The sequence below is a fragment of the Mobula birostris genome, chromosome 12 (assembly GCF_030028105.1).
Source record: "Mobula birostris isolate sMobBir1 chromosome 12, sMobBir1.hap1, whole genome shotgun sequence".
NCBI classification, from domain to species: domain Eukaryota; kingdom Metazoa; phylum Chordata; class Chondrichthyes; order Myliobatiformes; family Myliobatidae; genus Mobula; species Mobula birostris.
In genome coordinates this window covers 53072409-53126878 of record NC_092381.1, presented here as the reverse complement: position 1 = coordinate 53126878, position 54470 = coordinate 53072409, and the positions used below count along the sequence as shown (strand labels likewise).

The window sequence follows — 54470 nt, the reverse complement described above, 5'->3', positions numbered from 1 at the left end:
AAGCAATAAACTTTGAAAATATCCAATTAATTAATGGTGGGTGCCTTGCATTGCCACTTCAATGACATATCTTCATAAACCTTTTAACTTGGCAGAGTTTCAGCAACATTCCATTTTTCCTGGCATTAGTTTTTGCCAAGTCAAATGAAGAATGCTGATTGGACAGTGTCAAAGGAAAACAAGTTTAGCCTCATTTTAATTCATGGAAAATCACCAGAAAGTACAATTATCTGTGAAAGCACTTTGGATTTAAGCCTGGATCTCATCACAATAGTTACAGACTTCTGGATTTCACAAAGGCTCTTGAGTCTCTCTTGCTTTCTGCACGATCTAAAACAGTTAATAACTGAGTGATCTTGTAAGTTGGGTAATCTAAGTTTGGCAGTTTTTCTGAACAGCTTTTTAATCTGTTGGAGAGACTGTACAACGGTGCTAGCCTAGAATGGAAGTTCAGAATCTTTCCTTTTTAAATCTGTTGTCAAGAGAGGTGTGGACCATTGCAGTGTTTTTATTTGTTTTCCTGATTGTGTTTGATGTTCTCCACACTCGTGTTCCCAAGAATTTTCCACCTGGTCCCTTTGGACTGCCGTTTTTCGGTAATATCTTTCAGCTGGACCTAAAGAATCCTCATCTCCAGTTTTGCAAGGTAACGTACACCATCGAGGAAATTTGTTCAGAAATGTAACTGTGCTTGTACTGCTGCCACAAAACAGCAAATTTCACATTATGTGTCAGTGGTAATAAATCTGTTTCGGTTTCCAAAAGTATTTAGTAGTTATAAGATAATTGCAATAGAAATGGTGACAATGTTGCAAATCTGTCAACACCTGTTAAGAATATACCATTTTATTTAAACACAAAATAATCTGCAGGTGCTGGGGTCAAAGCAACACTCACAACACGCTGGAGGAACTCAGCAGGTCGGGCAGCATCCGTGGAAACGATCAGTCAACGTTTTGGGCCAGAACCCTTTGTCAGGACTGAAGAGGGAAGGGGCAGGGGCCCTATAAAGAAGGTGGGGGGAAGGTGGGAAGGAGAAGGCTGGTAGGTTCCAGGTGAAAATCCAGTAAGGGGAAAGATAAAGGGGTGAGGGAGGGGAAGCAGGCAGGTGATAGGCAGGAAAGGTGAAGAAGGAATAGGGGAAAACACAATGGGTAGTAGAAGGAGGCCGAACCATGAGAGAGGGGATAGGCAGCTGGGGGAGGAGACAGAGTGAAATAGGGATAGAGGAAGGGAGGGGACGGGGATTACTGGAAGTTGGAGAATTCTATGTTCATACCAAGGGGCTGGAGACTACCCAGATGGTATATGAGGTGTTGCTCCTCCAACCTGAGTTTAGCCTCATCATGGCAGTAGAGGAGGCCATGTAAGGACATATCTGAATGGGAATGGGAAGCAGAATTGAAGTGGGTGGCTACCGGGACCTATGTGAATGGGAATTTTATTTTGTGAAACACATACTTAGCTGATGGCATGAACCTCAATTTCTCAAATTTCCAAAATTTCCAGTAACGTGCCCCCTGCCTTCACCATTCCCCATTACCCGCTCCCTGTTCACCATTCCCTTTTCCCTCTCTCACCTTATCTCCTTGCCTGCCCATTACCTCTCTCTGATGCTCTGATGTTCCTCCCCACTTTTCTTTCTTCCATGGCCTTCTGTCCTCTCTTATTAGATTTCCTCTTCACCAGCCCTGTATGTCTTTCATCAATCAACTTCACAGCTCTTTCCTTCACCCCTCCAACTCCCAGTTTCACCTATCATGTTGTTTCTCTGTCCTCTTCCCCCACCTTTTAAATCTACTCCTCATCTTTTTTTTCTCCACTGCTGCTGAAGGGTCTTGATCCAAATCATTGACTGTACTCTTTGCCATAGCTGCTGAATAGCCTGCTGAGTTCCTCCAGCATTTTATGTGTGTTATTTCCAAGAATATACCATTTTGTTTTGTGACACACATATTTACCATTTACTGTAAATGGTAATTCACAAGTGTAGAATGTGTAGGTTATTGGGTATCTCACTACAAATAAACAAAAATACAGCAATTATTTTTAATCTATGTGTAGGTCTTTATTATTTTGCTCCACGTTTCAGTTTAGCTGTTGAGCAATTAGATCTTTGTATCATTTCATTAATTTGAGGATTGAAGAAGAGTAGCAATAACAGATGAAGATCAAGATGTTCCAATTTTCAATAGTAGATTAACTCATTAATAACTTGCTAAATAAAATCCGGGCCCAGTGTTTTCAAGTGTTTAAAGATTGGTTTAAAATTACAGATCTTACGAAATAATGTTCAGAACTATTTTCATTTGGGACATGTAAGCTCTTCTTTGCAAGTATACCCAAAATTTTGTGACTGACATAACAAGCCAAATACTAATAGAGTATATCTTTTACAGTTTGCAGAGAAGTATGGAGATATTTTTAGCCTGAGGATTGGATATTCTTACCTTGTTGTCATAAATGGTTTAAAAGCTTTTAAAGAGGCTGTGGTTCACCAGACAGATGTTTTTGCAGGAACAGCAACATTTCCAATTTTTGATGATATTGTCAAGGGACACGGTAAGTAGTTTGTTTAATTGTTTTATTTCTTTGCTCAGAACTGGATAATTGTAGGAACTTCTAATTTATGAAATATGTTATCTGTTATAGAATGATGTAGGCAGGATTTTCACCAAAAGGTAAAATGAAAATCTTTATACTTGAGGAGTATTCTAGTTCTTCAGTGTGCATATTTTTAACACAGCAATGAAAGCCTTAGAGACAGGAAAGTATGTGTTCACATATCCAAGAGCAGTACTGAGTTGCAAATAATGTTTGGCTGCTTTGACTTGTTTTAGGCATCAGAGTTGTTTCTTTCAGTTTTTGACATTGTACTACAAGATTCAATTTCTATTTTATCGAAATTCACAAAGTACTGTGGTCAAATATCAAGACTGTCTCAAAGAAGAAACGAAGGGATGAAATAGAAAATCAGTTGATTCTTAAGACTCTTTCACAAAGATGTCAACAAACAAATACTTGCAATTTTGAAGGAACACATGTTGCATATAAATTAATTGGTCTCCTTGGTGATGCAGGGGAGTGAAAAGAATGCTTGTGTGTGAATCTAAAAGCACACAACAAAGGTTTCAATTGCAAACATTATTTTCTGGTATAAACAAGAAAGTGGAATAATTCAAAAATGCTAAAAACAACAGATGCTTGAAATCTGACATAAGAATGGCCAATGTTGGAACTATACTGCATGCTAGACAACATCTGTGCAGAGAGAAAAGACGGTGATGAGTCATGTTGAAGACCTGTTATCAGAACTCAGAAATGATGGAAGTTGAACATGTTTGAGTCGCACATAAACAGGAGTGATGGAGACATGGAAAAGATTGCCTGAGAAAAGGGTGGAAATTGGGGAAATAAACAATGAACAATCTCTCTTTCTCTTATCCCTTTGTTCACTCTGCTCATTCTCCTCCTCTGCAACGCAAAACATGTTCAACTTATGGTATTTCCTAATTCTGTTGTTTAGGTCTACAAAGTAAAATGTTAATGCCATTTTTTCCCACAAATATTGCATAATTCCCATGTTTTCTGGTTTTTACTTACAGTGAGTGGAATTATTCCACATGAAGTTGAAATGAGTGTGCTATATATACTTTCTCCATGCTGGGATATGCAGATAATTCCTTATGCTTTTCAGAACTCACTCAGCAAGTGAAGATTTTTGAAGCAAGTTTCTACAGAGCCCATAAAATCCATTGTTTTTTCATAATATTTTAATATGTTATGAAGTTGAACAGCAAATTGAAGATAAGAAATTTCATTGTGAATCTCTGCAGTTTTCTCCCCAAGAAGCAGTAGAAGCAAAGTTACGAAGTATATTTCAGAAAAAGATTAATAGATATTTGCAGGCAAAGGGAATCAAAAATATAAGACTTCAGTGAAGAAAGGAGACACTGGTTCTCGAACAAGGGCCCATTGTTTAGAAATAAGATCTTGAAAATCGATCGAGAAGACAAAACTTACGTATAATTGGTCTACCCGAGGATGTTGAGGATGGAGACCCTTTAATATTCTTTGCTCAACGTTTAAAGGATAGGTTCAGTTCAGTTTTTCCCAACGAGCCTCCATTACTTGACTGTGCGCACCGTATACGCGGTTATAGTCGGCATCGGCTGTATCCAAACCGAGACCAATTACTCTTCGTTTCCATTATGTTAATGTTAAAGAACAGCTTCTCCAGACTGCTCCTCGGCAAGGGATGATCAATTATCGCCAGCATTCCTTCAAGATAGTTCAAGATTACAGTCCCGAAGTGATGAAAGAGCGACTGACTTTTAAACCTCTGATGTCGGAATGTTATCAAAAAATCTCAAACCGGCATTATTGTACCCTGCACGCCTAAGAATTTCTCTTCCTGATGGATCTCGTCGCATCTTCCATTCCATAACCGCCGCTCGAGGGTTTTCGGATGATAACTACCCATCTGATACGGACACCGCCCTTTAACTAATGTTCTGTGCTCTCAGTATCAGCTTTTTTCCTGGTGGTTTTTAAAAAAAAACCTTCTTCTACCGTACGATGAAAGTTTTTAATAAGATCAAGATTTTTATTTTGTGCTTACTACTATAGTTATTACTTTACAACTTATATGTGAATAACGTTACTTTCTTTTAGTTAATTTTTCCTTAACTTTTTGTTTTCCGATATTATTACTAACGATTTGATCTGACGATCATTTTCAGTTATATGTTCTTTATTTTTGTTTCTGTACAATTAAAAGGGCGATTTGTTTTTCTTTTTGCATAATCTCCTTTGTTCTTTTTGGGACGCCATGTTCTTATGTTTCTTCTTCCCATAATCCCCTTTTTTGGAAGCAATATTTTATTTACTCTCATTTATAATTAACTAATTGTACATATTGATGCTAACTTTTTCTTATTTATGTATCTTAGTAATTATACTATGTAGATTATTTTAGTATAGTGTTTAATTTTTTTATACATATCAGTTTCCAGGACGTCATCTATATAACATATAGCTTTGGAGTTGCCTCCTGCAGAAATGGGGTTAGATTTAGTATTAGTTAGTTCTTTCTTCAGCCTTTTCTGGCTTAGTTCAGGGTTCTTGGGGATAGAGGGTGAGGTAGTCTTTTTCTTTTTTAGTTTTTTCTATTGGGCTGATTTAGTACTACAAAGATGTCTGCCGTGTCGGGATTTCCGGTTCCTCTCTGAACATGTTTTCCTCTTCCAATTCCATGAGTTCACATTGTGGTTAACCCTTTACTCACCAAAGGGTTAATCCTAAATTATGGCTCACATTATTAATTTTGTCTCTTGGAATACAAATGGTTTAAACCATCCAATAAAACGGAAAAAGATTTTCAAAGTATTCCAAAGACTGAATGCTCATATTATTTTTGCACAAGAAACTCATGTAAGGAAAGAGGATAATCAACACTTCTTTAAGTTCTGGAAAGAAACATACCACTCAAACTCCCAAGCCAAAGTTAAAGGTGTTTCAATTTTTATAGATCCCTCAATTACATTTATTCATCAAGACATTATCTCAGATCCTAATGGTAGATTCTTGTTAATCACTGGGTTACCTTTTAATAAAAAGGTTGCTATGGTTAATGTTTATGCTCCGAATGTGGATTATCCTGAATGTCTTAAACACATATTCACTTCCTTTCCTAACTTAAATAAGTATATGTTGATAATGGGCAGTTACTTTAATTTATGTTTGAACCCTATGTTGGACAGATCCATAGGTAGTCCGGCTTTACCGAATAAGTTGGCTACTCTTATTAACTCTTTTATGTTTGATTCTGGGATTTCAGAAATTTGGAGATTTCTACAGCCAAGGGATAAAGAATTCACACTCTTTTCACGTTGATCGCTCTGATTCTCGAATTGACTATTTTTTTATTGACTCTCGATTAATCCCATCTGTAATTGATTGTAATTATGACATTATCGCCATTTCAGATCATGCTCCAATGAAACTTTCTATCAAGTTAATGGATACTTCTTGTACTAATAGACAATAGCGATTTAACCCCATTTTGCTTCAAGACTTGGACTTTGTCAAGTTTATAAGTTTGTCAAGTTGATTTCTTTTTTGTAATTATTACTACGGAAGAAGTTTCCAATGGAATAGTTCGGGACGCTTTTAAAGCTTATATCCGTGGTCAGATTATTTCCTATTCAGCTGGCTTGAAAAAATGTGCTGAGAATGAAATACTCTTGTTGGTTGATGAAATTAAAGAAATTGATAAAAAAAAATACGCTATTTCTCCCAGTACGGAGCTGTACAAACACAGAGTTGAACTTCAATTGGAACATAGCTTACTATTAACGTCCTCGATTGAAGATCAATTAATGAGAACTAAAAGTGATTTTTATATTCATAGTGATAAATCGGGTAAATTATTGGATAATCAATTGAAATTTGCTTCGGTTAAACATCAAATTACTAAGATTCGCAAACAGGATGATACTTTGACAGATGATCGTGACGGGATAAACAAAACCTTTCAAGAATTTTATACCTCTTTATATCACTCTGATTTTCCTCATGATTTTAATACCATGCATGATTTTTTAAGTAAACTGAATTTTCCAAAATTATCACCCGAAGATTGCTTATCATTAGAAACTCCTATTGCAGAGGAAGAAATAATAACTGCAATCTCATCATTGAATTCTGGTGAAGCTCCCGGTCCGGACGGGTTTACAGTGGAATTTTTAAAATCCTTTTCCTCTATTCTCTCTCCGTGGTTGTCTAGAATATTCAAAGAAGCAATCAGTTTAGGTAAATTACCACAATCGTTTTATGAAGCCTCTATTTCCTTAATTATTAAAAAGAATAAAGATCCTACTGATTGTGCATCATACAGACCGATATCTCTTTTGAATGTAGATTCAAAAATTTTTTCAAAAATTTTAGCAACTAGGTTTGAGAAGGTATTACCTCAAATTATATCTATGGACCAAACTGGATTTATTAAAAATCGTTATTCATCCTTTAATATTAGGAGGTTAATGAATATTGTTTACAATCCTTCACTTATTACCCCGGAATGTATTATCTCATTAGATGCTGAGAAAGCCTTTGACAGAGTTGAATGGCCTTATTTATTTAGTGTGCTTGAGAAATTTAATTTTAGTTTGATATTTATATCTTGGATTAAATTGTTATATTATTCCCCGGTAGCTTCGGTTTGTACTAATAATCAAAGATCTCCCTTTTCTCGTCTATTTCGTGGTACTAGGCAAGGATGCCCTCTTAGTCCTTTACTATTTAATATTGCCCTTGAACCTTTAGCAATTGCTATCCGTGACTCGCCCAATATTTGTGGTATTACCCATGGAAGCAAAATACATAAATTATCACTATATGCAGATGAATTGTTATTATATATCTCTAATCCAGAGAAGTCAATTCCTGCTATTCCAGCTTTGTTGGCCCAATTTAGTAATTTTTCTGGCTACAAATTAAATCTTAATAAGAGTGAATTATTTCCCCTAAAAAAGCAGGTACCTATTTATGGATGTTTACCATTTAAATTGGTTACTGACTCATTTAGGGATTATAATTACGAAAAAGTATAAAGATTTATTTAAAGCTAATTTTTTACCTTTAATTGATCAGATTAAACTTTTGTTTACTATATGGTCACCAATATCTCTGTCTTTGATTGGTCGGATTAATGCTATTAAGATGATTATTTTGCCTAAATTTCTGTATGTATTTCAATCAGTTCCAATTTTTATCCCAAAATCTTTTTTCGATAATGTTGATTCAAAAATTTCCTCATATATATGGCAGAACAAAAATCCTAGGCTAGGTAAAAGGTATTTACAGAAATCTAAAAAAGAGGAGGGGCTCGCCCTCCCGAATTTTAGATCTTATTATTGGGCAATTAATATTCGATACTTAAAATTTTGGTTACGAGATTTGGATGTATCTTTAAATCCACATTGGGTAAATCTTGAATGTAATTCATTACAAGGATCTTCTTTGGGTTCGGTTTTAGGAACTTCGCTTCCTTTTATTTCTTCTAAATTGTATAAACAAATGAATAATCCAATAGTTAAGCATGCTTTACGTATATGGTTTCAATTCCAAAGATTTTTTGGGTTTAATCAATTTATTTTAGCAAGTCCTATTATATTTAATTTCCTTGTTCAACCTTCCACTATGGATCAAGCTTACTTTGATTGGAAAACAAAGGTATAGTACGTTTTCGTGATTTATTTTTGGATAATTGTCTCGTGTCTTTTGATCACTTTCTAATTAAAATAATTTACCCAGATCTCACTTTTTTAGATACCTACAGATTAGAAACTTTTTAATTACTGCTTCTCCTAATTTTCCACACTCATATCCAATGGATACGTTGGAAAAAATTTTAGATCTAAATCTCTCTCAGAAAAGTGCTGTAGCAATTATTTATAACATGAATATAAATTTATGTCCTGATGTTTCCAATAAAATTAAAACTGATTGGGAAAGAGAATTTAAGATTATTATGCCGATTGAAAAATGGGAAAAAATTCTTCAATTGGTTAATTCATCCTCTAAATGTGCTGAACATGTTTTGATACAGTTTAAAGTAGTGCACAGGGCTCATATGTCCAAAGGTAAACTATCTCGTTATTATTCTTATATTAATCCTATATGTCATTCCGAGATAGTTGTCATTCCGAGATAGCTTCTTTAACTCACATGTTTTGGTCATGTCCTTTGTTGGAAAAATATTGGAAAGATATTTTTGATATTATTTCAACGGTTTTGAATACAGACTTACAACCTCACCCAATTACTGCTATTTTTGGATTACCAATGATAGACTCAAATCATTTAACCTCTTCAGCTTGTTGGATGATTGCATTTCATACTTTAATGGCTAGAAGATCCTTTTTGCTGAATGGGAAAGAGATTAACCCTCCTACTGTATTCCACTGGTTTTCACAAGCTATGTTGTGTTTAAATTTGGAAAAAATTAGAAGTGTGGTTTATGACCCTTCCATTAAATTTGAAAAAACTTGGTGGCCATTTATTCAACATTTTCATATGATGTAATTTGACCATTTCCAAACTTATTTTACTTCCCTGTAGTGTTGGTTGAGAGGAATGGAGTCGTTGACACTAAGGTTTTCTTTTCTTCCATTTTTACGTTGTTAAAATTGCCCAAGTCTTTTTCGTTTAGTTGACTAGTTCTGTTTAGATTAGTTTTTTTGGGGGGTGGAGATTGTTTTTTTTAAATTATTTTTTCTTTTTCATGATTTTTCTCCAGTTTTTTTTTGTTCTGTATTATTCATTGTTACCCTACATGATAGGGAGTTTTGTCAATTTATACTATTTGGTTTTATAATTACTCATCTTAAGTATAACAATGTATTTCCAACAATTTTGTATTATTGCTATGTTATGTTTATATTTTATGAAACTAATAAAAAGATTGAAAAAGAAAGAAAGAAGGAAAGAAAGAAATAAGATGTTCACCCATTTAAGACGGGCAAAATTTTCTCTATTAGAGTCATGAGTGTTTAGACATCTTTTTCTCAAAGCAGAGTGAAAGCAGGATCATTGAATGAACAGACACCTGATGAGTAATGGAGTAGAATATTGAAGTTTTAATCAGCACAGCATTGATCTTAATATATATCAAGAGTGGACGAGAGGCAGGGTGGCCTTCTGGTTTTAATTTCACACTTACAGTATATGATCAAAGAACCTGTACTCCTACATAATCTAGACATATCAGTCAATGTAATTCTAAAACTAGTCATTGTTCTTAATAATAGATGCATTATCAAATCTTTACAATGTCAACTGAGTCAACCTCACTCGTCTCCAAAACAAACAAGTTTATCCCATCAGTTCATACTTCTTTATAAAATATAGGAGCAGAATTAGCTGCATCAAGTCTGCTCCACCATTCAATCATAGATGATTTATTATTCCTCCTCAATCCCATTCTTTTACCTTCTCCCCAAAACCTGTGATATCCTTGCTAATATCAACCTCCTTTTCAATGACGGGGACTTCACAGCCATCTGTGGCAACGAATTCTATAGGTGCACCACTCTCTTGCTAAAGAAATTACTTCTCATCACTGCTCAAAAGAGATGTCCTTCTGTACTGCCCTCTCTTCGTAAACTCTTCCACAATTGGAAAAATCCCTGCCACGTCCACTCTATCTAGGCTTTCGAATACTCAGTGAGATTCCCCCTTCATTCTTCTAAACTCCAGTGAGTACAGGCCCAGAGCGATTAAATGCTCCTCATACAATAGCCCTTTCATTCCTGGGATTATTCCCATCAACCTCCTTTGAGCTCTCTCCAATGCCAACATATCCTTTCAAGATATGCGGTCTAAAACTGCTCAAAGTACTCCAAGTGCGGTCTGATCAATGCCTCGTAAGGCCTCAGTGTTACACTTCTTCCTTATATTCTAGTCCTCTAGAAATGAATACTAACATTTTATTTGCCTTCCTTACTGCTGATTCTATCTGCATTTTAACCTTTAGGAATTTCACAGATTCACCACTCTCTGGTTAAAAACAGTTCCTCCTCATCTCCATTCTAAAAAGACACCACTCTATTCTGAGGCTGTGTCCTTTGGTCTTAGACTCTCCCACCACAGGAAACATCCTCTCCACATCCACTCTATCAAGACCATTCACTATTTGATAGGTTTCAATGAGGCCACCCCTCATTCTTCTGAATTCTGATGAATACAGCCCCAGAGCCATCAAATACTCTTCATATGACAAGCCATTCAATCCTGGAATCATTTTTGTGAACCTCTTTTGAACCCTCTCCAGTTTAAAGATAAAGGGCCCAAAACTGATCACAATACTCCAAGGGAGTCCCCACCAGTGCTTTTTAAGCCTCAACATTATATCCTTGCTTTTATATTCTATATTTCCTCTTGAAATGAATGCTAACATCACATTCGCCTTCCTCACCACAAACTCAACCTGCAACTTAACCTTTGGGAATCCTACACAAGGACTCCAAAGTCCTTTTGCACCTCAGGTTTTTATATTTTCTCTCCATTTAAAAAATAGTCTACCCATTTACTTCTTCCACCAAAGTACACGACACAAATTTCACAACTTTGTATTTCACCTGCCACTTCTTCGCCAATTCTTCTAATCTGTCCAAGTTCTTCTGTAGCCTCTCTGCTTCCTGAAAACTACTTGCCCCGCCCCACCTATGTTTGTATTGTCTGAAAACTTTGCAACAAAGCTATCAATCCCATCATCCAAATCATTGGCATATCATCCAAACCATATGCATGCAAAGTAATGGACCCAACACCTACCCCTGTGGAACATTGTTAGTCATTGGAAATCAACCTGAAAAGGCTTCCTTTTTTCCCAGTCTTTGTCTTCTGCCAGTCAGCCGATCTTATGTCGGTAGTTCTACCTTTCCTGTCATACCATGTGGTCTCGGCTTAATTAGCAACTTCATATTGAGCCCTTTTTCATTGGTTTGATAACTGTTTTAGTGAACACCTATGTTTGCCTGAGGAATCTTCTATGAATGGTATCTACCCTCTATGATGGTAGAGCATGGCATGTGCCAGCGGGTAAGGTTTAAAATGTGTTAGGATATTTTTTGGCATGATTTTTTGTGTCCTAAGGACAATGTCATATACAGACGTTTGGTTCCAATGGTGGTAGATACTGTTTGTGCTGATCCCAGATATGAGCTTAACAATGAATGAGTTTTGAAGCCAACAATTAGTTGTCACCAGGAAAATCAGAACAGAGCCAAGAAAACACAGCACTCAGCTGGGTTATTTATAATCAAATATAAGATATCTTTACCCACTTGGTTGTTGGGAAGGTTTACTATCCATATCAATTTCTTTACAAGGAATTCTCTTATTTTTCCATCCAGGCTACATAGACCACTCATAAATCATTACAAATGCCACCTGTATTTCACTGCACAGGTATACAGTTCTCGGATGGAAACGTATGGAAAGAGCAACGGAAGTTTGCACAAATGACATTACGAAGATTTGGTGTTGGGCAAAAGTCTTTGGAAGTACAAATTCTTGCGAAAATTAAAGATCTTCAAGATGCATTCAAACAAGAGAAGGGTAAGTTTATTCTACTTTTTGTTTTGGATATAATGCCATTGGACTGGATTTTGTGTAATGATGCAAAATTATTTTTTGATATCAGTGGTAAAAACAGACAGCAATTTCTATAAGATATGTGTTGCCATTTGAATATTGCATTCCTCTAGACTTGTAAGCTCTTCAAATAAACATCCATTTACTATGCAAAACTGATGAGCGTTTCCACCCGAACAAAAGTGTCAGGTAGTACATTACAGATTCCTATTACTCTCTGGTTAAATAAATTTTCCTCGTATCCCCTCTATTCATTTTACCTTTGAATTTAAATCCATGCTCATTTCTGACTCTAGAAACTACATGAAATATATCCTTGAAATTTAGTCTATCTGAGTTTGCAATTTCAGACAGCTCACTCAATTGTCCCAAACGGAAGAGCAGGAGCATAATAATTTTTGCTCATAGGTGCATATTCTAGCTTTATTAACTCCTTCATGGGTTACCAGATATCCTCTCGAATGGATACTTTTTGTATTTAATACTGGTGTGATGGAAAACCCCCAGCACAGATCACTATGTTTTTAAGGGCAGCAAATATTGATATAACTTTTTGGTTGCAGACCAACTTCTTAATATTAAACACACAGCGTATATTTTCCTTGCCTGAATATAGTGATAAGTCAATTATAAGTCACTTATAAGTCAATAGCATCATAACATTTTAAGTAACATTTGGATATTAAACACACAGCGCATATTTTCCCCGTATGAACATATAAAATCATTGCAACACATCAATATCGCTGAATCAGTGGGAGCCCTGGGCTTGTTTCCCTGCAACAAGACAGTCCTATCGAGGGGTGATGGGAGACAGTGATACTCGAAGGGGGTTCCTTATGTCCAGTCTATTCCGCAATTTAGTTTTTGCTGCATTCATTGCAGAAAACACCGCTTCGCAGAGATATGATGTTGGAAATGGAAGCAACATTTTTAGTGCTTTCATGGCTATCTCAGGATATTCAGCCTTGACTTTGATCCAGAATGCCGGCAGAGATGTTATGTCAAATATACTTTTCAGCCCACCGTCATCTGCAAGCTCGAGGAATTGATCTTCTTCCTGTGCTGACATGGATGATTCACCAGGGACATTCACAAATGGGTCACGGACCCATTCCTTTGCACGTCTTGGGTCATTTGTGGTTGGGAAGTAACGCTCAAATTCTGTCGACAGCGAAGATAGGTAATCGCGCACCAGCTGTGAGAAGGATGGTGCAGCCTCAGTCTCTCCCAAAATCGCAGCTAATGTTGGTATTAAGTCAAATATGCCCCTGTCCACTTGCCGTCCCCACAGTTCCATTTGGGCTTTGAAAGCAGACACTTTATCTACCAACTTGAAGACAGTTGTCATTCTCCCCTGAAGTGACAAATTGAGTTCATTGAGCAGGTTGAAGATGTCACACAGACAAGCAAGTGTTGCTATCCACTCCTCATCACTGAAGTGTGCTACCAGTGGTGACTTTTTTTCCTGAAAGAAATCTCTGTAGCTGCTCTCTTAACTCAAAAATCCTTGCCAGGACTCTTCCCCTTGATAACCACCTGACCTCAGTGTGCTAGAGAAGGTGTTTGTGCTCTGCATCCATTTCCTCGCAAAACTGCTCAAACAGATGTGAGTTAAGGGCTTTTGCTTTGATGTGATTGATAACTTCAACAATGTCACCCAATATGCTGTGAAGATCAGGTGACATTTTTCGGCTAGCCAGCATTTCCCTATGTATGACACAGTGTGTAGACTAGCATTCAAGAGCAATCTCTTTGACTCAGGTAGTGAAACCAGACAGCCGTCCAGTCATAGCTGCAACCCCATCTGTGCATATTCCAACACAGAATGACCAGTGCAGTTTGCCTGACATGTAGTCATTCAAAGATTTGAATTGCTCTGCCCCAGTTGTGTTAGTTGGCAGCAGCAGTGCACACAACATATCCTTGTGCACATTGCCTTGAAATATATATCGCACATAAACCAGCAGTATTGCTTTGTTGTCGACATCGGTAGACTCGTCAACCTGGATAGCATACCATGGTGACTCGTTAAGCCATTCCAACAGTTGTGCTTTGATGTCCTCTGCTATGTCATCGATTCTCATTGAAACTTTGGTAGCTGAAATAGAAACTTGTGCCATCTAATTCCGTCTACCGGAATTAGTCCTTACTCTTAATAATTTCACCTTTGGCTCCTCCCACTTCCTCCAATCTAAAGGTGTAGCCATGGGCACCTGTATGGGTCCCAGCTATGCCTGCCTTCTTGTTGGCTTTGTGGAACAATCTATGTTCCAAACCTATTCTGGTATCTGTCCCCCACTTTTCCTTCGCTACATCGACAACTGCAGTGGCGCTGCTTCCTGCATGCATGCTGAGCTCGTTGACTTCATTAACTTTGCCTCCAACTTTCACCCTGCCCTCAAGTTTACCGGATCCATTTCCGACACCTCCCTCCCCTTTCTAGATCTTTCTGTCTCTATCTCTGGAGACAGCTTATCTACTGATGTCTACTATAAGCCTACGGACTCTCACAGCTATCTGGACTATTCCTCTTCTCACCCTGTCTCTTGCAAAAGTGCCATCCCCTTCTCGCAATTCCTCCGTCTCTGCTGCATCTGCTCTCAGAATGAGGCTTTTCATTCCAGGACGAAGGAGATGTCCTCCTTTTTTAAAGAAAGGGGCTTCCCTTCCTCAACCATCAACTCTGCTCTCAAACACATCTCCCCCATTTCACGCACATCTGCTCTCACTCCATCCTCCCACCACCCCACTAGGAATAGGGCTCCCCTTGTCCTCACCTACCACCCCACCAGCCTCCGGGTCCAACATCTAATTCTCCGTAACTTCCACCACCTCCAACGGGATCCCACCACTAAGCACATTTTTCCCTCCCCCCCACCCACTTTCTGCAGGGATCGCTCCCTACGCGACTCCCTTGTCCATTCGTCCCCCCCATCCCTCCCCACCGATCCCTCCTGGCACTTATCCTTGTAAGAAGAACAAGTGCTACATGTGCCCTTACACTTCCTCCCTTACCACCATTCAGGGCCCCAGACCGTCCTTCCAGGTGAGGTGAGACTTCACCTCTGAGTTGGCTGGGGTGATATACTGCGTCCGGTGCTCCCGATGCGGCCTTCTATATATTGGTGAGACCCGACGCAGACTGGGAGATCATTTCGCTGAACACCTGTCTGCCAGAGAAAGCAGGATCTCCCAGTGGCCACACATTTTAATTTCACATCCCATTCCCATTCTGGTATATTTATCTACGGAATCCTCTACTGTAAAGATGAAGCCACACTCAGGTTGGAGGAACAACACCTTATATTCTATCTGGGTAGCCTCCAACCTGATGGCATGAACATTGACTTCTCAAAGTTCTGCTAATGCCCCACCTCCCCCTCGTACCCCATCCATTATTTATTTATTTATATACACACATTCTTTTCTCTCTCTCTCCTTTTTCTCCCTTTGGCCCTCTCACAAAACCCCTTGCCCATCCTCTGTGCTTCCCCCCCCCGCCCTTTCTTTCTCCCTAGGCCTCCTGTCCCATGATCCTCTCCTATCCCTTTTGCCAATCACCTGTCCAGCTCTTGGCTCCATCCCTCCCCCTCCTGTCTTCTCCTATCATTTTGGATCTCCCCCTCCCCCTCCTACTTTCAAATTTCTTACTAGCTGTTCTTTCAGTTAGTCCTGACGAAGGGTCTGGGCCCGAAGCGTCGACTGTACCTCTTCCTAGAGATGCTGCCTGGCCTGCTGCGTTACCAGCAACTTTTATGTGTGTTGCTTGAAATTCCAGCATCTGCAGATTTCTTTGTACCTGTGCCATCTTGTTAGCTGCAGCTTCTCCCAACAGCTCACAGCAAATGTCCTTGGCAGCAGGCAGAATCAATTCTTCACCAACAGTGAAAGGCTTCTTAGCCTTAACAATACGGCTAGCCACTAAGTACGACGCTCTCAGAGCAGCAGCATTTGTGGAGGTGGTGGCTCTCAGCACTTGCTTCTGTCCGCTTCCTCACATTTTTTTTCTGCTCAAGAAACCCAACAGGTTTGTCTTTAAGTTCAGGGTGCTTGGACTCAAGGTGCCGAAGCAGTTTTGAGGGCTTCATTGCCTCATTAGACAGCTTGTCTCCACCTATCACACACACAGTGCTTGCGAGTCACCGATCACATTAAAGCCATATTTTATGTACGACTTGTCGTATTTTCTGTTGAAGGACGTTTTCTTTTTTTTCTGCAGTCTCGGCCTCAGCTGTCTCTGCGTTATCTATATCGTTAGGCCACTTTCCCATATTCCTCTTCCAAAGATACTCTCAAGCGACGTTTGTTTTTAATGATCGAACGATAACCTCACGGGGATAATGACCTCGCATGTGTTCAAGTTCAACAGTGAATGTAACAGAGAATGAGGAAAGGTGCAGCTGACTCATATCATTTCATACCACCAAATCAAATCCTTTCCTCATGGCCCGGTAGCTCATGCTTTGCGGCCCGGTGATTGGGGACCACTGATTTATGGAGTCTGAGATCCAGATACCAGGAATCAATTTATTTATATAATTTAGCAACTAAATGTTCCTAGCTGATTTCCTGGGGCCTTCCTCACTCACAACTCTTCACTGCTTTGTTATGTTCAATCTCCTATCAACACTTCATACTTCGTTAAAGATTTTAATATATGCCCTGTTAATGCACATGAACTCTCAAATTGAAAAGTGAAGCAATAACCTGAACTATAATCTCGACATCAAAACAAATAATTTTGAAACATTCAGCAGTTTTCAGGTTGGGAAAAAGAAACAGCTAATGCTTGAAGACCTTTAGTCAGCAAATAGAAATCCGGTCCTTGACCTCAATTATTAACTGTGAATTCTTTTCACTACCAGATTTCCTGAGTGCTTCAGCAATATCTGCTTCTGTTTCAGTTTTCGGGAATCTGCAGTTTTTTATTAGTAGTGTGATCACTCAAGTAAAGTATGATGATCTATAAAAGTTCCCTTTTGGTGGATCTTCAGGTGGCTGTTAGAGGACTGTGGTTCAGTCTGAGACGTCAACTGTCCATTTCTCTCCATAGATGCTGCTTGACCCACTGAGTTTACCAAGTTTTTTTTTTGTGTTGCTTCTGCTACAGAACTCCAGTGTCTTAACTTACAAAACAGCTCACTTGCCGTGAACATGTGAAAACTCCGTATGGATTCAGGATTGGCAATTCCTCCTCCAGTGAAAGAAAAATCATGTGACGGCAATTGCAAGGGTAAATGACACAGAAAGCATGTGTCTGGAGCATGGTTAAAGCAAAAAAAAAAATCTGATAACCTTTAGAACCTTTCGTAACAACATGACAGGGAACACAAGGAACGACCTTGCCAGTATTAATCAGAATAAACCACAGCAGATCCCCATAGTAAGAAGAATTATACTAAGCAACATGAAGAATGTGCACTGAGTAGTTGTTGCTGCCATCTGGTGCCTACCTGAGTGATGTCTGAATCACAAACAATTTTAAAGAATGAAGTTTCTTATTCAAACAGTGAATGGGGGAAAACAATCAGTGGAATCAGCAGCAATCTACACATCTGTGCAGCATTAGAAGTTTGCTTACATCTGTTTTTGGTCTTTCAAGTGGTAGTTGCTGCGTGTTCAGAAAGCAAGCTTAGAAAACATAAGATCTCCTGCCCAGGACAATGAATATCCATCACAGCATATAAATATTTTTAAAAAGGCATAAAACTTCTCTGAGGGGCTGCTTTGTTCAGTTTCTGATGTCACTGTTTCAGTGGTGTTTTTCCAGGGAAACCCATCCCCCCCTCCCCATCTCTATTCTCAGAATCTAGAAGAAAAAACTGAAAGCCTCAGAGCAAGAATGCAGTGCCAGCAGGACATCAGGAACTGTTCTGCACTCTGGTTCAGAGGCATGGCTCGCCCTCAGCCCTCAACAGTGCACTCCAACCTCAGGGCTTCACCCACCACCACATGGAATGGACAGCAGATTCGGGCAAATGCAGAGGTGGTGGTATTTGCTTCATGATTAAAGTATCATATTGCACAGGGATGGCATTTCTGCCTCATTCCTGCTCCCCTGACCTGGAACACGCAGTTGTCAAACATCATCCATTCCATCAGCCAAAGGAGTTCTTTCACCATCATCTTGTTTTCTGAGTACATTTCACCACTGTCAAACATAAAGATAACACAGGAGGAGCTAAGCACCATTATTAGAAGTCACAGATAGTGCACCCTGATGCCTTCCTGTTGTTCGTTTCTTAATCCGTCAGGGGATCAAATGATATGGCAGGAAGGCAGGTGAATGGGATTGAGTGGGATCTGGAATCAGTCATGAATGATCATGGGCTCAACGGTCTGAATGGCTTAATTCTGCTCCTATGTCTTATGGTTTTAAATTACAGCCTCAGTATTAATCAACGAACTTCAAAACCTTGGCCTCCATATGTCCCTCTGCAATATTATCCTTGACTTCCTCTTCAGGAGAGCACATTCAGTGCAAATCAGTATTAACCACTTCCTCCTCGCTGACCATTAACGCACACCTCAAGAATGCATGCCTAACTCGCTGTTCTACTCTTAGCACACTCATGATTGTCTAGCTAGGCACATCTATAAATTTGCCGATGTTGTTGGTAGAATCTCTGGTGGTGACAAGGAGGCATACAGGAGTGAGACAGATTGGTTCATTGAGTGGTGTCACAGCAACCTTGCACTCAATGTCAGCTAGATCGAGGAACAGATTGTGGACATCAAGAAGGGGAACTTAGGAGAGCACACACCAGTCCTCATTGAGGGATCAACAATGGAAAGGGTGAACAGCTTTAAGGTCTTAGGTGTCAACATCCCGGAGGATTTACCTTGGCACTAATTCATTGATGCAATGATGAAGAAGGCACACTGTCAGCTATACTTCGTTAGGAGTTTGAGGAGATTTAGTATGTCACCAAAGACTCTAGCAAATTTCTACAGATATAACACGGAGAGCATTCTGACTAGTTTCATCACAGCCTATTTCCAGAATTCAAAGAAGCTGTAAAGGGTCGTGGACTTAGCTAACTCCATCATAGGCACAATCCAGATATCTTCAACACTCACAACCCAGATATCTTCAACAGGGGGGTCCTGAAGAAGGTAGCATCTGTCATTAAGGATATCGGGGACAAGTCTTCTTCTCATTACTATCTTCAGGGAGAAGGTCCAAGAGCCTGAAGAACCACACAATGTTTTAGGAACAGTTTCTTCCCCTCTGCCATCAGATTTCTCAATAGTCTATGAAAACTGCATCATTATTCTTCTTTTATTCTATATATTTATGTAATATCATAGCTTATAATAACTGCTGCATCAAAACAACAAGTATCATGACATATCAATAATTATAAGCCTGATTCTGATCCTTCCCTTGATTTTAGCTTGCTGTTTCTATCCTTGTGGTCCACATTGCCAGTGCATGCAAAGTGACATTCTACCCATCTCCATTATGCTTGAAAACTATCCTGTTTCCCTGCGAATTCGTGAAGCAAAGATGCTGGGTGACTATCTCTTCCACTGCAATTTAAGTTATGGAAGAGCTTGCAGAAAGCAAATAGCTATATAGGACCCTGGTCAGACCTCACTTAGAGTACTATGCTCAGTTCTGGTCTCCTCACTACAGGAATGTGGAAACCATAGAAAGGGTGCAGAGGAGATTTACAAAGATGTTGCCTGGATTGGGGAGCATGTCCTATGAGAATAGGTCGAGTGAACTTGGCCTCTTCTCCTTGGAGCGATGGAGGATGAGAGGTGACCTGATAGAGATGTACAAGATGATGAGCGGCATTGATCATGTGGACAGTCAGAGACTTTTTTCCAGGGCTGAAATGGCTAACTTGAAAGGGCACAGTCTTAAGGTGCTTGGAAGTAGGTACAGAGAAGATGTCAGGGGTAAGTTTTTACACAGAGAGTGGTGAGTGCGTGGAATGGGCTGCCAGCGACGGTGGTGGAGGTGGATACGATAGGGTCTTATAAGAGACTCCTGGATAGGTACATGGAGCTTAGAAAAATGGAGTGCTGTGGGTAACCCTAGGTAATTTATAAAGTAAGTACATGTTGCGCACAGCATTGTGGGCTGAAGGGCCTGTACTGTGCTGTAGGTTTTCTATGTTTTCTATACTCAACAGGTTGGGTAATATCTGTGGAGCATTTGATAATTGGTTTATTATTCTCAAGTGCACTGAAATACAGTGAAAGAATTCTGTTTGTGTGCCACCCTGGCAGATCATGCCAGGCATGCTGAAAGTACAATGAAACAGTAAAGAAAAAGCAGAATGCAGAATATAGTGTCTTCAGAGCAGGTGCACTGTCAGTAAATTAAATGAAAGGTCCTGGGGTAGATTGGGAAAATGTTAATGTTTCAGAATTGGACAGGACAAAGTTGAGCAGAAGTCTAAATATAAGGATGAGAGCCATAAATATGAGGCATTGGTAACAGGAAGCCAATCAAAATTTTATCAGGATTTAGTGAGAAGTAGGAAATTGGAAATAGGGCTGTGTATGGATGAAAGAGTATGAGGTTGCCTGAGAAATGTAGGATATTCTAGATAAATGTTATGAAGAACTGTATATATTGCTACCTCCAACATGTCCTAAATCCACCTGTTGGAGCATGCAGGAACAACTGGTTCTTACTGTTTTTGAAGACTGCCTGAATCAAGTAAATGTAATGTAATATCCTAGTTATTCAACTTTAATTATTAGTTAGCTTTGAACATAAATTGCAAAGTATGTAAACCATATTTAAAAAGTATGTACGACATTCATACATTGTTAAATGAATAGGCTATTGAGAATAACTTTTAATATTCAACGTGTTCTGCTTTCAGGACAACCATTCAATCCTCAAACCAAGATATATGTATCACTTTTAAAAGTAATCTGTTCAATTGTTTTCGGAGAACATTATGGCTGGGATGATACCCATGCTGATTTTCAAGAAATCCGTCTTTTAATTGACAGATTTGCAGATTTTTTGACGAATATTTGGGTTCAGGTATGGTTACATTTGCGAGTAATATTTTTAAATATTGAATTTTGGAAAAGAAAAAATATTTGACTGAAATTAAAATCTTTTAATTTGAAAAGAGTGTATGCTACCATCACTAATCAGGCACAATCTACAGAAATTCATGAGATACATTTATGTTAACAATTTATAAGTCTAATTTCAAACTCTATTTTCAAATTGTAGTGCAGGATGATAAACTTATGGTACACGTGCCCAAGATGGCACATGCAAAATTTTTGTTAGCATGTGACATTCAGTGCCATTCCTCTAACCTTTAAACCTCACCCATTATAAAAAGATACATAATGATTATCTTTACTGCCAAATGAAGTAGTAAATTATTTTTTACAACCAAAGAGAAACCATAGAAACACTACAGCACAGAAACAGGCCTTTTGGCCCTTCTTGGCTGTGCCGAACCACTTTCTGCCTAGTCCCACTGACCTGCACACGGACCATATCCCTCCATACACCGCCCATCCATGTATCTGTCCAATTTATTCTTAAATGTTAAAAAAGAACCCGCATTTACCACTCGTCTGGCAGCTCATTCCATACTCCCACCACTCTCTGTGTGAAGAAGCCCCCCGCTAATGTTCCCTTTAAACTTTTCCCCCCTCACCCTTAACCCATGTCCTCTGTTTTTTTTTCTCCCCTTTTCTCAGTGGACAAAGCCTGGCTTGCATTCCCTCTATCTATACCCATCATAATTTTATATACCTCTACCAAATCTCCCCTCATTCTTCTATGCTCCAGGGAATAAAGTCCTAACCTATTCAACCTGTCTCTGTAACTGAGTTTCTCAAGTCCCGGCAACATCCTTGTAAACCTTCTCTGCACTCACTCTTTCAACCTTATTAATATTCTTCCTGTAATTTGGTGACCAAAACTGAACACAATACTCCAGATTCGGCCTCACCAATTCCTTATACAACCTCATCATAACATTCCAGCTCTTATACTCAAGACATTGATTAATAAAGGCCAATGTACCAAAAGCTCTCTTTACGACCCTATCTACCTGTGATGACACTTTTAGGGAATTTTGTATCTGTATTCCCAGATCCCTCTGTTCTACTGCACTCCTCAGTGCCTTACCATTTACCCTGTATGTTCTACCTTGGTTTGTCTTTCCAAAGTGCAACACCTCACACTCGTCTATATTAAACTCGATCTGCCATTTTTCAGCCCATTTTTCCAGCTGGTCCAAGTCCCTCTGCAGGCTCTGAAAACCTTCCTCACTGTCCACTACACCTCCAATCTTTGTATCATCAGCAAATTTGCTGATCCAATTTACCACATTATCATCCAGATCATTGATATAGATGACAAATAACAATGGACCCAGCACTGATCGCTGTGGCACACCACTAGTCACAGGCCTACACTCTGAGAAGCCATTCTCTACTACCACTCTCTGGCTTCTTCCATTGAGTCAATGTCTAATCCAATTTACCACCTCTCCATATATACCTAGCGACTGAATTTTCCTAACTAACCTCCCATTCGGGACCTTGTCAAAGGCCTTACTGAAGTTCATGTAGACAACATCCACTGCCTTCCCTTCATCCACTTTCCCGGTAACTTCCTCAAAAAACTCAATAGATTGGTCAAACATGACCTACCACACACAAAGCCATGTTGACTCTCCCCAATAAGTCCCTGTCTATCCAAATGCTTGTAGGTTCTGTCTCTTAGTACTCCCTCCAATAACTTACCCACTACTGATGTCAAACTCACCCGTCTATAATTTCCGGGATTACTTTTCGATCCTTTTTTAAACAACGGAAAAACATGAGCTACTCTCCAATCCTCCAGCACCTCAGCCGTAGACACCGACATTTTAAATATATCTGCTAGGGCCCCTGCAATTTCAACACTAGTCTCCTTCAATGTCCGAGGGAATACCCTGTCAGGTCCTGGGGATTTATCCACTTTAATTTGCCTCAAGGTAGCAAGCACTTCTTCCTTTTCAATCTGTACAGTTTCCATGATCTGACTACTTGTTTCCCTTAATTCCATAGACTTCATGCCAGTTTCCTTAGTAAATACAGACGAAAAAAAATCCACTTAAGATCTCCCCCACTTCTTTTGGTTCCGCACATAGCCGACCACTCTGATCTTCAAGAGGACCAATTTTATCCCTTACAATCCTTTTACTCTTAATATATCTGTAAAAGCTCTTTGGATTATCCTTCACTTTGACTGCCAAGGCAACCTCATGTCTTCTTCTAGCCGTCCTGATTTCTTTCTTAAGTATTTTCTTGCACTTTTTATACTCCTCAAGCACCTTATTTACTCCCTGTTTCCTATACATGTCATACAACTCTCTTCTTTATCAGAGTTGCAATATCCCTTGAGAACCAAGGTTCCTTATTCCTATTCACTTTGCCTTTAATGCTGACAGGAACATACAAGCTCTGCACTCTCAAAATTTCTCCTTTGAAGGCTTCCCACTTACAGATCACATCCTTGCCAGAGAACAAGATCCTTCCTCATTTCTTCAAAGTTGGCCTTCTTCCAGTTCAGAACCTCAACCCGAGGACCAGATCTATCCTTGTCCATGATCAAGTTGAAACTAATGGTGTTATGATCACTGGAACCAAAGTGCTCCCCTACACACACTTCCGTCACTTGTCCTAACTTGTTTCCTAACAAGAGATCCAACATTGCATCCCCTCTAGTTGGTACCTCTATATATTGATTTAGAAAACCTTCCTGAACACATTTTACAAACTCTAAACCATCTAGATCCCTAAAAATATGGGAGTCCCAATCAATATATGGAAAATTAAAATCCCCTACCACCGCAACTTTATGTTTCCTGCAATTGCCTGCTATCTCTCTGCAGATTTGCTCCTCCATTTCTCGCTGACTATTGGGTGGTCTATAATACAACCCCACTAATGTGACCATACCTTTCCTGTTTCTCAGCTCCACCCATATGGACTCAGTAGACAAGCCCTCTAATCTGTCCTGCCTGAGCACTGCTGTAACATTTTCCCTGACAAGCAATGGTACCCCCCCACCTTTCATTTCTCTGCCTCTATCACATCTGAAACATCGGAACCCTGGAATATTAAGCTGCCAGTCCTGCCCCTCCTGTAGCCAAGTTTCACTAATTGCTATAACGTCATAATTCCACGTGTCAATCCACGCCCTCAATTCGTCTGCCTTCACCGCAATACTCCTAGCATTGAAATATATACACCTCAGAAGATCTTTACCACCACTCACAACCTTTCTATTAGTGAATTTGCTTGAACTTTTAACATCATTTATTTTCACCCCAGCCACCCTGTCAGCTCTGGTACTGTGGTTCCCATCCCCCTGCAAATCTAGTTTAAAGCCCCCCCCCAATAGCATTAACAAACCTCCCTGAAAGGATATTGGTCCCCCTGTCGTTCAAGTGTAACCCGTCTCTCGTGCACAGGTCCCACCTGCCCCAGAAGAGGTCCCAATTATCCTGAAATCTGAAACCCTGCTCCCTACACCAGTTCCTCAGCCACTTGTTCATCCTCCAGAGCATCCTATTCTTACCCTTACTGGAATGTAGCACAGGTAGCAATTCTGAGATTACCACCCTCGAGGTCCTGCTTTTCAACTTCCTACCAAGCTCTCTATACTCACATGGAAGTGAGATGTATTCACAGGAAATGCCTGATTTCACACTGGTTGCAAGAGCATGTAACATTGAATGGTAGGTTTTGAAATACCTACAAATCTGGTGGACACACCAGTATTCGGTTAGTAAATGATTGGGCCAATTGGCATAGGTTCTGGTTTGCTTATAGTTTTTCTTCTGTCACTTGTGAGTGAACACTGGATATTTGGTGATAATAATGTTAAATACTGCATGAGATTTAGTGACTCCGTGAATATTTGTTTTATCAGAATAACATATTTACATTAGTAAAACTATGCTATTTAAGTTTATTGATGAAATATTTTTAAATTGTGCTTGCTCTTCTTGACATGTTCAGAACGTCAGATACACCAGCAAAGAAAGTAAAACATTCAAAAGATGAGAGAGGCAGCAGAGATTTTCAAGAGTGGTAGAGTAAAAGATTTGGCATGATTAAAAATGGTGATAAAGCACATAAATATGCCACAAGACTCATCCTTTTCCATTAAAAAGTTCATAATCATTGTTAGTAATTCAGTAATCAATGATTATCTCTGCTGAAAATTAGCTTGGTTTACAAGAGAAATTTTTAGATTAGAGTAGTGCCAACACAGTCTCTGAAAGGGTTGCCACCCCTAAGGATTTATACAGGACAACATTGTGTTCAGTGTATCTTGTTGATGACAATCAGGGTGTCTTCATGAGCTAATCCCATTTGTCTGCATTTGACTCATATTTCTTGAAGTCTTTCCTATCCACATACCTGTCCAAATGTCTTTTAACCATTGTAATTATACCTGCATACATCACTTCATTGGCTGCTCATTCTATATCACCCCCACTTTGCCTCTCAAACCTTTAAAATAGTCAACATTTCGGGCCAAGGCCCTTCCTCAGGACTGGAGAAAAAAGATGAGGTTAGAGCAAGAAGGTGAGGGGGGGGAGTGGAGTGGGTATATGGAAGAAGAGGAAGAAATACAAGGTAGTAGGTGATACCAGGACAGGAGGAGGGGAACTCTTTCACCAGTCAACTTCCCAGCTCTTTATTTCACCCCTCCCCTTCTCCTGGTAAACATAAAATACAATTAGATACATGTTTACTAATGTTCTTGAGTGGTATTTGCCAGGTCCAGGTGGAGGTCAAAATAGATCTATTAATTGCCAAGTAATTTGAATGGATCAGGCAAAAAATAGTGACAAATGGTGCAAAACATACATTCACTTCACACCTGAAATAAATAGAACAGAAGATTTTCTAAATTATAAAAGCCTTACATGAATGGAAGTGCAGACAGATGCACAGAGATTATTAGAATCTTATGTATAGGTAAAGAAAGGAATCCAGCAGACTAATGAAATGCTGGATTTTAATTATGAATAATTAGTCACAAGAATGTGTAAGTAATGGATGTCCAGACCCTATACACCTCCACTGTCCATCAGAAGGACTTCAAATAATACAATGTTCATTTCAAAGCATCCTACTTCAGCAGGGAAATATTGACCGTGAAGCAAAGAATGTAGTGTAGATTTATGATGACGATAACTGAATTCCAAGGTTTAAAACATAAGGAGAGATTAGGCTCAGTGCCCAGTTTATCAGATACAGGATTAGAACCCAGTGTTGTCTTCTGCTGCTGTAGCCTATCAACTTCAAGATTCAACATGGTTATTTGAGTGACTGCTGCCTTCCTGTCAGCTTGAAACAGTTGGACATTCTCCTCTGACCTCTCTGGTTAACAAGTTGTTTTTACTTACAGAATTGCCACTCACTGAGTGATTTTTGTTTTGATTTTTGCACCATTCTCTGTAAATTCTAGAGACTGTTGTGTGTTAAAATCCCAGGCAATCAGCAGTTTCTGAGATTCTCAAACCACCCTGTTTGGCACCAACAATCATTCCACGGTTAAAGTCACTTAGATCATATTTCTTCCGCATTCTGATGTTCGGTCTGCACAACAACTGAATCTCTCGATCATGTACGCATGCTTTTGTGAATTGAGTTGCTGCCACATGATTGGCTGATTAAATATTTGTATTAATGAGCAGGTGTATAGCTGCATCTAATAGTGTGGCCACCTAGTCTATGTTGTATTTGTCAAAGTTTTCACATGATAAAGAAATTGTCAGGGGCATTGGAGAAACAATTTCTGCTGTTCGGGGAGCTTTTGGGTTGGAAGAATAATTTAAAAGTTTGATCTTGAAAAAATGAAGTTAGGAAACACTTCAAAGTGAAAAGTGTAGTGGAAGTGTGAAACTCTCCTGTGATGCTGGGTCAGGTAAGCTCTGCTCACTTTGAATGAAATAAGATTTGTTTGCTGCTTAAATCAGTCAAGGCTATAAGATTGTCCTAATCTTTTCATTTAATGTTCCTTTCTACAGCTATATAATTCATTTCCAAAATTAGTGAGACATCTGCCAGGCCCACATAATGATCTATTTGCTTCATGGAAGGGTTTAGAGAACATTTTCCGAAAGAACATCAAGCAGCACCAGGAGAGATGGAACCCAACAGAACAAAAGAATTTCATTGACTGCTTCCTATTACAAATGCAAAAGGTGAAGTTTTATGTAAACTTAAATTTTGAGATAGGAGGAATGGAAAGGGTGAATATTGTTTAAAGAGAGTGAGTAAAGAACACTATTACAGAGGAATTCTGGGTGTTCTCAGATCGGACACGTAGGTTGTCAGTGAGTAGTTAAGAAGGCATTTATAATTCCTATTTTTGTGGCAAAGGTGCTGAAGTACAGAAATTAAGAAGTCTTGCTATAACTGTACAGGATGTTGATAAAATCATGCTTGACATACCCTTTATTATGTAGGGATATGCTTATATCAAAATACTTTTAAGAAGTTGAACTGGGTGCATCTCTGGGAGGAAATCTTTTATGTGGAAAGGTTGAGGTACTAATGAGACTTCAGGAGAATAAATATGGGGCATCCTTTCTGAATAAGTGTCAGCTATTTAAGATTGAGGTGAGGTGAATTTTCTGCTCTGTGAATCAGGAATATTTAGAATATTTACAGCCAAAACAGGATAATATTAGGTTGATAAGGCAGTTGAGGATCATGTGGGATTGGCAGAGCTGGATTCAACATTAGATTGTACCTAGTATGTAACCAGTGTCTGGAGGGTTCATATGACTGACTCCTATTGCTCTGTTCTCATGCCCCTATTTCCGACTTTCTTGATTCTGTTATAAAACTTTTGCTGGCCTTTATCAGGAGTGTTATCCTAACCAGGACGATCACAAAGAGTATACCTATGGCATTGTTTCAGAAATGTGAAAATTAAAAAAAAATGGATGCTAGAAAGCTGAAGGAAAATCACAGAAGGCGGGAACCTCTCAGCAGGTCAGGCGGTATTTGTAGAAAGAGAAACTGTTAACATTTCAGCCAAAGATCAATCATCAGGGTTACGTGGTATTTTGGATTGCGGGGTGTAGATATGTTTCTATCATAGGAGGTGTGAGGTGCCCCTTCCCTCTGCCAGCCTGCAGGTCACCTTTGGGCATGGTGAAGCATCTGCTTAGCTCCACAATCAGGGTCACGTGAGGCCACGGGACCAAGTGGTGGATGGTCGTATGAGCAGCTGGTGCATATATCAAGTCTCAGTTATAGGATTACTGACGCCGGGCAAATAATCTCTGAAGAGTATTGGTAATGGCTGGGGTCACGTTTCTTGTAAAGATGCTGTCCAGAAGGCAATGGCAAACCACTTCTGTAGAATATGCCAAGAACAATAGTGGTCACAGACTATGATCGCCCACGTCATGCAACATGGCACATAATAATGATGATGACAAGGAATTAGAAATAGTGACATGACCAATTCTGATCAAGGTCATAAAACTGAGAAGTTTATAGTGTTTCTCTTTTGACAAATTCTGAGTACTTCCAACTTTTTTGGGTTTGTTTTAGAAGCATGTCTTGCAGTGGTGTCTGGCAAAGCTATTTCCCATGGTAGGGGATTCTAGGACGAGAGGGCATGACTTCAGGATTGAAGGATGTCCATTTAGAACTGAGATGTGGAGAAATTACTTTAGTCAGAGGGTGCTAAGTCTGTGGAATTTGTTGCCATGACCGACTGTGGAGGCCAAGTCATTGAGTGTATTTAAGGCAGAGATAGATAGGTTCTTGATTAGCCAGAGCATCAAAGGGTATGGGGAGAAGGCAGGGGAGTGGGAATGACTGGAGGAATTGGATCAGCCCATGATTGGTGGAGCAGACTCAATGGGCTGAATGGCCTACTTCTACTCCTATATCTTGTGGTCTTATGGTCTAAGCAAAGAGAAAGTTATCACCTTCTAGTTGTCCTTACATATTTTGATTTCCTATTGTCCTTTAAAACAAACATACAAGGCTTTCTTTCACAATAAAGCTCCCAGTGTGAATCTTTGTTCAAAGGTGCTAAAGATTGAGGTTGTGGAATGGGGGGCAGTAAGTTTAAAAGTACTGATACATCAGATTTTGGAAGCAAAAATCCTCAAAGCATTCTGAGAATTTTAAGGTAGCTTATTTTTCTGATATTAATCGCACAATGCCCCTAACTTCCTGAAAACCTATTTTTGAGTTAGTTGTGAAATATTCACATTCCCTTGCATCAAAATGCAGAGAATTTCTGTTTGTTAATAAATCTATTTACAACTAACAAATATGTTGGTTTAATTCCACTACTCTACAGATTTACTATGTTTTCTGTTAAAACAAGCTTAGAATGAGTAATAGTTAATCCACCTATTTACTCCAAGACACCAATTCTAGAACCATATTGACCCAGCAAACTTCCTATTACCAGAGCAGGCATTGGTTTAGGTAGTGGCAAACTGATCCAAACACCTTATTAGTCTGCAAGCAGGCACTGGATTCCACTCAAATCAAGAGAATGAGTGGAGCTGTGACTTTGCACCCTTGTTGATCATTGAGAGAACAGACACATAGGGTGGGTTTGCCATCTTTGCTCAAACAACCAGCAGTTTATTATAGCCAGCTGTAATCACCCACTCACATTAACTCCTGGTACAACAGGCTCAGTGGGTGAGGTTGCGCTGTGTAACCAGGAAAGCTAAAGCTGAAACTCATTACATATCACTTAAATCTGTTGTCACTTTAATATATTTCTTGTCGTTTAAGGCTGCTCCTAACTCTAGTTTTGATGACCAAAATCTGCTGTATACATCATTGGATCTTTTCTTTGCTGGATCTGAGACGACAACTACCACATTACTTTGGGCACTGCTGTACATGGCAGGGTATCCAGACATTCAAGGTGAGTAACTCAGGAGAAATTTAGGAAGTTCTCGATTTTTTGCCTATGATTTCTGAATTTCTGTGATTATACTTAATGAAGCTATGGTCTTCCCAGTGCAACCTCGTCTACATTGGTGAAACCCGACGTAGATTTGGGGGGACCACTTGGCCGAGCACCTTCGCTCCACCGGCAACAGGGAGGATTTCCCATTGTCCATCCATTTTAATTCCACTCCCCATTCCCATTCCAACACATTGGTCCAGGGCCTCCTTTCCTGCCATGATGAGGCCACTCTGAGGTTGGAGTAGTAAAACCATTTGGATAGCCACCAACCCTTTGGTATAAACATTGATTTCTCCCCCCTCCTCCTCTTCCATTCCCTATTCTAGCTCCTCTCTTACTCGTCTTCTTCTCACCTGCCCATCACCTCCCCCTGGTGCCCGTCCTCCTTCCACTTCTCCCATGGAATCAGTTCTCGTATCAGATTCCTCCTTCTTCAACCCTTCAGCCATTCTGTCTCTCACGTCCAGGTTTCACATTTCATCTGTCCTCCCTCTCCACCTGCCTTCCCCTCAGCTGGATTTACCTATCATCTGCCCCACCAAAATTATACCTGCATACCTTTGTCCCACCAACATTATATCTGCAGACATCTACCTACTGAAATCATATTTGTATACCTCATCTCTGTTTTATCTCTTCCCCTCAACCCAGTTTAATCTCTTCCTACCTACATCTGTGACACTTTACACACTCTGGAGCTTTTCAATGACTTCAAGTTCCCTGGCTCTGATCATTTTATTTTCACAATGGATGTCTCAATCCTATACACCCCCACCCCTCATCAGGAGGGCCTCAAAGCTCTCTGACAACAGACCTAACTTGTTGCCTCCTCCATCTGGCAAAAACGGTCCTCTCTCAATAATTTCTCCTTTGGCTCCTCCCACTTCCTTCAAATCAAAGGTATAGCCATGGGCATTCGTATGGGTCCCAGCTATGACCGCCTGTTTGTCCACTACATGAAACAGTACAAGGGGTGAATGATAAGTTCGTGGCCTGAGGTAGAAGGAGTCAATTTTAGAAAACCTAGCACATTTATTTTCAACATAATCCCCTCCTACATTTACACACTTAGTCCAGCGGTTATGGAGCATACGGATCCCTTTGTAGAAGTCGGCGTCTTGGACCTCCAGAAAGTGGTCCACAGCAGGGGTGATTGATAAGTTTGTGGCATAAGGTAGAAGGAGATGAGTTATACAGCTCTCCTTACGTGCACGTGCAGTTCAACTCTCTGAGTGATAATGCAGAAAGTTTGAAGTTAATAACTCATCCCCTTCTATCTTAGGCCACAAACTTATCAATAACCCCTGCTGTGGACCACTATCTGGGGGTCCAAGATGCCGACTTCTACAAAGAAGGGATTCGTATGCTCCAGGACCACTGGACTAAGTGTGTAAATGTAGGAGGGGATTATGTTGAAAAATAAGTGTGCTAGGTTTTCTAAAATTGACTCCTTCTACTCTGGGCCACGAACTTATCAATCACCCCTCGTATGTTCCAAACCTACACCAATATCACTGCCCAACTTTTCCTATGCTAGATCAATGATTGCATTGGGGCTGCTTCCTGCACCCATGCTGAGCTTGTCAACTTCATCAACTTTGCCTCCAACTTCCACCCTGCCTTCAAATTTACCTGGTTCATTTCTGACATTTTTCTTCCCCTTCTCGATCTCTCTGTCTCTATCTCAGGAAACAGTTTATCTACTGATGTCTTTTATAAATCCACTGATTCTCACAGCTTACTAGACTACTTTATACTTTATTGTCGCCAAACAGTTGATACTAGAACGTACAATTATCACAGCGATATTTGATTCTGCGCTTCCCGCTCCCTGGATTACAAATCGATAGTAAATATTAAAAATTTAATTTATAAATCATAATTAGAAAATAGAAGAATGGAAAGTAAGATAGTGCAAAAAAAACTGAGAGGCAGGTTCGGATATTTGGAGGGTACGGCCCAGATCCGGGTCATGATCCGTTCGGTAGTCTTATCACAGTTGGAAAGAAGCTGTTCCCAAATCTGGCCATACTATGCCTCTTCCCACCATGTCACTTGTAAAAATGCCATCCACTTCTCTCAGTCCAATTACCACTGCATCTGCTCTTAGCTCACGATAAGGGTTTTCATTCCAGGACTAATTAAATGTCCTCCTTCTTCAAAGAAAGGGGCTTTCTTTCCTTCACCATCAATGCTGCTCTCACCCACGTCTCTTCTATTTTGCGCATATCTGCCACACCACCAGGGATAGAGTCCTCACCTACCACCCCACTAGCTTCTCTGGCCAGCACATAATTCTCCGTAAGCTCTGCCATCTCCAATGGGTTTCCACCACCAAGCACATCTTTGCTCTCACCCAACTTTCTACTTTCCACAGGGATTGTTCCTTACGTGACTCCCTTGTCCATTTGTCCCTCCACACTGATCTCCTTCATAGTACTTATCTTTGCAAGTGGACAAGTGCCACACCTGCCCCTACACCTCCTTCCTCACTACCATTGAGGGTCCCAAACAGTCCTTCCAGGTGAAGTGACATTTCACCTGTGAGTCTGTTGTGGTCATCTGCTGTATCCGGTGTTCCCAGTGTGGCCGCCTCTACATCGGTGGGACCCAACATAGATTGGGAGACCGCTTCGCCCAGTACCTGCGCTTCATCCGTCTGAAAAAGCAGCATCTCTCAGTGGCCACCCATTTCAGTTCACCTTCCCATTCCCATTCTGACATGTCAGTCCATGGCCTTCTCTTCTGCCACGATGAGTCCACACTCAGATTGGAGGAGCAAGTCCTTTTAGCCAGATGGTGATGAACCTGTGGAATTTTTTTCCCATGGGCAGCTGTGGAAGCCGATTCTTTATGTATATTTAAGGCAGAGGTTGATAGATCCTTGATTGGTCAGGGCATGAAGAGATATGGGGAGGAGGCAGGAGATTTGGCTGAGAGGAAAATTGGATCAACCATGATAAAATGGCAGAGCAGACTCGATGGGCCAAATAGCCTAATTCTGCTCCTATATCTTATGGTCTTATAGTCTGTCTGGGTAGCCTCCAACCTGATGGTGTGAATTTCCAGGAATTGCACCCACCCTCTCCTTCACCATTCCCCACTCCTGTTTCTCTCTCTCACCTTTTCTTCTTACCTGGCAGTCACCTCCCTCTGATGCTCCTCCCCCTTCCCTTTCTTCCGTGGTCTTCTGTCCTCTCCTATCCGATTACCCCTTCTCCAGCGCTTTATCTCAATTATTTACCAATCAACTTTGCAGCTCTTTACTTCTCCCACTCCCCACTGCCAGTTTCACCTATAACCTACCACCTTGTGCTTCTACCTCCCCCACTTGCTCTGACTTCTCATCTCTTTTTTCCAGTCCTGACGAAGGGTCTCGGCCCAATCATCAACTGTTCACTCTTTTCCGTTGATACTGCCTGGCTTGTTGAGTTCCTCCAGCACTTTATGTGTGTTGCTTGGATTTCCAGCATCAGCAGATTTCCTTGTGTTTTTGGTTTACCTATCACCTTCCAGCTTGTACTCCTTCTCCTCACCCCACCCCTTTCCTTTCGAGTTCTGTTGAAGTGCCTCAGCCCCAAAACAGCAGCTCTTTATTCCCCCCCATAAATGCTGCCTGACCTGCTGAGTTCCTTGAGTATTTTGTGTGTGTTACTATGATCTTGCCTGATTTTAAATTGGTGAACAGTGATGATTTGTACCAAGGTACCATATGTACTAACATATTGGTGCTGTGAGATATTGATACTTAGAATTATCTAAGAAACATAATTTGGAAAATTAACACTAAAGAAAAATGTTATGAAGAATGACCCATTGTTTCAATACTTTTGAGAATAATGAGTGGCCAGATCAATTTGATAGCTATTGTAGTTTCCATTTTGATAATCCTAGCCATCTCATTTACACCATGGAGATCCAAACTTTCCATATATCCACATGTCCACCTCCTACCAGAACAGACTGCTGACCGTTCACTTCCTGAATGGAGGCAAAACTGGTCCTTATCCTCCATCATTGCCATTCTCCTGTACCTCATCTTTGTTTAACATTGAAGAACTCCTCACTATCTCCAAATAAAGGCTGTTGCAATGCAAATCTGAGTAGTTCATGAATATAGTTACCTTTTTTGTGGAATACAAGTTTGTTTTTGCTAGCATCTTCCAACCCATCAGTTTTAACATACAATGAATCCACTATCTCCTTCATAATGCTTCCACTATCCTTTTTATCTTTCCTTTCAAAATTATAATTGTGTCTCTCCCTTCATGATACCCCAATTCACTTCTCAATCCTTCCTGCTCACAATGCATTCACTTCCCACAGCACCTTAATATCCTATTCATTTTATCTCCTTGTTTCCAACCATTCAGATCTTTTACAAGTGAAATTTTCATTTTCTTGCACTGCACTTGCCAGCGTTTTTGTATATATTTTCTATTTAAATGGCTGTGGAGCCTCATTCATTGGGTATATTTAAAGCAGAGGTTGATAGAAACCATAAGACTATAAAATATAGGAGCAGAATTAGGCCATTTGGCCCATCGAGTCTGTTCCGTCATTTCATCATGGCTGATCCAATTTTCCTCTCAGCCTCAATCTCCTGCCTTCTCTCCATAACTTTTCATACCCTGACCAATCAGGAATCTATCAACCTCTGCCTTAAATATATATAAAGAGTTGACCACAAGTGCTACAGGTTCACCACTTTCTGGCTAAAAGAATTCCTCCTCATCTCCATTCCAAAAGGACGCCCCTCTATCCTGAGCCTATGTCCTCCGGTCCTAGACTCTCCCACCATAGGAAACATACTCTCTACATCCACTCTGCACCATTCGAAGGGTTTCAATGAGGTCACCCCCTCAATCTTCTGAATTCCAGTGAATACAGCCCCAGGGCCATCAAACATTCTTCATATGACAAGCTATTCAATCCTGGAATCATTTTCGTGGAGCTCCTTTGAACTCTCTCCAGTTTCAACACATCCTTTCTAAGATAAGGGGCCCAAAACTGCTCACAAAATTCCAAATGAGGTCTCATCAGTGGTTTTATATTCTAGTACTCTTGAAATGAATGCTAACATCCCATTTGCCTTCCTCACCACAGTCTCAACGTGCAAATTAACCTTTAGGTAATCCTGCACAAGGACTCCCAAATTCCTTTGCACCTCAGTTTTTTGTATTTTCTCTCCATTCAGGAAGTAGTCAACCCTCTCATTTCTTCTACCAAAGTGCATGACCATACACTTCCCAACATTGTATTCCATCTGCCATTTTTTTTGCCCATTCTCCTAATCTGTCTAAGTCCTTCTGTACCTCTCTACTTCGCAAAACAACCTACTCTTTCTCCTATCTTCATATCATCCGCAAACTTTACAACAAAGCCATCAATTCCACCATCTAAATCATTGACATTTACTGTAAAAAGAATCGGTCCCAACACAGAACCCTGTGGACCACCACCAGTCACCGTCAGACAACCAGATAAGGCTTCCTTTATTCCCACTCTTTGCCACCTGTCAATCAGCCCCTGCCTTATCCATGTAGAATATTTCCTGTAATAAAGTTCTTGATAAGTAAGGATGTTGAAGGTTGTAGAAGGAAGGCAGGAGAATAGGGTTGAAAGGGAATAATAGATCAGCCATGATGAAATGGTGGAGTAGACTTGAGTGGCCTAATTGTGCTCCAGTGTTTTATATTCTCTTGGCCTAAAACACATTACCATTAACAAGGTGCTTATGTAGAACTTAACACAATAGCCATTTATGTAGCTGTTGTTAAGGTTTCACAAATCCTTTCCCATGGAAAACTAAGTAATGGCCTAGAAATTCTGCTACGTGGGATAAGGATCCATGACTGTGTACTCTGTGGCGAGCTCTGCATGCTTTATCTAAATGTTTTCTGTTGTAAAATTGTCCTGTGCACAAGACCTTGTGTGCAACTTAACTAGTCTTACAAGCTTAATGCAAGAATATTTGTCTGCTCACTTTCTTTTCAAAATGAGTGAAGCAGGTAGGTATTGGGACAAGGGAGGGAAGAATAGGGAAATGTTCCAGGGAGGAATAGTAAAGTAAAGTTTGTGATGTCAGACGAGCTAAGCCTATTTTTTTTAAGATTAGCTTCATTTGATATATATATAAACATCAAAACATTCCCTGAAATGTGTCATTTACACCAACAAACATCACAGTACAAAAACGTGGTAGGGGAAGCCTGCAAGTTTTGCCATTTCCTGGCAGCTACATATCATGTCCACAACCTACTAATCCTAATCTTTGGAATGTGGGAGGAAACTGGAGCACCTGGAAGAAACCCATATGGTCATGGGGAAAACATACAAGCAGCAGAAATTGAACCTGGATTGCTGGTTCACCACGCTACGGTGGTGTCCAAAGAGAATTGGTTGTCTTAGATCAGAATGGGCAAGTGTCTGGAGACAGGTGGAGGGGGAGGGATTGGAGGAAACGAGAAGAGATGAGATGGTAAAGTTTATGAGATTGTGATTTGTTGGATGTAGGAGTTGGAAGCTTGGAGGTAGTTTTTACCTTGAAGGTATGTAGATACAGCTGGTTCCCATGGTTTGGTTCCCTGGGCAGGTTTGCTCAACTAGGTCCCTCCTGAGCATTGCCGAAGTAGGCTTCACCTTGGCAATCATTCATGAGTTCTAAACTAAATTCATCAAGTGATAAGCTTTCCTATGAAATTCTACCACATAGAATACATATATCTTATCCTATACAACTGTGCCTTCAGAATTCAACATACCGTATGAGGTCATTTAAACTGTAAGATTCCTGCATGAAAGGTTTGGTGTGGTAGTAGGGCCACATGGCTTGATAACAGGGCCACTCAGCCCACCACCCCTTTGCCAAGTAGATGGGTGTCTCATATGAGAATGGGCATCTTGCTGTCATGCTCACACTCTGCAACTGGAAATGATTACCATAGTTGTCTTTAATTACAGATCAATATTTCCTTTCACATAATGGGAATCTGAGATAAGAATCACAACATGCTGGAGATTTTCAGCAAGTCAGATAACATTTGTGGAAAGGGGGAGTTAATATTTCAGGTTCCCAAGAGCTGAAACGTTGTGTCCCACTCTCACAGCTGGAATATTGTACACTTGTTTGCAGTTCTAGTCACCACACCATAAGACGGACTAGAACTGGAGGGAATGCAGAAGAAATTCACTAAGAAGTTGCCTTGGAGCAGAGAAATCTGAGGTGGACGAAAGAGAAACACAAAATCATGAGAAGCAGAGATATGGTAGATAGTAAGACATTTTTCCCCATGGCAGAGGAGTTTGAGATCATAGGACAAAGGTTTAAGATGGGGTGTAGGATGTTCAGAGGAAATCTGAGGAAAATTTTCATCAATAGGATCATTACAATTTGCAACACTGCCTGAGAAGGTGACAAAGGCAAATACATTCACAATATCAAAGAAACATTTGAACAATTACTTCAATCGCTGAAGCTGGTAGGCCATGGACGAAGTACTGATAGAAGGGATTAATATTGATAGGACCTAATGATCAATATGACCTTGCTGGGCCAAGGCCTTCTTCTTTGCTGTATGGCTCTGAGCACATGACCATCAGATCTCCCTTTTGTAATGTTAACCCTTCTTCCTACTCAGACTACCTAATGGACTGAGCGTTGCCTGTCTGTTAAGATACTCTTATATGTTGTTTTTTTTCCCATATCTACTGGAGCATTGCTTGGGGCACAGTGGCATGTTAAAAGCTTAATTATTATTGTTTAAAAAGTAACATTGTGATAGTCATCTGGATACTTCTGTACCCTTTCTTTGCAGAGAAAGTCCATGATGAGATTGTGAGTGTAATTGGCCAGCAAGATCCTGTGATGGATGATCGAATCAATCTTCCTTACACCAATGCAGTTATTCATGAAATACAGCGAAAGGGCATCATAATCCCATATACTCTTAACAGGGAAACTACTCGAGATACAACTGTGGGAAAATGCTTCATACCAAAGGTAATTGAAACACAGGTTTTCAACATGAAATCGTATTGAACGAACACAGAATATAATATAAATAAGATGAAAGAATCAAGAAAGATGATTATAAGAGCTGGGTGCTGTGAGTATTCACAGTTTGAGAGATTGGCTAAAGCTAGGGTGTGTTTTGATATGAATAATTCATTTCTTGAAGCCTATTGAGGCATTTCCTTCCTTTTTACTATTCTGACAAATACTTGTGTTGTAGATTAAAACTACAAATCTATCAAGATATCATGAGAGCCTCGCAGGTGAGAAATACATTCATAATCAGTCCATCTTAATTTATTTGTTTAAACAAATCTCCACTGTTTCCATTGCTCCTGTCAAAATATTTCTTTAATAATTCTCTTTTTTATTTGGCTCCATGCAAAGTTTTTGTTATTCACTATGATTAAAAACTGCTTTATGTTTTAGAACTGGCTTTTGCTGACTTGAATCTCTCTCCTTGTTCCATTCTCAAAGTCCACTCCTTATCCTTAGCTTTCCTCGGACCATGATGTGAAAAATGGATTAACACTACGTATCCTTTCAGGAGTAAAACATAGGTGCACACAAACAAACTAGGATGTGATGAAGACCACAAGGACAATTTGCTTGTTATTGCCTTGCATCTTAGAAAAATTGGTTGAGAACAGTCAGAGCTTGCATTTTTCAAGCTACAATGACCTCATCCAGCTCTGCAGCAGAAGAAGCATACTGATGGGTTTCACATTAACACCTTAATTTACAACTTGGGGGAAGCGAAATACTGCTTCTTCCTACTCCCTACATAAACCACTAATTTGCACCATCCACCCCTATACTGAGAGCCATAGAAGCATCCTCTCTTGCTCAGCAGGGAGGTTGGTTCCAACTTTATAAAACATTGGTTGTACCTTAGCTGGAGAACTACACACAGTTCTGGTCGCCACACTATATGAAAGATGTGACATTGCTGGAGAGGGTGCAGAGGAAATTCACCAGGATGTTCCCCAGGATGGAATGTTTCAGTAATGAGGAGAGATTGCAGAGTCTGTGTCTGTTCTTTCTGGAACAAAGGAGGTTCAGAAGTGACATGATTGAGATATATAAAATTATGAAGGGTGTAGATAGGGTAGTCTGCAGGAAACTATTCTCCATATCAGTGATAGACACACTTAAGTTCATAAATTTAGGAAGGGTTCACTGATTTAGCAGAGATCTGAGAGGGACTTTTTCACTTAGTGAATGAGTCGGATCTTTTCACTCAATAAATGATGAAAACATTGCCTGAGAGAGTGCAGGAAGTAGAGCAATTTAAGTGCTCACCCAGTCACTTCTAAAATGTCAAGTCAAGTCAAGTCAAGTCGCTTTTATTGTCATTTCAACCATAACTGCTGGTACAATACACAGTAAAAATGAAACAACAATTCTCCAGGACCATGGTGTTGGTGCTACATGAAACAACACAAAACTACACTAGACTATGTGAAACAACACTAAACTACACTAGACTATGTGAAACAACACTAAACTACATTAGACTTCAGGCCTACACGGGACTACATGAAGTGCAAGACAGTACAATAATTAATAAACAAGACAATAGGCACAGTAAAGGACAAATTACAATATAATAATAAATGATGTAAATGTAAGCAATGTAAACAATGTTTCAGCAGGAATTGAGAAAGAAATGAGCAAAAATTGCAAAGGGAGTGGAGTGGTGTTCAGTTGTGTGTGTGTGTGTGTGTGTTGGTGTCAAACTAGACTCTGGGAATTGAAGATTCTAATGGCTTGGGGGAAGAAACTGTTTCACAGTCTGGTCGTGAGAGCCCGAATGCTTCATTACCTTTTACCAGGTGGCAGGAGGGAGAAGAGTTTGTATGAGGGGTGCGTGGGGTCCTTCACAATGCTAACACCAGGAATTCTGCAGATGCTGGAAATTCAAGCAACACACATCAACTTTGATGTGTGTTCCTTCACAATGCTGTTTGCTTTGTGGATGCAGCGTGTAGTGTAAATGTCTGTAATGGCGGGATGAGAGACCCAGATGATCCCTTCAGCTGACCTCACTATCCGCTGCAGGGTCTTGCAATCCGAGACGGTGCAATTTCCGAACCAGGCAGTAATGCAGCCGCTCAGGACACTCTTGATACATACCTTGTAGAATGTGGTGAGGATGGGGGGTGGAAGATGGACTTTTTTCAGCCTTCGCAGAAAGTAGAGACGCTGCTGGGCTCTCTTGGCTATGGAGCTGGTGTTGAGGGACCAGGTGAGATTCTCCGCCAGGTGAACATCAAAAAATTTGGTGCTCTTAATGATCTCTATGGAGGAGCCGTCAATGTCAGTGGAGAGTGGTCGCTCAGTGCTCTCCTGAAGCCAACAACCATCTCTTTTGTTTAGTTCACATTCAGATACAGTTAAGTGCTGACAGCATTTAAGAAACATCTGGATGAGCATTGAATTGTTTGGGCATAGAAGAATATTGGTCATACTGGAGAATGGGATTAAGGCATAGAAGAAGGATTAGGCCATTCAGCCCATTGAGTCTGCTCCACCATTTTATAAAGGCTGATCCATTTCCCTCTCAACCCCTATTTTCCTGCCTTTTCCCCAGAACCTTTCACCTCTCACTAACCAAGAACCTATCAACCTCAACCTTAAATGCACTCAGTGACCTGGCCTCCATAGCCACCTGTGGCAACAAATTCCACACGTTCTTCACCCTCTGGCTACAGAAATTTCACTATATCTCTGTTCTAAATGGATATCCCTCTAAGTTGTGGCTATGCACTCTGGTCGTTGATGTGCCCTACCAACGGAAACATCCACTTCATATCCACTCTATCTAGGCCTTTCAGCATTTGATAGGTTTCAATGAGATCCCCTCCCCCTCATTCTTCAAAACTGCAGTGAGCACTGGCCCAGAACCTTCAATCACTGCTCATATGATGACCCGTTCATTCCTGGAATCATTCTCGTGAGCCTCCACTGAACCCTCTCCAATGTCAGCACATCCTTTCTTAAATAAGGGACCAAAACTGCTCCCAATACTCCATGAGGTTTCACCAGTGCCTTATACAGCCCCAGCATTACATCTTTGCTTTTATATTCTAGTCTTCTTGAAATGAATATTAATATTGCATTTCCCTTCCTCACCACCAATTCAACCTACAAATTAACCTTTAGAGAATCCTGTGTGAGTACTGCCCAATCTGTTTGCACCTCACATTTTTGAATTTTCTCCCCGTTTAGAAAATAGTCTAATAGAAAAGTGTTTGCCTGATCAAACACTTCCTAACACTGTATCCATCTGCCACCTCTTTGCCCATTCTCTTAATCTGTCTAAGTCCTTCTCAGCCTCTCTTCTTCCTCAACCCTACGTGCCCTTCCACCTGTCTTTGATTTGTCCGCAAACCTGACCACAAAGCCATCAATTTCATCATCTAAATCGTTGACATATTGTACAATGTAAAAAGAAGCAGCTCAATACGTACCCCTTGGAATGTCTCTAGTCGCTGGCAGCCAAAGGGAGGTAGTTACGCCAAAGGAGCAGAGGACAGGAAATTGGGTCACTGTCAGGCGAGGGAAGGGGAAAGGGCAGGCAGAGCAGGGTTCCCCTGTGGCCATTCCCCTCAACAACAAGTATACCGCATTGGATACTATTGGCGGGGATGACTTACCTGGGACTAGCTGCAGTAGCCGGATCTCTGGCACTGGGTCTGGCTCTGCAGTGCAGAAGGGAAGGGGGAAAAAGAGGAGAGCGGTAGTGATAGGGGACTCAATAGTTAGAGGTGCAGATAGGAGGTTCTGTGGTCGTGACAGAGAAACCAGGATGGTTTGTTGCCTCCCGGATGCCAGGGTCAAGGATGTCTCTGATCGATTGCATGACATTCTGAAGTGGGAGGGTGATCAGCCAGATGTCGTGGTGCACATCGGTACCAATGACATAGCAAGGAAGAGTGAGGAGGTCCTGGAGAGTGAGTATAGAGAGCTTGGTAGGAAGTTGAAAAGCAGGACCTCGAGGGTGGTAATCTCAGGATTGCTACCTGTGCTACGTGCCAGTGAGGGTAGGAATAGGATGCTCTGGAGGATGAACAAGTGGCTGAGGAACTGGTGTAGGGAGCAGGGTTTCAGATTTCAGGATAATTGGGACCTCTTCTGGGGCAGGTGGGACCTGTGCACGAGAGACGGGTTACACTTGAACTACAGGGGGACCAATATCCTTTCAGGGAGGTTTGTTAATGCTATTGGGGGGGGGCTTTAAACTAGATTTGCAGGGGGATGGGAACCACAGTACCAGAGCTGACAGGGTGGCTGGGGTGAAAATAAATGATGTTAAAAGTTCAAGCAAATTCACTAATAGAAAGGTTGTGAGTGGTGGTAAAGATCTTCTGAGGTGTATATATTTCAATGCTAGGAGTATTGCGGGGAAGGCGGATGAGTTGAGGGCGTGGATTGACAGGTGGAATTATGACATTGTAGCAATTAGTGAAACTTGGCTACAGGAGGGGCAGGACTGGCAGCTTAATATTCCAGGGTTCCGATGTTTTAGATGTGATTGAGGCAGAGGAATGAAAAGTGGGGGAGTGGCATTGCTTGTTAGGGAAAATATTACAGCAGTGCTCAGGCAGGACAGATTAGAGGGCTTGTCTACTGAGTCCTTGTGGGTGGAGCTGAGAAACAGGAAAGGTATGGCCACATTAGTGGGATTGTATTACAGACCACCCAATAGTCAAAGAGAATTGGAAGTGCAAATCTGCAGAGAGATAGCAGGCAACTGCAGGAAACATAAAGTTGTGGTGGTAGGGGATTTTAATTTTCCATATATTGATTGGGTCTCCCATACTGTTAGGGGTCTAGATGGTTTAGAGTTTGTAAAATGTGTTCGGGAAAGTCTTCTAAATCAATATATAGAGGGACCTACTAGAGGGGATGCAATATTGGATCTCCTGTTCGGAAACGAGTTAGGACAAGTGACGGAAGTCTGTGTAGGGGAGCACTTTGGTTCCAGTGATCATAACACCATTAGTTTCAACTTGATCATGGATGAGGATAGATCTAGTCCTAGGGTTGAGGTTCTGAACTGGAAGAAGGCCAAATTTGAAGAAATGAGAAAGGATCTAAAAAGCGTGGATTGGGACAGGTTGTTCTCTGACATGGATGTGATTGGTAGGTGGGAAGCCTTCAAAGCAGAAATTTTGAGAGTGCAGAATTTGTATGTTCCTGTCAAGATTAAAGGCAAGGTGAATAGGAATAAGGAACCTTGGTTCTCAAGGGATATTGCAGCTCTGATAAAGAAGAAGAGGGAGTTGTATGACGTGTATAGGAAGCAGGGAGTAAATAAGGTGCTTCAGGAGTGTAAGAAGTGCAAGAAAATACTTAAGAAAGAAATCAGGAGGGCTAAAGGAAGACATGAGGTTGCCTTGGCAGTCAAAGTGAAGGATAATCCAAAGAGCTTTTACAGGTATATTAAGAGCAAAAGGATTGTAAGGGATAAAATTGGTCCTCTTGAGGATCAGAGTTGTCGGCTATGTGCGGAACCAAAGGAAATGGGGGAGATCTTAAATAGGTTTTTTGCATCTGGAAACTAAGGAAACTGGCATGAAGTCTATGGAATTAAGAGAAACAAGTACTGAGATCATGGAAACTGTACAGATCGAAAAGGAGGAGGTCCTTGCTGTCTTGAGGAAAATTAAAGCGGATAAATCCCCGGGACCTGACAGGGTGTTCCCTCGGACCTTGAAGGAGACTAGTGTTGAAATTGCAGGGGTCCTGGCTGAAATATTTAAAATGTCGCTGTCTACAGGTGAGGTGCCAGAGGATTGGAGAGTGGCCCATGTTGTTCCGTTGTTTAAAAAAGGATCGAAAATTAATCCGGGAAATTATAGGCCAGTAAGTTTAACGTCGGTAGTAGGTAAATTATTGGAGTGAGTACTAAGAGACAGAATCTACAAGCATTTGGATAGACTGGGACTTATTAGGGAGAGTCAACATGGTTTTGTGCGTGGTAGGTCATGTTTGCCCAATCTATTGGAGTTTTTCGAGGAGGTTACCAGGAAAGTGGATGAAGGGAAGGCAGTGGATATTGTCTACATGGACTTCAGTAAGGTCTTTGACAAGGTCCCGCATGGGAGGTTAGTTAGGAAAATTCAGTCGCTAGGTATACATGGAGAGGTGGTAAATTGGATTAGACATTGGCTCGATGGAAGAAGCCAGAGAGTGGTGGTATAGAATTGCTTCTCTGAGTGGAGGCCTGTGACTACTGGTGTGCCACAGCGATCAGTGCTGGGTCCATTGTTATTTGTCATCTATATCAATGATAATGTGGTAAATTGGATCAGCAAGTTTGCTGATGATATAAAGATTGGAGGTGTAGTAGACAGTGAGGAAGGTTTTCAGAGCCTGCAGAGGGACTTGGACCAGCTGGAAAAATGGGCTGAAAAATGGCAGATGGAGTTTAATACAGACAAGTGTGAGGTATTGCACGTTGGAAGGACAAACCAACGTAGAACATACAGGGTTAATGGTAAGGCACTGAGGAGTGCAGTGGAACAGAAGGATCTGGGAATACAGATACAAAATTCCCTAATAGTGTCGTCACAGGTAGATAGGGTTGTAAAGAGAACTTTTGGTACATTGGCCTTTATTAATCAAAGTATTGAGTATAAGAGCTGGAATGTTATGATGAGGTTGTATAAGGCATTGGTGAGGCCAAATCTGGAGTATTGTGTTCAGTTTTGGTCACCTAATTACAGGAAGGATATAAATAAGGTTGAAAGAGTGCAGAGAAGGTTTACAAGGATGTTGCTGGGACTTGAGAAACTTAGTTACAGAGAAAGGTTGAATAGGTTGGGACTTTATTCCCAGGAGCGTAGAAGAATGAGGGGAGATTTGATAGAGGTATATAAAATTATGACGGGTATAGATAGAGTGAATGCAAGCAGGCTTTTTCCACTGAGGCAAGGGGAGAAAAAAACCAGAGGACATGGGTTAAGGGTGAGGGGGGAAAAGTTTAAAGGGAACATTAGAGAGGGCTTCTTCACACAGAGAGTGGTGGGAGTATGGAATGAGCTGCCAGACGAGGTGGTAAATGTGGGTTCTTTTTTAACATTTAAGAATAAATTGGACAGATACATGGATGGGAGGAGGGATATGGTCCGTGTGCAGGTCAGTGGGACTAGGCAGAAAATAGTTCGACACAGCCAAGAAGGGCCTAAAGGCCTGTTTCTGTGCTGAAGTTTCTATGGTTTCTATGGTTTCAATCTGAAAAGGATCCTTTTATTCCCACTCTTTGCCTCCTGCCAATCAGCCAATGCTGTATCCATGCTAGTATTTTTCCTGTGCTCTTATCTTGTTAAGCAGCCTTGGTGTGGCACCTTATCAAAGGCCTTTTGAAAATCCAAGTACACAACATCCACTGATTTTCCTTTGTCTATCCTACTTGTTATTTATTCAATGAATTCCAATGGATTTGTCAGACAAGGTTTTCCCTCAAGGAAACCATGCTGACTTTGGCTTATTTCGTCATGTACCTCTAAGTACCCCAAAACTACATCCTTAATAATCAATTTCAACATCTTCCTAACCACTGAGGTCAGGCTAACTTGCCTATAAAGTCCTTTGCAACACACACAAAATGCTGGAGGAACTCAGCAGGCCAGGCAGCATCAATGGAAAAGTGTAAACAGCTGACGTTTCAAGCTGAGACCCTTCATCAGTACTGATTTTGTGTATGTGTTTGGATTTCCAGCATCTGCTGATTTTCTTGTGTCTATAAATTCCTTTCTTCTGCCTTCCTCACTTCTTGAAAGAGTGTAATGACATTTGCAATTTTCCAGTCCTCTGGAACCATGCCAGAATCTATTGATTCTTGAAAGATCATCACTAATACCTCCACAATCTCTTCAGCTACCTCTTTTAGAACCCTGGGGTGTAGTCCATCGGGGTCCAGGTGGCTTCTCCACCTTTATCTTTCACCATCTCCCTAGGGATAGCAACTGCACTCACTTCTGCCCCTTGATACTGTGAAACTTCCAGCATACTGCTGGTGAAGATTGATGAAAAATACAAATTCAGTTCGTCTGCCATTTATTGGCTAGCTTACTTTCATAGTTCATCTTCTCCCCACCACCACCACCACCACCAATGATTCCTTTAGTTGCCTACTGGTCATTTTTAAAAAATTCCCAATCCTTTAACTTTCTGCTAATTTTTACTGTATTATATGCCCTCTCTTTCGCTTTGACTTCCCTTATCAGCAACAGTTGTGTTATCCTGCCTTTAGAATACTTTGTCTTCTTTGAAGTGCATCTATTCTGTGCCTTCTGAATTGCTCCCAGAAACTCTAGCCATTAAAATTCTGCCATCATCCCTGCAAGTGTCCCCTTCCAGTCAAGTTTGGCCAGCTCCTCTCTCATGCCTCTGTAGAGCCGATACATTTAACTTTAGCTTCTATGTTTCAAATTGTACGGTAAATTTTATCACAGTTTCCTAACGGTTCCATTACCTTAAGCGCAAGTTCATTTCACAACACCCAATTAATATGGGTGGATGCCCAGAGGTCTTGATGGTCATTGTGGGCCAGATGGCTGTCTATGTCTCCATCTCACCCGGACTCACCCTGGGACTATTGCTGGCTGTTGAGCAGAACAGACTTGTATAGAACTCAACTAGTGAATTTTGTAGATTTGTATATTTATTTAACTTTTGCAACATGCAGGGGTAATGATGAAACTCAGCAACCATATTAAGATGGTCCCTTGGACTTCTGTTCAGTTGTATTTTGGTTTTTAATGAGTTGAAGCCCTATATATCTAGCCTTTCCTCACATCCAAGCTTAGATATCGAAGATTGAAACTTTCTATTTTATTTGACATGTATTTCTTGTTTGGTCATTAGGGCACACAAGTAATTGCAAGCCTCTACTCAGTGTTGATGGACAAATCAGAATGGGAAACACCTGAGGAATTTAATCCTGAACACTTCCTGGACAAAAATGGGAAATTTGTGAGAAAGGAAGCATTTTTCCCTTTCTCTGGAGGTAAATAGTTTCATTTATGTCACAGTATATGGCAGAAATTGGTAACTAGTTGAATATTTTAGGAGTGAATGAAAGAAAGAAAGCAGCTTCCTTGTTATTTATTTGGTTCAAGTTACTCGGATTGTACTGTATATCATGTCCATTTCTGTCGACCTGACAGATTAACCTTTTACATGTGGATCCTTCAATAGTTTTGATAGAATGGATACTACAATTTGGAGAATCTTTTAAAACAATCGAATGAACAGAAGTTCGTAATCTTTATGGGGAAAGTGGCTACAAACTTTTAGCTTCTTCATAATGCTATTTTGTGCTAATAAATAACACAAATGAAAATCTTCATATTCACCATCATTATTCTGACATTTTTATTTTATCTAGCCAACTATAAAGGCAACTTGCATCTCATTTCTGAATATATTATTTATTTTCTAAGATAAGAGCCTGAAAATATTGAGGGAACAGACTATTTTGAAAAAGGATCTAGTGCTTTCCTGGTGTATGTGATAAATAAACTCTTTTTGGGTTTCCAGGTACAGTTATTGATTATAACTGATATTTCAATGACAGACTCTGCCATCTTCATCAGGGATGATACCTGGGCTTGTCTCGTCCCGTGATATTTATGTTGTTTATTAAATAGATTATTTTTGCTAGATCATTTACCAACTTCTTTGGTTTGTTATGATATTATCCAATTGATATAATCCTTCCAGGAAGTGTTCTATATGAATAGTCTTTGGCCTTCTAGGTACCAAGTGGTGTTCCAGAATGTGGAACCATTTCACTTTCCCCAATACCGTGACTGTATTATGCCTGCTGTGCTGTTCAAACCGCATACCTCCTTCCAGTACACTCTGGATATGGTCAGATATGAGCTGCCATTATATATGAAGCATTTGATCATGCTTATTTATCTGCTTTGTATTAGTTCCTTCAGGATAATTCTCCCATCCAGACCAAACTATTACCAGTGAAAATGTGAAGATTAGTTTGGCTTAAGAACAACTGCTTTTTTCACTTAAAGCAGTTCAATATATTCACTTTTTTTGAGAAATGGTATTAAAATTAAACTGATGTGGATATCAGAAGATGGATTTGCTTGACATTTTTTTAATGGATACAAATTAAAATGAATGTGTATTAAAAATTAAGTTAAACCTACTTTCTCCACTTGCAGTAAGATACGTCCATTCATATTTTTAAATGGTGTTCATAGTGGAAACCAAACAAATTATTTCTAGGCTCCATTCCTTTCTAATCTAAGTAATATATTCTGAGGGAATTGCTGATCCAATTGATTCAAATCCAGACTAAGGTCAGCCAATGAAAGAAACTCTACTCCATTTGTGAAGATATTTTATGAATCTTATTCAGGAACCACTGATTGCAAGGATTATACTTCAGCCCCAAAAATTATGTTATAATTGAGCAGATAAAGAGAAGATTGTGCTGGGTATTTATACTCGGGGTGCTTCAATATTTATTCTCGGTGCCGGTGAATAGAAAGATTATTTCACATGCCTGTAATTATATAACGCATATGTCTATTCATTTGCAGGAAAACGCAACTGCATGGGAGAACCACTGGCTAGAATGCAATTGTTCCTTTTCTTCACTTCTTTAATGCAGAAGTTCAAATTTGTTTTTCCTGTGGGTGTCAAGCCAAGTTTTGATGCTGTACTGCATTTGTTACGTAGCCCTCAGCCATACAAGATATGCGCAGTTCCACGCTGAACCAAGAGAGCAGTAGTATCTATTGTATGACACAATACCTTGGCTCCTTGGACCAGCTTTCTATCTTTCCTCTTTGCAACTCTGAATCCTCTTTAATTCAAGATAACTAAGAAATCTCCCCTTTAAAATCAATGTTTCAATAAATGTGTTATTCTAATGCTTTGTGGAAACACAAGGAAAGGAAGCATTCAATTGTAAAGAAGATCAGAACATTCCCTCGATTTAACACTTCTGAAGTAACTAAGTATTTCTTTCTGGGTCAGCTCTTCCTGCTAATCAAGGCTAAGAACAACCATCTAACTTCTCTTTAGTCTCTCCCCCACATCTTTCCATCCAACAACTGTTCATTGACAGTATCATCTGAAGGCATAAGCCAGTTTTCACGTAGAAGCCCATGACACATTACAATATCTCTTTCTTTTTAAATCTTTTTATTAAATTAGTGCACAAAAGGAAAACCATACAGGTGCTGATACACAGTTGCAATATGACTTTACAAGAGATATTAATACACAAAAAAAAGTTAGTACAAGCAGTGCAGTTTAGATATAAAATAACCAGGTAATATAATAGTATACTAATTTTCAACAATATCTCTAAATACTCATATCTTCTGTATATCCTGACTGTACAGACTGAAAAGGAGGAGGTGCTTGCTGTCTTGAGGAAAATTAAAGTGAATAAATCCCCGGGACCTGACAGGGTATTCCCTCGGACCTTGAAGGAGACTCGTGTTGAAATTGCGGGGGCCCTGGCTGAAATATTTAAAATGTCGCTGTCTACAGGTGAGGTGCCAGAGGATTGGAGAGTGACTCATGTTGTTCCGTTGTTTAAAAAAGGATCAAAAAGTAATCCGGGAAATTATAGGCCGGTGAGTTTAACGTCGGTAGTAGGTAAGTTATTGGAGGGAGTACTAAGAGACAGAATCTACAAGCATTTGGATAGACTGGAACTTATTAGGGAGAGTCAACATGGCTTTGTGCGTGGTAGGTCATATTTGACCAATCTGTTGGAGTTTTTCGAGGAGGTTACCAGGAAAGTGGATGAAGGGAAGGCAGTGGATATTGTCTACATGGACTTCAGTAAGGCCTTTGACAAGGTCCCGCATGGGAGGTTAGTTATGAAAATTCAGTCGCTAGGTATACATGGAGAGGTGGTAAATTGGATTAGACATTGGCTCAATGGAAGAAGCCAGAGAGTGGTGGTAGAGAATTGCTTCTCTGAGTGGAGGCCTGTGACTAGTGGTGTGCCACAGCGATCAGTGCTGGGTCCATTGTTATTTGTCATCTATATCAATGACCTGGATGATAATGTGGTAAATTGGATCAGCAAGTTTGCTGATGATACAAAGATTGGAGGTGTAGTAGACAATGAGGAAGGTTTTCAGAGCCTGCAGAGGGACTTGGGCCAGCTGGAAAAATGGGCTGAAAAATGGCAGATGGAGTTTAATACAGACAAGTGTGAGGTATTGCACGTTGGAAGGACAAACCAACGTAGAACATACAGGGTTAATGGTAAGGCACCGAGGAGTGCAGTGGAACAGAGGGATCTGGGAATACAGATACAAAATTCCCTAAAAGTGGCATCACAGGTAGATAGGGTCGTAAAGAGAGATTTTGGTACATTGGCCTTTATTAATCAAAGTATTGAGTATAAGAGCTGGAATGTTATGATGAGGTTGTATAAGGCATTGGTGAGGCCGAATCTGGAGTATTGTGTTCAGTTTTGGTCACCTAATTACAGGAAGGATATAAATAAGGTTGAAAGAGTGTAGAGAAGGTTTACAAGGATGTTGCTGGGACTTGAGAAACTCAGTTACAGAGAAAGCTTGAATAGGTTAGGACTTTATTCCCTGGAACATAGAAGAATGAGGGGAGATTTGATAGAGGTATATAAAATTATGATGGGTATAGATAGAGTGAATGCAAGCAGGCTTTTTCCACTGAGGCAAGGGGAGAAAAAAACCAGAGGACATGGGTTAAGGGTGAGGGGGGAAAAGTTTAAAGGGAACATTAGGGGGGGCTTCTTCACACACAGAGTGGTGGGAGTATGGAATGAGCTGCCAGACGAGGTGGTAAATGCGGGTTCTTTTTTAACATTTAAGAATAAATTGGACAGATACATGGATGCGAGGTGTATGGAGGGATATGGTCCGTGTGCAGGTCAGTGGGACTAGGCAGAAATGGTTCGGCACAGCCAAGATGGGCCAAAGGGCCTGTTTCTGTGCTGTAGTTTCTATGGTTCTATGGTTCTAAGGGTGTTAGTCCATTAACTCTTTATTCCTCTTCATAGATGCTGCCCGGCCTGCTGAGTTCCTTCAGCATTTTCTGTGTGTTACTCTGGATTTCCAGCATCTACAGAATCTCTTGTATTTAGTTGTTCCTTCACTACTGTATAAGCAGAAATTTCACAATTTCACAAATCAGCCTTGCTACAAGTTCTTCAGCCAATGCCAATTCCAGTTCCTTCTCTAATACTTGTCTGAATTAGACCATTTTTTAAACCTTCGAATAGATTACTTAGATGTTCCTAAGCAAAAATACTTACTTCTCCTGTAGAACAATAATATTGAGGCTAACAGAGAAGATTTGAATAACTCACAATTGACCAGAATTATTGATAGAATCATAAACTAACTTGAAGCCATTAGAAGCTAATCATCCCTACCCTGATTCTTGCCCAGAACAGAATCAAGGGAATGTTTTGGGCGCAAACATCTTCAAATGCTTAATTCTTAATCATCCTTACATGCAAATTCAAATTGCATTTGAATCCTCTGAGATTAGTGTAGTGTGTATGTGCTTGCATAAACTTGGACAGCATTCAGCTCTGGGCAGGTATGTAGCATGTTATATTCACAATGCACAAACTTGTGGCTATAAAAATCTACAAGAGAAAGTCTCACCGCTGTTCTTTGACTTTCAACAAAATCACTAATGTTAAATCCCCAATTATCAAGATACTTGGAAATACAGATTGGATTGGTTAAAACTTAACTGGATTGGTTAACTAAATACTGTGGTTACAAGAATAGGTGAAAGACAGGTTATGTTATGACGCATGACTCCCATTTTGGTTCCCTCAAGACATAACTCAGGGGAGCGATAGAAGGCAAAATTAGTGCATCTCCTCCTTCATTAAGACATTTAAAACCATCCCATATATGTAACTCATTTGCTTGTCACCACATCCCCCACTCTTGTACATTTATTCTCTCCACTATCAGCAAACACATCTTGACTATAATGTACATCATTACAAAATCATTATTCTGACCTACAAGGCTTGTTTGGTAACACTTACCATATCCCTAGCTGCTATCTACCTCAAAAGAGAAAATTAGAGATTTTATAAGAATATCAACACCAAGTAGCTTCCCATCAAGTTTCATGTCATTCTGATTCAGAAAGTTTTTTTATGTTCCTTGGTTCATCAAAATTCTGAACTCCCTACCTGACAGTACAGTTGGTAAACACAAGAAATTCTGCAGATGTGGAAAATCCAAAGCAACATACACTATGCTGGGAGGAACTCAGAAGGTCAGGCAGCATCAATGGAAATGAACAAACAATCAACATTTTGGGCAGAGACCCTTCTTCAGGACTGGAAAGGAATGAGGAAGATATTGGTTGGGGCAGTTTGTTTCTAGAGGTTGAGACAGAAATTTAGAAAGGACAAGGAGATATCAGAAATAAATCAGGTGAATTTAAGAGTAGGGTGGAAGCTGAAAACGAAGTTGGTGAACTTGACGAGCTCAGCACGGGCACATGAAGCAGCCCAAAGCAGGTATCAACGTAGTGGAGGAAGAGTTGGGGAATGTTACCAGGGAAGGCATGGAACATTGACTGTTCTACATAGCCAATGAAAAAGCAGGCAAAGCTGGGGCCCATGTGGGTGCCCATGGTCACCCCTCAAGTCTAGAGAAAATGGAAGCTGAAGGAGAAATTGTTGAAGGCAAAGACAGTTCTGCCTGATGAAGGAGGGTGGTGATAGAGCGAAACTACTTGGTCCTTTTATTGACAAAGAAGCAGAAAGTTTTAAGGCCTTCTTGTTGGGGAATAGAAGTGTGTAGGGACTGGGCACCCATGGTGAAAATGAGGTGGTCAGGGCAAGGGAATTGAAAGTTAGTGAGGAGAGCGAGAGCATGAGAAATGTCATGGATGTTGGTGGGAAGGGACTGAACCAAGGAGGATAGAATGGTGTTGAGGTATGAGGACATAAGTTCAGTGGGGCAGGAGCTTGATGAGATCTGTGATGGTCTTGCAGACAGTTTTCTGATGGTTCTGAGTGGAGTCCTCTTCAAGGGGTAGGCATGAGGAGGTGGCTGAGAATTGTTGCCAGGCTTCATCAAGATAGAGTGCAGTGTGCCACACTGCAGTATAACCCCTTTCACTGCAGGTTTGATGGCAAGATCAGGACTGGTGTATAGAGAGTGGAGAACAGTGTATTCAGAGGGAGTAAGTTTTGAGGAGGAGAGAGGAGTGCTGAGGTTGAGCCAGCTGATATCTTATTGGCAATTAGAGACTAAAAGATGCAGTAAAGGCAGGGAACCAATGTGGGGAATCCAAGAAGAGGAGGAGCATTGGAGATGGGAGAAGGGATCATCAGTGCGGGGTGGGAAATTCTTGCCAAAGAAGTGGGCTTGGAGGTGGAGGTGATGGAAAAACAGCTTGGTGTTGGGGGACAAAGTCAAGGCCCTTGCTGAGGACATCTCAGGGAAGGAAATGGGGAAGACACAGCAGAGATTAGATCTGGCATGAGAACTGGAGGTGTCATAGGAGAAGGGAAGTTTGTGGTGTTCAGGGAAGGTAGGGTGGGATGAAGATGGTGGCTCTGAGGACCCAAGAAGTGACCTTGGAGCCTGAAAGACCTGGAATTGGAAGGTGGTGGTGGGAGAAGGGGAGACTGGAGACCCAGCAGCAGCGACGTAGGTTGAGGCTGGAGCAAGATCTAAACACTGCACGTTTTGCAGTCTGATAGCGTCTAGGGTCACAGGAACCAGCATTGGTGATGATAGAATCTGAGGTCTGGATCCCCTTCGATTCAGTACAATTGGTATATTTTTATCACAATTCAATTATGGGTTATGGTGCATTACCATCACTTTCTCAAAGGTCTCTCTGGGGTAAGCATGATATGCTGGACCTGCTGTCAATACCCATATCCTATAACTGAATTTTAAAGAAGAATGGCTTCATCACTTGCATATTTACCTGCTTTACTTAATGCTGTCCTGCTCCTTCTTTCACCAACTCCAATATGCAATGTGTTGCCATATGCATCTTGTCTACTTGAGCACTCAGTCATTGTGATTCAGTCCCAATGATCCACATCAGCTCATGGCATATTGAATAAATAGCCTTAAATCTTCTTGCGCTTTCCCCCTGCCCTGTTCCTGCATCCCACTCCACCTGTCTGCCCTCTCCATCCTCTGTTTCTTTAGTTCCAACATTTTATACATCCAGTCCACTCTTGGTATTAGCCATCCAGGCCCAAATATGTGGAATTTTCTTTCTTAATGCCTACAATTCCTTCTCCAATCTGTTATAAAAATAAATATTGCTGTTCCT

The 54470-nt window shown here is 40.5% G+C and overlaps 1 protein-coding gene across 1 annotated transcript; it reads left to right on the top strand.

Annotated features, from left to right (window-relative positions):
* Positions 1 to 207: 207 nt before the first annotated feature.
* On the top strand, positions 208 to 49486 carry LOC140205919 (cytochrome P450 2J5-like). The gene is made up of 9 exons (XM_072273798.1): positions 208 to 646; positions 2400 to 2562; positions 11974 to 12123; positions 21009 to 21175; positions 27198 to 27374; positions 29950 to 30085; positions 37948 to 38132; positions 47022 to 47163; positions 48725 to 49486. The coding sequence occupies exons 1-9, from the start codon at positions 443 to 445 to the stop codon at positions 48898 to 48900; spliced, it is 1500 nt and encodes a 499-aa protein (XP_072129899.1). The 5' UTR covers positions 208 to 442; the 3' UTR covers positions 48901 to 49486.
* Positions 49487 to 54470: the final 4984 nt, after the last annotated feature.

Excerpts from the sequence above, each read along its gene's own strand:
- LOC140205919 (XM_072273798.1), top strand. The coding sequence starts at position 443 with ATGGAAGTTCAGAATCTTTCCTTTTTAAATCTGTTGTCAAGAGAGGTG. Across the intron at positions 12,124-21,008 it reads TGCATTCAAACAAGAGAAGG|GACAACCATTCAATCCTCAA; the intron begins GTAAGTTTATTC and ends TTCTGCTTTCAG. Across the intron at positions 47,164-48,724 it reads ATTTTTCCCTTTCTCTGGAG|GAAAACGCAACTGCATGGGA; the intron begins GTAAATAGTTTC and ends ATTCATTTGCAG.